Source organism: Leopardus geoffroyi, chromosome B4 (genome assembly GCF_018350155.1).
Source record: "Leopardus geoffroyi isolate Oge1 chromosome B4, O.geoffroyi_Oge1_pat1.0, whole genome shotgun sequence".
In the NCBI taxonomy this organism is placed as follows: Eukaryota; Metazoa; Chordata; class Mammalia; order Carnivora; family Felidae; genus Leopardus; species Leopardus geoffroyi.
The window spans coordinates 124,075,462-124,147,550 of NC_059341.1; the positions used below are offsets into that span (position 1 = coordinate 124,075,462).

The 72,089-nt window shown below is 40.6% G+C and overlaps 1 long non-coding RNA gene across 1 annotated transcript; it reads left to right on the top strand.

Moving 5' to 3' along the window:
• Positions 1-19,754: 19,754 nt before the first annotated feature.
• On the top strand, positions 19,755-46,635 carry LOC123590689. The gene is made up of 3 exons (XR_006708928.1): positions 19,755-20,863; positions 42,944-42,975; positions 43,560-46,635. It is a non-coding gene; the product is annotated as an uncharacterized LOC123590689 (long non-coding RNA).
• The last annotated feature ends 25,454 nt before the right edge of the window (positions 46,636-72,089 follow it).

Sequence of the window (72,089 nt, forward strand, 5' to 3'; positions counted from 1 at the left end):
TTAAAGAAGAATTAATACCAGTATTCAAAATTTTCAAAACAACTTAAGAGGAGGGAACACTTCAAAACTCATTTTACAAGTCCAGCATACCCTTATACAAAACCAGACAAGGACACTACAAGAAAATGAAATCACAGGCCAATATCCCTGATGAACATAGATGCAAAACCCTCAACGAAGTACTAGCAAACTGAAAGGATCATGAAGCATAGGAAACAAAAGCAAAAATAAACAAAGGAGACTACATTAAACTAAAAGCATCTGCACAGCAAAAGAAACAGTCAACGAAAGGCAATCTATGGAATAATAGAAAATATTTGCAAACCATGTATCCGATAAGGAGTTAACATTTAAAGTATAAAAGGGAATCCATACAACCCAACAGCACAAAAACAAACTGAAACAAACTGATTAAAAACTGAGCACAGGACCTGAATAATCATTTTTCCAAAGAAGACCTACAAATAGCCAACAGGTGCTCATGAAAAGGTGCTCAGTATTACTAATCGCCAGGGAGATGCAAATCAAAACCACAATGAGATACCATCCCACACCTGTTACAATGCCTATTATCAAAAAGCCGTACGATCACAAACGTTGGCAAGGATGTAGAGACGAGGGAACCCCTCTACGCTGTTGGTGGGAATATAAATTGGTACACTCATGGAAAACAATATACATGTTCTTCAAAAAATTTAAAATAAGATACCATATGGTCCAGCAATCCCACTTCTGAGTATATTTCCAAAAGATGAAGATGGAGTGAAGATGTCTGAGAAGATACCTGCACTCCGATGCACACTGCAACCGTATTCAGAACAGCTAAGGTACGGATGCAACGTGTGCATCGGTGGATGAATGGATAATGAAAATGGGGTATGTATGTACAACCACCTTCTGTCTTAAAAAGAAGGAAGTCTGTCATCTGCAACAACATGGATACACCTGGCAGTGTGGAGAACATCATGCCGGGTAACATGAGCCAGACACAGAAAGGCAAATAATGCGCAATCTCACTCATATGTAGAATCTCAAAAGCTGAACTCATAGAAACAGAGTAGAAAAGTGCTTCCCAGGGGCCCGGGGCGGGAGGTAGAAGAAATGGGGAGACCTTGGTCCAAGGGTACTAACTTTCAATTACAAGATTAAAAGTTCTGGGGATTTTGGGGCACCTGGGTGGCTCAGTCGGTTGAGCGTCCGACTTCAGCTCAGGTCATGATCTCACGGTCCGTGAGTTCGAGCCCCGCGTCGGGCTCTGTGCTGACAGCTCAGAGCCTGGAGCCCGTTTCAGATTCTGTGTCTCCCTCTTTCTCTGCCCCTCCCCTGTTCATGATCTGTTTCTCTCTGTCTCAAAAATAAACATTAAAAAAAATTAAAAAAAAAAGTTCTGGAGATTTCAGGTGCAGCATGGCCACTATAGTGGATAATATTGCATTGCATCCTTGAAATTTGCTACAAGAGTATGATTTAAGTGTCCTTACCACACATACACACACAAAACCACAACTAGATAGATAGATAGATAGATAGATAGATAGATAGATAAATAGATGGATCGATGATAGTAGATACATAGATACAGAGATAGAAGCTATGTGAAATGATAGCTGTGTTAAGTAGCTAGATTTCGGTAATCATTTCACAGTGTATACATATATCAAAACAGCATCTTATACTGTAAATATATATACTTATATATATATACCTTAAATATATATAATTTTGTCAACCATACCTCAATAAATCTGGGGGAACAACGGAGGCCTTAACTGACTTCCCCAACTAAAAAAAGTCACTTGAGTTCTTATATTTGTTTGATTTTCTTTATTTCTTTTTTAATGTTTATTTATTTTTGAGAGAGTGCAAGCAGGGGAGAGGCAGAGAGGAGAGACAGAGGATCTGAAGTGGGCTCTGTGCTGATAGCAGCAAGCCTGACGTGGGGCTCGAACTCACGAACCATGAGATTCTGACCTGAGCCAAAGTCAGCCACTCAACCAACTGAGCCACCCAGGTGCCTCCCCTGTTTGGTTTTCTAAATAGCACTCATCCCTATCTGAAAATATTTTATGTGCTTATCTTTCTAGTTCACGGAGGCTCCTTAAAGGCAGGACTCTGTGTGGCTGGTTTGTCACTTATCCTCAGTAATGCCTGTCCCATGGTGGGCACTTGTGGTTTGAATTGTGTCCCCAGAAAGCAGATGTTGAAGTCCTAACCACTGGCACCTGGGAATGTGACCTTATTTGAAAAGAGTCTTTAGGGGTCCCTGGGTGGCTCAGTTAGTTAAGTGTCCGACTTTTGATTTCAGGTCATGTCATGATCTCACGGTTTGTGAGTTTAAGCCCCACATTGGGCACAGAGCCAGACTGGGATTCTCTCTCCCTCTCTCTCTGACCCTCCCCTGCTTATGCGTGCATGCACACTCTGTCTCACTCTCTCTCTAAAAATAAATTAATTAACTTAAAAGAAAGGAGTTGGGGCACCTGGGTGGCTCAGTAGGTTAAACATCCAACTTCAGCTCAGGTCATGATCTCGCGGTCTGTGGGTTCGAGCCCCACATCGGGCTCTGTGCTGACAGCTAAGAGTCTGGAGCCTGCTTCATATTCTGTGTCTCCCTCTCTGCCCCTCCCCCTGTTCACACACACACACACACATACACACACTCTCTCTCTCTCTCTCTCTCTCCCTCTCTCTCGAATATAAATATACATTAAAAAAAAAAAAAAAACAACTAAAACAAATGAGTCAGGGAGCCTGGGTGGCTCAGTTGGTTAAGCGTCCCACTCTTGGTTTCTGCTCAAGTCATGATCTCATGGGCGTGAGATCAAGCATCACATTGGGCTCTTCACTGACAGCACAGAGCCTGCTTGGGATTCTCTCTCTCCCTCTCTCTCTGCCCCTCCTCCTCTGCTCATGAAAGTACATACTCTCTTGCTCTCTCTCTCAAAATGGATAAATAAAACTTAAAAAAAAAAAGTCTCTAGAGATGTAATCCAGATGTAAGTTAAGATGAGCTCACACTGGGGGCGCCTGGGTGGCTCGGTCGGTTAGGCGGCCGACTTCAGCTCGGGTCATGGTCTCTCGGTCCGTGAGTTCGAGCCCTGCGTCGGGCTCTGTGCTGACGGCTCGGAGCCTGGAGCCTGTTTTGGATTCTGTGTCTCCCTCTCTCTGACCCTCCCCTGTTCATGCTCTGTCTCTGTCTCAAAAATAAATAAAACGTTAAAAAAAATTAAAAAAAAAAAAGATGAGCTCACACTGAAATAGGGAGGGCCTTTAATTTACAATGACCAGTGTCCTTCTAAGACAGGGAGAAGAGACCCAGAGACACACAGACAGAAGGTGGTTTGATGACAGAGGAAGATTAGAGCCACTCACCTGCAAATAAAGGAATGAACACCTAGGACTGCTAGAGAGCACCAGACACCAGAGCCTGGTGCGAGCGCAATGCCCTGCGACACCTTGACCTCAAGCTTCCAGCCTCCAGAACTGTGAGGGAATGAACTTGGGTAAGTCACCTGGTTTGGGCTACTTTTTTATGGCAGCCCTAGGAAACGAATACAGCACTTGACAACTGTCTTCGAAATGAATAGGGGCGCCTGGGTGGCTCAGTCAGTTAAGCATCCAGGTTAAGCATCTGACTTCTGCTCAGGTCATGATCTCATGGTTTGTGAGTTCAAGCCCCGCATCAGGCTCTATGCTGACAGCTCAGAGCCTGGAGCCTGCTTTGGAATCTATGACTCCTTCTCTCTCTGTCCCTTTCCCGCTCTCTCTCTGTCCCTCAATAAACAAATAAATGTTAAAAAATTTTTGTTTAATTTAAATGAATGAACTGTGAGGTGATACAAGTTGAAAGAATTGAGAGTTGAATGTGGGAATGGATGGAAAGAATAGGAAGGAGGCACATTGGAAGCATCAACAGGACTCGTTATGAAGGAACCAGTCTGAGTTTCTGTTTCAAAGTTGAAAAGTCATTCTTGAAAGGATTCACTCCAATTTGGGAAGATTCCCATTGTGGATCCTCAACTTCAAGAGTCTTAGATCTGTAGGCAGTATACTAGAATGGTTAAAAGTAAAACATTGAATGAGACAGGCCTAAGAAAAATCTGGGCTTGGTTTCTTATTGGCTGTGTGACTTTGGGTAGTTATTTGACATCTCTGAGCAGGCCCTGTTGTCTACCAGTGCTTCCTCTTACCTTTAAAAAGCAGACTCTGGGGCGCCTGGGTGGCGCAGTCGGTTAAGCGTCAGACTTCAGCCAGGTCACAATCTCGCGGTCCGTGAGTTTGAGCCCCGTGTCAGGCTCTGGGCTGATGGCTCAGAGCCTGGAGCCTGTTTCCGATTCTGTGTCTCCCTCTCTCTCTGACCCTCCCCTGTTCATGCTCTGTCTCTCTCTGTCCCAAAAATAAATAAACGTTGAAAAAAAATAAAATAAATAAAAAGCAGACTCTGTTTCAGGAGATCTGGGTAAGAGGCTGCATTTCCAACAAGCTCCTGAGTGGTGATGCCCAAACTGCTGGTCCTCAGACCATACTTTGAGCAGTGAGGGAGGGGCTAGAAAACATTTGTTTTTAAGGCAATCTCAAGGATGGATTCAGCAAGCAAAAGAAGCCCAAAATGAAAAATGACCTGGCTGAAAATATGTTACTACTTGAGCGAACTAGAACACTTGGCCAGCAACAGTGCATAAATCCACAATCTATGGTCCATGGACCAAATCTGGCCCACCTGCGTCCTGCAGATCTCAAATTGCTTACTATCTTGACCTTCACGGAAAAATTTGCTGACCTTGGATTAAAAGGTCTGCTTCTGTTTTGAGAATCAAATAGTCAGGAAGCCACTCCAAACTGCATAACACGGAGCTTGAAGACAACAAAGAGGGGGATTTCGGATGGCAAGAAACGAAACCATAAAGTGCTTGTCTCATTGGGCCACAAAGGAAAAGTACACAAATTCGAGAACAGAGTAATGGCCTTTTGCCCAAACCTTACCGAAGGTTAAAAATAAATTTCGGAAACAGGGAAGAAACGTAAGGAAGAACAAAACCCATTTTTCGTTGTTCAGCTCTAAGCAGGTACACTGTGCTCTCACTGTAAGAACTCAGAACAACTTCCCGGATGAGTTGAAAAACTCCCAGTGTCCTCTTTCCCTATTACCTTGTTGTCTTAGAGTCAAACGTGCCATGCTAGAAACTCAAAATGTTAAAAAGTCAAAAGAAAAAAACAAAAAAAAAAAGACCTATAATTCTTCCATTTCAAATCACCAAGTGATTTTGCTCACAAATTGTAAACCACTGTAGTTGACAATCAGGATGTGTCTCTGAGGAATTCGCTTGGGAAGTCAATCTCCAGAATTAAGACCAAGAATAATTCCTCATATTTAGGAGGTAGCAGGGCTATAAGTGAAAATAAGAATAGCAGTAAATACTTTCCTGGGGCCATAACTTTGCTGCTCTAACCACAAGTGTCTCTTAATTAAAATTTCAGTTGCTGAGTGAACAATTTTAGGTAAAGCTGTTTTTACGCATGTAAATGCCCAGTTAATCTCTAACTGGCAACATCTTCTCCTTCTCCCGTTTGGTTTGTTTTGGACAATGTAAAATCCAGAAAGCACCCAAGCTGTGCCTGCACGATGTCCACATTACCCCTGGCTTTCCTGCTGCACTCAATCCTCAGGAGAGGAAAAAAAAAAAAAAAATAGCCCACACTAACTCCTTTCAGGAGGTTTGAGTATCCCGAATCTAAACCAGCTCTTATCTTAACTTGCCTATGTGAGATTTACAAACGGCAAGAGAACAAATAAAGAGTAATTTAAATTTTAATTTAAAAAACCCTCTATTTTCTTATCCCTTATCAAACTGCCAGCATTTTTCCTGCTGACAATGAGCAAGTGTCATTGGCATAGGCCAGACCCTACCCACAACCAAGGAATCTCTTTCATCTAAAACCCTGATCCCTTTAATAAACAAAATACGAAAAGGCAGTCAAAATTACGCTGTGGCTTTATAAAAGAAGACAGGGAAATCCTCTGAGTACAATCCCCTGCTTGTTATTTTCACATGCCATGTGACTCCAAGTCATTCTGAAGGATAAAGAGACAGGGGCTGCCACCAGATCCCAGCCATGATTTCCCCTCCGTTCCCAGCCCTGGTCCATCTGTTCTCCAGAGGCCACATGAATGGCATATGTCAAGAGAGTCAGAGCTGTGCAAACTGCCCAAAGAAATCACTCGGCCAACTTCCCTTTGCTTCCACGGCTTCAGCAATTGTTGCTGGCCAACCACCATATGGCGAATAATGAGTTTTTCGACCCCACTCAAGAAAAATGTCCGCTTCATTGCCAAGCATTAGCAATATGTGTGTTAATGAACAGTGGGAGCTGAATGCCTATACATTAACAAAAGTTGGGTTTTTTTTTTTTTCTTTTCCAGCTTCAAGCTCTGTCTCTTTCGCTCTGCTTCCTTTCAAGTAGGTGACAGTCTAGGAGCAAACTGTAATTTTTTTTTTTTTTTTTTTTAATGAGACGCCACAACCCAATGGGAGAAGCCTAGATTTCAAAACCAAAAATCTTTCTTTTAATCAAATGGCTTTCTACTTTTTTAAAAAGTGACAAATGCAGTCCATATAGATATTGGGACGTCAAAGCTGAGTACCTGCATGCTTTTTGCCCTTGATGCATAAGAGGTTGAATGCCATTAGTGCTGTCTCAAGCAGGATGCACTTTTTGGCCTCTTTAAATAAACACCTACCTCCTTACTCCAACAGAAAATGCACTTGATGTTCTTTAGCGGGAAGATTTAAGAACCCAGTTAAGATTTCAAGTTCACTACCCCAAGAGTAAAAGCCTGAGTAGGCAGATAATTTCTCTCAAGAGAAAAAGATCTTTGTATAGTCAGAAAATAAACGTGCATTTAGTATAGATGCTGCAAGACAAAAATACCTAAGTTTGCACCCATGTTTGCATTTTCTAGGGCAACAACACAGATTTACCCCTAACAAGTTGTTTGTGTTTTTTTTTTTCTTTTGAATCTGACTGCTTTCTGACCTTGGCCTTCACATTCTCTGCATGCAAACATTACAAACCCTGAGAAAAAGAAGATAGGCAATTGACATGTTCTCTAATGCAATTCTCAGAGTCCGGCTATAGGTCAGTGGTTCTCAAATATCTTCAGTTTGCAGACCATTGTACCATGGCAGAAGTTCCAAAAGATCCTCCCTCTTATTTGCAGGTAAAAAAAGAAAGGCCTTGCTGGAATAAATCACCAGAAGGGTACTGATTTAATGAGACAGTTGAGAGGAATCTCACAAGCAAACTGTGAATCAGTGCCAGACACAGTGAATGACTACTGTCATTCTCTTTTTATGTTTGTGATCTCTTAGAATAATACCTGCACCCTCTTCTAAACTATAAACTTATTGGAGACATAGATTGCTTCTTTTTGCTCGTTGCTGTATTCTTAGTAGCTAGGGCTCAGTACCAGCTAGATGGTTGGGGTTACGATGGATATGTTTTCAATAAGCAATCGTTGAATAAATACTTTCAATACTTTAAGTCATCTTTTTTTTAATGTTTATTTATTTTTGAGAGAGAGGCAGAGCATGAGCAGGGGAGGGGCAGAGAGAGAAAGAGACACAGAATCTGAAGCAGGCTCCAGGTTCTGAGCTGTCAGCACAGAGCCCGAGGCAGGGTTTGAACCCACGAACCATGAGATCATGACCTGAGCCGAAGTCGGACACTTAACTGACTGAGCCACCCAGGCGCCCCAATACTTTAAATCATCTTGAATATGACACCAGACGAGTCTAGGACCCATGAGCATTTTATAGATCACAGTTGGAACTCTGCCAGTGGGCACGGTAAGTTGATACTGAACATTACATCTATTTAATGGTATCGTCCTTCTGACTGCCACTGGCCTATAATTATAGTCTTCCTGTGTTTCTGCTCTAAAACTCTAATTGTAAAAAAAAAAAAAAAAAAAAAAAAGAAAGAAAATAAAATAAAAAAAATTCTCTATTTTGGTCAGAAAGCAGCTGATATAGTGTTTTCTATACATTTTTTGGCCAGAAAATCTAGGGGCAACAGCATAATTTGAAAGTCATATATCTCATGCTTCACTCCACACTTCACCTTTGACTAACTCCCTCTTGATTCCTCCAAGCCTCAGTTTCCCTATCTGTTGATAAAAGGTGGTAGGAAACAAATAAAATAATACCTCCTTTGTGGCATTTTGTGGATTAAAATGTAAGTTATGCAAACTACTTAGGGTGGTGCTGAACATATAGATTACAAAGCTTGGCTATTTTTGAGTTCACAATCAATGAATTTATTCTCAAAACATCAAATCTGTCTGATCCCAGAGTTTCTTATTTGAAGGAACCGCTAATAAATGCTAACTTGGAACATGAAAGGAGTTTATTATGGGTCTACTCTCTTATTTTGAGCCAAGCCTTCCCCCCCCTCCGTAAGTTATCAACTCATAAAACACTAAAAATGCATCACTGGGGAAAGAAACAGCTTAAAGTAGCCCTCTTCATGGCTCACACAGGGCATTAGAAACAAGCCCCCTTCTGCTTCCATCCTGAAGAGAATTCGCAAAAGCTTGGTCAAAGGATTCTCAAATCTCTGGCATCCTACCTTCATCCTGCTGGTGGGCATCAAACCTGGTTCAAAGTTCAGCCCTTGAGAGAAAGTTGGGGTGCTTCGCCAATGAAACTGCTCTTAATGGAAATACTTCTGCTGCATAACCAAAAACGTGATCCTGCAAAGTTACAGTGAAATGAGCTGGAAACTTATTAAAGCAGAGTTGCTGTTCTGATCGGTCTACAGCTGAGAAAGGTATTCAAGGAGAAACCAAAGCCAAAAGTGTCAAGTCCACTGTAACTGAGAAGATCACTGCTGGCAGACCTCCTCTGTCCTGGTGCTGTCTGCTGCTTTGTGCACAGCTGAAAAGTTTGTTCCAACCCGGCAGCTTAGGAGTCCCTGGTGTAGGGCTGGGGACGAGGGTCTGGGACCATGCAGAGGAGCAGACAGGAACCTGGGAGGGCCAGGGAATTTTAATGTAAGATGTGGTTTCTCCCTTGGACTGTGTCCCCCTAGCTGGGTCTCCTCTAGTAAGCCACACGCACCATGCCCACCCCCCACCAGTCCAAGCCCAGTCTCTTCTTCCCTCTCCATGCTCATGCTACCCAGCCTCCCTAATCCATGGTTAAATGACTGCTGTGTAAAAATGATTCTCTGAATATTCCCCTGAGGAAGACTGCCCTGCTTTGAACGAGCTGATTGGGTACATGGGAGGTGACAATCGGGGTTAATACTACAGAGTTTGGAGTGGGTCCTGACCCACATGCGGTGAGCTGACCTGTGCTCTAAGGTCTCCTTGCCCTTCCCAACGTGTGTCTTTACTTGGGCTCACTAGGTTACCCTGGAATTCTTACTCTTACATACTCATGGTCTTGGGGTTAAGATATTGCCTCTAGAAGTTCTCCATTAGAAAGCCAACATTTTATTTGGAAGGGGATGCTGCATGGGTTCCTTCTCACTCTACTTCATCTCTGTGGACTTGCCATGGTAGCCATGCAAACTTCCTCTGCTTTCCTCAAGCCCAGAACCTCATCCCCAGCCTGAGCCTTACCTCACCCAGTAGACTAAGCCTTCTACCATGAACCCCTTTATGGACTTCCTCTGTCTGCCTCTACCCAGCCACTCTTTGTCCTCTCCTCCTTGTCAGGACACAGGTGAGCCTCTACCTGGCCTCTTCCTTTCATCCCCTGCTACCTCTCCCATCACCTCATCGTGTCAACTGTCCCCATTCCTGTTGGAAATCTCCATCTCTTCTGTACCTATAGACAACTCAGATCTTTTAGCTCTGATACTGCTATCTGACCTTTCTTTTTTCCTGTACAACCATAACTTTTGGGGAAAGGGCGTCCTCTCCATTCCGAATGCCTCCATTTTCTCACCCCCAACTTAGTCCTTAATCCTTCTATTTGAATTCTGCCTCCACTACTGACACTGTTCTCCTGATGTCCGTCACCACACCACAGTCCCCCAGCCCAGCAACCACTTCTCTGTCCTCTTCCTTCTTGTCCACCAGGCAGCATTTCACTGTATTTTTTTTTTTTTTGCAGCATTTTGCCATTTTGTATGTTTCTTGCTTCCACGACTGTCCTTTCTCTTTAGACATTGCCTTCTCTGCTTCACCCTCCATATTTCTGATTTTCTCATTTTCTGTCCACTGGCTCTCCTTCCATCTCTGTCTAACTCTCCACCTGTCTAAAACATAAGCATCTCCTAAAGCAGCACTGTATGAGAACTTTCTGCACAGATGGAAATGTTCTGTCCAATGCAGCAGTCACTAGCCAGATGTGGCTGATAATACAGGACATGTGGTTAATGCAACTGAAGAACTAAATTTTACATCTTATTTTACTTAAGTTGCATTTAAATTGCTAGATGTTACTAGTGGCTAGTATCTTAAGCAGCACAGCCACAAAGTTCTGTCTCTTCTTTGGTATATCCTTCCTTAGAGACTTTACCCTCTCTTATATCTGGCCCTATCTCTTCTCTTCAGAGGACAACCATACTCTCTAACAGGACAGCCCCATGTTTCCTGGTTGCCTTTGAAAATCTATTAACAACTCTCTGACCAACACCTGGAACTCGACATTTCAGATTCTGTGTTTTACGGCTATACTGACGCACTTGAAACTGATGTCATCCTGGCAAAGTTCAGAGTAGCGTCTGGCTTCTGTACAGCAAGCTGTTCTAATGAGGACTGAAACAGTGTTTCCTGGTCACTTGGGATTGCTCTGTTGCATTTAATCTTTAGAATCCTGTCCTTCCAGATTGTAGAGCTTCATAAAGCCCTTCTCAAGGTAAGAGCTTCTTCATATGTTTCTATTTTCTTCCAACACTTTACTCCTTTCAGTTTTCAGACCACAGCTTCACCTCGTTGCCTATAGTTCTTGGGTCCCTGGCACGTGTCCAATAACAGAGGTGCTTGGTGGATCCTCTGGCTGATTCTCAGTTCATGAAGGCTGGTGATATATCCATTTGCAGACTGAGAGGTTGGAATGGGAAGCAGGGTGGCAGGAGTGGGGACCAGAGAGGAGGACAATGACAGGAGACATTGTGACTAATTACTCAACACTTTTACCAAATTATTAGCTGAATCCAATTCTGTTAAGCCACCTAGTCTCAGGGCACGAACTTCTGTCTCTTTTATGGTAGAGATTGATATAAAAGCACGTTTTTAATTTTTTTAATGTTTTATGTATTTTTAAGACAGAGAGAGACAGAGCATGAGCAGGGGAGGGGCAGAGAGAGAGGGAGACACAGAATCTGAAGCAGACTCCAGGCTCCGAGGTGTCAGCACAGAGCCCAACGCGGGGCTCGAACTCACAAACCTCAAGATTATGACCTGAGCCGAAGTCGGACGCTTAACCCACGGAGCCACCCAGGCGCCCCAGAAAAGCACATTTTTAGAAGAGCCATCTGGAATATTTGTTTGAATTAATTAATGTAAATATGCCCAAGTTTCATCATTTTCCTGATTTTTTAAACTTCAAACAGATTACATTTAGAAGACTTCTCTTTTCTTAACTTTCACAATAAGAATAATTTAAGACATAAATATTTTTTTCCATTTTGGGTCTCTAAGGTAGGATGACATACTGAGATCCATATATTATTGGGTAAATTCAAATATACATAGTATTTGACTTTACATTTCATCTTCGTGCTTCTCTAGCAAGGATATTTATTTCAGAACTGCAAGTGATATTCAAAAGATCCACTGCACTCAAATAATTCAATTGGAATTTAAGTAAAATAAACTATCATCACATTATAAAATGCATTGAACAGTGTTTCTTGGGAAGCGGAGAAGACTTCTTAAAAGCTGTTGGGAAAAAAAATTTACAAGTAAATCAGAAAGCACAGTGACACTGGAGGGGTCACAGAGACGGAGGTGATCCTTGAGACTGTCCAGCTTACCACCTTCACAGAGCCCTGAGCCTTGGCACCCTGGTGGCACCCAATAGGGGAACCTTGGCATACAATTTGAACAGTCAATTCACCCAAGAAGATCTGTGGATAACAAATTAGCATGTGAAAAGATTCTCAACATTAGTCATTAACATGCAAATTGAAGCCATTACTCACCTGTGTGAATGGGAATCAAAACCAGTGAACCCTTGGGGGAGATTATGGAGCAACTGGAACTTTCACCACTGCTGCTGGAACTTTACAAAGATCAACGTTAAGAAATAAAGTTAAACTACCAGACAATCGAACCATTCCCCTAATAGGTATTTATCCAGGAGAAATGAAAACATATGTCCATATGAAGGTTTGTACACAAACGTTTGCACTAACTTTATTTGTAATAGTTCTGAACTGGAAACAACCCAATCCCTTTCAACAAGTGAATGAATAAACCGTGATGTACTACAAAACGCTACACTCCTGGGCAAGGATGAGGAACAAACCCCCGGTATGTGCAACACCATGGATGAATCTCAAAATAATGACACTGAAAGACGACAGGTCCTCTCCCCCGCAAAAAAACCAACCAACCAACCAACCAAACAAACAAAAAAACCCACACATACTGCTTGTTACACCATTGTCATAAAATTCTAGAAAATGCAAACTAGCCTTTAGTGACAGAAAGCAGACCAATGAGTGGTTGCCCGGGGAAGGGAAGCATGGAGGGATGGGAAGGAGGGATTACAAAAGAAAAATGAGGAAACTTGGGGGGTGATGGATATGTTCACTGTCATGAAGTGAGCTGGAGGTTTCACAGGTGTATACATAGGTCAAAATTTATTATATTTGTGTACCTTAAATATGTGCAGTTTATTTTATGCCAGTTATGCCTTGATTAAAAGATTGCCTAGCTTAAGTCCATTTTACATTTTAAAAAGAAAGAGAGAAAAGTTCCCTTAACTAGAGGGAATGTACTTTGGTGTTATAGGCCCAACATCTTTCAGTTTCTTCCTAGTCTATGATATTCACTACCTACCATGCTAGTATAATCAATACTTCAAATAAATAAATAGATGATGATGATAAAGAAGAAGAGGAAGAGGAGAAAGAATAAAAACTAGAAGAAAGAAAGAAAGAAAGAAAGAAAGAAAGAAAGAAGAGAGGAAAGAAGGAAGAAAGAAAGAAAGAAAGAAAGAAAGAAAGAAAGAAAGAAGAGAGGAAAGAAGGAAGAAAGAAGAAAGAAAGAAAGAAAGAAAGAAAGAAAGAAAGAAAGAAAGAAAAAAGAGAGGAAAGAAGGAAGAAAGAAGAAAGAAAGAAAGAAAGAAAGAAAGAAAGAAAGAGAAAGAAAGAAAGAAAGAAAGAAAGAAAGAAAGAAAGAAAGAAAGAAAGAAAAAGAGAGAAAGAGACGAAGGAAGGAAGGAAGGAAGGAAGGAAGGAAGGAAGGAAGGATGAAAGGAAGGGAGAAAGAAAAAAAGGAAGAAGATAAAGGAAGAAATGGCTGGCTGGCTGGCTGGACAGATGGATAAAACATCTACACCAAACTGATCAATTTGCAAGCATGTTTGCATTTCTACAGATCTCCCGGCTAGAAGGGTACTGGGTTGGATACCTCTGGCACATGATGAACCTCAAGACTCAGTAGATACTCAAAACACTTATGGGCCTTCTCAACCTTTTAACAGAAGAAACAATCTCCTAAGACTGAAAAGCTTGTAAAGAGATCAAGCAGCGGTGTCACACTTCATCTCTCATCCTGTGTAGTCTGGGATTATGGAGATCTAGACAAGGAAGGATGCCTTACCGGATCCCATTACAAATGATGCTCAAATACAGAGGTGACAGAGAAAAATGAATATATATTGAGAACCTACTGTACTGGGCACCGAACTAGGTATTCTATATAAACAATTTCCAGTCCTCAAATGTACCTGAGTATTATTACCTCATAATACATGCTCCTTAAGAAACTTGAGCGAAGTTAATCTGAAAACTTGTTAACTAGAAAACATCCTTGCTCTTTGAAGATAAAAAAAATGCAAATTCAAAGACCACATATGCATTTTCTTCTATCTTTCTATAAAAACAAGCCCACTCTTGAACAAAACTCCACGATAGAGGCTACAGAATGCAGAGACAGCTGGACGAATTAAATTACAGAGATGACGTCAGTTTCTGAGGGTCAGCATTGATAGGAAAACCTCATTGTCCTGTCACCAGGTCTCTGCCACCCTTCCAGATGCCAGAAAGAAAATAACCAGACAAGCACCGGGGGACAGATTCAAGGGCACTGCTTGAGAACACTTTGCCTGCTTCCCTGTTTACAACTCCTACTCTGCATCCAGAGGGCAGAGAGCTTTAAAAACCTGTCAGAGATGTTGTAATATTGAAAAAAATAAAAGGAAAATACATAACTGTTAGAATTTTAGTACAAATCCAAATACAGTGATCCACTTTCAAAATTTCAATGTTTGTGGCCAACGTTATATAACAAAATGAAGTTCTAATGCTCATGAATGAAAGCAAAGCTCTTCTATATTCCAGCAGACACACAATGATTCCCCCAAATAACTTCCTGTAAAAAAAAAGGAGATATTTAATATCTTCTTTTAATTTGTTTCCATATAGACATTTGAAGCACAAAATCAATTCGAGTTGACTTCTTTTTACCCTGCGAGGGGTTGGGGGAAGATTCAGTGCCGCAAAATTAAAACTTTGCTTTAAAAAGGGAAAAATCAAAGATCTTTCTCAAATCAGACTGTGGACAAAGTTCTCCATTTGAAACAGAATATTTATAAAAGTCATCATGTAGTTGAACATCTTAACAGAAGCAGTAGGGTCAGCTAAGGAATACTTCCTGAGATGCATTTTAATGGCATTTCAGAAACCAGAATTGTAGGGATGCTTGAAAAGAATCACGGGGAGAAAGTCCAACATTTTTCTCCAGGGCTGCTAGTTTTAATGGTACAAACTTATTGAAATGGCACCACAATAAGCACTACCAATTAGTATATCTATGTGCCCTGAATGTACATATCTAGAAGGAAATGTTTTTATCTTTTTCATCTTTAAATCTGGACAAGAAGTAGTGGTCAAGTTCAAGCATGTTACCAGCTGATGTGACCACAATAGAGAAAGGCCATACATCTGAAGCCTCTCCTTCAGTCAGTTAAGCGTTGGACTCTTGATTTCAGCTCGGATCGTGATCCCAGGGTCATGAGATCAAACCCCACACTGGGCTCTGTGCTGAGTGTAGAGGCTGCTTAATATTCTGTTTCTCACCCTTCCTCTGCTCCTCCCCCGCTTGTGCTGTCTCTCTCTTTCTCTCTCTAAAAAAACTAAATTGTTTTTAGGTGGTTTTCATCTTTGTTATACAAATAAATAGGGAAGGTGGGGCAGCTGGGTCTTGGATCAAAATAAAGAAATCTGCCGGACCTCATCCACAAAGACGAAAATTAATCTAATCAAATGTCCCCAAGTTGTGTTCTCATGGCACAAAGGGGGCCACTGCTAAAATGGTCGTGATGATGCCAGAGTGTGGCCAATGGACACTGAAGTCTTCCAGGAGTCTTCACTGTGTGTGAGAACTCTGTGGGCTGATCAACAAAAGTACCAGTAGGTGGCAAGGCAGTCCTTGTCCTCTCCTTGGGAAGCTCTGAGGTTTGCCTACCTGATTCCAATCAGTAACAAATACGTCACCCTCTGCTTTGCTGCCCATACCCCTCCTGAGAGAAACAGGCCCACCACAGCCTTGTACCATGTGACCCACACTCACCCAGCGTGGGTGGTTGGATAATCCTGGGCCAGATTGGACCAAACAGACCCTTCAGTCTCAGAAATCTGAAATCCAGACCCAGGGACTAAATCAACTGGCCGAAAAGTCTGGTAGACCCGGGGATAAGGGCACACTTGGGGCTGCCTGTGATATTTCAAGCATAAGTGCAGCAGAGGAAGGTGGTCTACAGAAGCAGAGTGAAGCAGGTGTGCGTGGAGTAAGAAGGAGAGAGAGAGAGAGAACGCGAGTGCACGTGAGCAACCCCGGAAAAGGGGATGAGAAAAGACAATAGAAATCACAACAGGGTGCGGGAAAGGGCATTTGCCTAGGAGAAAGCAGATGCCTTCCAATCCAGGATCTTCTGCTGTTCATGAGGTAGCTCCGTATAAATCACTTGACTTTGCTCAATTCTGGTTCCATGCTGACAGTATAGCTCACAGCTAAGCTCTCTTCAGCAACTTTGGGGTCTGGCAAAGTTGGGTTTAAATCTGTGCTTTGATCTTCACAAGCACTGTGACCTCAGTCACCTGACTTGTCCTCTTTGACTTCAAATACTTCACATGAAAAATTGAAATTCTACCCCTAATAAGGATTTGGGGAGGAATAAATAAAAGGATACATGTAAAGCAGTTAGTAAAGTCAATGACATAAGGTATCCAAGAACTACCAGCTCTACAATAATAAGGAATTATTAACCTCTCTGTGTATGTTTCCACTTCTACAAAATAAAAATAATAACAATATCTAACTCACAGCGTTGCTGTAAGAACACAGAAAGCACAGAGAAGAGCGCCTGGCATAAAGTGAAGGCTCATAAATTTTATTTGTCATTATTAGCATTGTTGACATTGTTGTTAATTACTACTGCTATTATTACTGTCATCCCAGTGCTTTGCAGAACCCGGCAGTGCTTTCAACATCACCATTTTTGCAGATTAAGCTAGTTCATCAGCAAATGATAGAATTATTCTTGCCTCCGTTCAGGACTTTGTAAATCTTGGATGCTTCATTAGGGCTATTCTTGCTGACACTCCTATTAAATATGCTGACACAGAGCAATAGTTTATGTTAATGTGGTTCTTGAATTCTATCCAGGCAAGCATTTCAAAGTTATTCATGAAAAGAAAAAAATGAATAAAAGCAACCTGTTTGTCCCATAAGGGAGAGATGCTTAATTCAATGATGGAAAGCCAACTGGGTATAGCATTGTTGAATCATTAAAAGAATGTGTAAAAATGGGGGCGCATGGGTGGCTCAGTTGGCTGAGCATCCGACTCTTGATTTCGGCTCAGATCATGATCTCAAGGTTCATGGGATTGAGTCCTGCATCAGGCTCTGTGCTGATAGCATGGAGCCAGCTTGGGATTCTCTCTGCCCCTCTCTCTCTCCTTCCTCTGCTTGTTCTCTCTCTCTCTCTCTCTCAAAATAAATATTTAAAAAAAAATATGAAAAAATGTTTGTTGGACAACACAATGAGGCATTATAGAAAAATGATGTGATGGTAAATTCAAGCAGAATATATACAGTTTTACATTTTCTATGATTGAGGTTCTGGTAATACCTACACATATGGGGAAAGTCTAAATAAGTCTTTGAAACAATGATAAGTTTTGTCAAGTCAGGAGGATCTGAAAACTCACTGCTTTGGCCATACTTTCTGCAATGACTTTTTCATAATAATATAAATAATTATATTGTGATCTATTAATTAGATTCTTCCAACATTTAATGATGAAAAAGTCATAGAAAACAAGTCCTGTTGTTTTCAAATATAGAGGAAGCTTATGATAATCCTCCATAGTTTTTTTTTAATGTGTTTCTTTTTTTGAATTTTTTTAACTTTACTATTTTGAGAGAGAGAGAGAGAGCACAAGCAGGAGAAGGGCAGAGAGAAGGAGAGACAGAATCCCAAGCAGACTCCATGCCATCACCACAGAGCCTGATGTGGGGCTTGAATCCACAAACTGTGAGATCATGACCTGAGTTTAGATCAAGAGTTGGATGTTTAATTTAAATGTGCCACCCAGGTACCCATTCCTCCATAGTTTTGACAGTGATCACTTTCCTTAATTACACTCCATTAAATGTTAAATTAAAATTTGTCAAAGTTTAAATCTTTAAATAAATAATATGTTATTACTGATATAACTGTGGGCTAACTCACCTTAATTCATTGCAGCATATAACTGTGGTGCATGAGTGGATAAACATTATAAACACTAGCACTTAACTATATACAGTTAACCCTCGAACAACTTGGGGTTAAGAGCACCAGCCCTTGAGCAGTAACTTTTGACTCCCCAAAAACTTAACTGTTGATAGCCTACTGTTGGCCAGAAGTCTTACCAATAACATAAGCAGTCGATTAGCACATATTTTGTATGTTATATGTATTATATACTACATTCTTACAATAAAATAAACTAGTGCAAAGAAAATGTTATTAAGGAAATCATAAGGCAGAGAAAATATTTTTACAGTACTGTATATTATGTTTTTAAAAATCACATATAAGTGGACCTATGTGGTTTAAACTTATGTTGCTCAAGACTCAAATGTGCAAAAGAGCTTTCTTTTTATAAATCATCTCAATGCCATGCTAGAAAATGTTGAAATCAAGTAAGCCTCTAACAGATGTAGTTAGCAAAGAAGAATTTTCATTCCTCTCTAGAAGCCTCCGTGTGACTTCAGGAGGCACTCCTACACAAATGCATCGGTTGCCAGTGGCTTGGCCATCCTGGGCAGAACCCCTCAGCAATTGACGTGATTTCACTAAGTAGGCCTCCTGTGTCCAGATGCTCTGTGACATTGCTCCTGTGAATTCTGTTGTCATGTCAGGTAGAATCTTGGTAGAGTCACAGGTTGAAGCGAAGACTAGCTCACAAGGTATTTATGAATGAAGACAAGTTTCACTACATAACATCAAAAATGCATTCTTGCTTATCTGTGTAGTCTCATTCCAAGCCTTAATGGTGAGAGAAAGGGGCGAGAAGCTCAGTGTGAAAAATGAAGTGATTTACCAAGCCATGAGAAGTATGGAGGAGCTGTTGTCAGCCCATCTCAGAGCTGACATCACAGAGTCACAGACAGCCTGTGCCATGTAATTACCACTTTTGTGGATGCTATAAAATATAAATGAGGTTACACAGCAAAAGTTCTATCATCTCAACATTTCCAAGTAAAAATCCATTATTGGAAGAACAGTGTGAACTTCTAGCCATCATTCCCGGTACAGCCTCTCCTCACATTTTATGAAAAGCTAAGCCTTTGAGACACTCTATGATGAATTCTAAGAGCATTTTTATGAAGAATGAGATGGAAAGAGAGCAACTGCCAATGCCATAGCCTTACTTTGGAAGATTAACAAAGGAGCCCCAGCTAATGGGAAAATAGGAGGGAGATATTTCCCCCACCCAGTTGTCCACCCAGCCCAGCCCAGATAACAAGGGTCTGTGGGCCAGAAAAAAAAATAAAAACAAATAGTCACTTCTGTGTACTGCACACCGAGATTTTGAGGCAGGCCATGTATTTCTCTGATCCATGCCCTAACACCGTGCTTGAATCTATGAGGGACAGAGGACAGTAGCAGATGCACAGTCTATCCCAAAAGATATAGATCCTATATGCCAAGTGTTAGGACAGAGGCTAGCTTCGTGGTAACGATGCTTGCTGGAGTTGTAATCCCTCTTACAATCTAGGAGTACCAGAGAATCAGGCAGTGGGTGGGAGGTCCCACCTCACCTTGGGAAAGCAACACCAGGTGGAGGTGTGGTTAGGGGTACAATGGAGGCTAAACCCTGGGAACAGGTCCGGCCCTGTACCATCAACCTACTTGTCAGCAGTAGGCCTGAAAAAGATTCTAACAGCTTCCGGGTGGAAAATGAACAGAGGCAAATGGCACTTGTACATCATGTCTTCTAGAAAGCACCAAGGACCACAGACGGCTGCTCACTCAAAGATGAAAAAATATGACTTTATATAATGCTGTATAAAATGGAAATGTAGTTACATACGGCAAAAAGAAGGCGAGAATGAATCATCCTGAAGGCTCACCAAAAACCTCCTGCAACCAATCATTTGGGGAATTTGAAAAAAACAGAGCTTGGAGATGTAGACACAGACTGGTTTTTCTGGCCGGCGAGAGGCAGAGTCCTGCAAGCAGGACATCCTTTTACAAACTGGAACGTGAGACTGGAAGTCACCGAAAGACCTTGAGGAAGAGAGAGATGACGTGAAGGGTTTCGAAGGCTCTATGAAGGCGGGCTTTCAGGGCTGGCTGGAAGACGTCTGCATTTGCCCAGTTCAATGATGGAAGATGAGATAGATGGTAGATCCAGCTGTCAAACTGCTTGGACGGTCTTAGGCTCAGCGCAGGAAATGAACGTGAAGGGAGGCACCATTGCGCTGGAGAGCGGAAGAGATTTCCAGAGAGGGGAGCTTCGAATTTGGAAGGAAAATAAGTGTGTCTGATGGAGAAAGACTAAGTAGGGTTTGAGTAAGGAAAAAACAAATGAACAAACCAACAAAACAGAGCTCAGCGTCCTTAATGGGAAGAACATAGCCTTACTGAATAAGATCAGAAACCTGCAAAAGAACAGGATGAGACAAAAGCACAGAAGCATTTGGTGACTAAAAAACAGCAGGATGCCAGGCAAAGCTAATAAGCAGAGACAAGACAGAGCAGGCTGAGATGAGGACCACTTCCAAGTAAATTAAATGTCCAATAACAACATCAAGATCTTCCTGGGACGACTAAACGGAATCACCAACATTACAAAGACAAAACAAAACAAAACAAAACCCCCAAATTAATAGTAAGGAAAATGCAGCAGACGCTGTTGTGAAAGCAGCTACAGCATGACACCAGGTTGTCTGCAAACAGAAGCCACCTTTCTTTCGGGTAGCCACACCTCTGAGAAGTAGCCTGACCCCCGTCTGAGGAAAAATCTCTGTTAATGATAATCTCATTCTGTTCACCGTGATTGGCTTAGAGGAGGACACGTGACTTAGTTAAATGTGATGCGACCTGCAGGCAAGTCGGCTGGGGGCTCCGTAGAGGAGTTTGCTCGGGAAGAAGACCGCACCCGAAGACAGCTCTTCTTCTAGAAGGTAAGTCTGTCTTACTAGTGGGAGGGGAACTAATTTGAAAGCAGGCCCCCGCACTGCGCTTGGCAGGCTTCTGCTGGTTGGATTTAAAAGAATTCTGGTATGGAGGACAAACAGGAAGCTCACGCCTTGTGAAATAAAGAAAGAACAAACCAGGGACACCTGGGTAGCTCAGTTGGTTAAACATCCAACTTTGGCTCAGGTCATGATCTCATGGCTCGTGAGTTCAAGCCCCGTGTCGGGCTTTGTGCTGACAGCTCAGAGCCTGGAACCTGCTTCGGATTCTGTGTCTCCCTCTCTCTCTGCCCCTCCCCTGCTTGCACTCTGTCTCTCTTTCAAAAACAAATAAACATTTAAAAAAATTTTAAAAAGAACAAACCAAATAAGTATACTCCTTTAAAATTTTACTTGATAGTGTCCCTAATAACCTGAAAAGTTAATCAAGAGTAAGAATTAAAAATGAAAGGTGGGGCGCTGGGGTGGCTCAGTATGTTAAGCTTCCAACTTTGGCTCAGGTCATGGTCTCACAGTTCGTGGGTTCAAGCCTGGTGTAGGGCTCTGTGTTGACAGCTCAGAGCCTGGAGCCTGCTTTGGATTTTCTGTGTCTCTTCTCTCTCTCTCTCTCTGCCCCTCCCCTGCCCATGCTCTGTCTCTCTCTCTCTCTCAAAAATGAATAAACTTAAAAAAAAATTAAAAATCAGAGTTAGCAGAAGGCTGAGGGTGAACACAGAAAACAAAATGTAAGCATAAAAATTGGTTTTAAATGATTGTGGTAAATAATATGGTTCAAACACATCAGGGGAGCTATATAGTTGAATTAAAATCAATGTACTTATGGGGCGCCTGGGTGGCACAGTCGGTTAAGCGTCCGACTTCAGTCAGGTCACGATCTCGCGGTCCGTGAGTTCGAGCCCCGCGTCGGGCTCTGGGCTGATGGCTCAGAGCCTGGAGCCTGTTTCCGATTCTGTGTCTCCCTCTCTCTCTGCCCCTCCCCCGTTCATGCTCTGTCTCTCTCTGTCCCCAAAATAAATAATAAACGTTGAAAAAAAAAAATTTAAAAAAATCAATGTACTTATAATTAATTAAATGAAAGATTTACTTTAATAAATAGTAGTCCAAGTTCTAAATGACATAACTACAGACTGGGAAGTTAAGGGGCACTGGGAATAAGCATGGCTTGCTAAATTCCTTGCTTATGAAGGAAAAGTCAAAATATACTTTTTGCATACATTTTCCATCCTAGAAATACATATCGAAGAATATTTCATAAAATATTAAAGATTGCCGCTAACATAAGACCCTATTATAATCTGAGTGTTACAGTAGGAGGAAAAGGTACAGACAGATTAAAATCTTGCCTCAGGGGCATCTAGGGGGCTCAGTGGGTTAAGCATCCGACTTTGGCTCAGGTCATGATCTCACAGTTTGTGAGTTTGAGTCCTGCATCAGGCTCTGTGCTGACAGTTCGGAGCCTGGAGCCTGCTTCAGATTCTGTGTCTCCCTCTTTCTCTCTGCCCCTCCCCTGCTCATGCTCTGTCTCTCTCTCTAAGATAAACATTAAAAAATTGTTTTAAATTAAAAATAAATGAATAAAATCTTCCCTCAGAAGAAAGGATAAATGAATGTGCCATTCCTCTCAAGATGGGTAAGACTCCTCTCTGCCTATTGTCCCTTTCACTGAATTATTATCTGTGAAACCCTTGAATGTGTGCCAAATATTTCTTGCTGTGCCCTACTAATACAACCAGTTGTCACTTTTTCTGTGCCCTTAAAACACTAACTTTTCACTTCTTAAAAAATTATTTATTTATTTATTTTGAGAGAGAGAGAGAGAGAGAGAGTGAGTGAGGCAGAGAGAATCCTAAGCAGGCTCCTCACTGTCAGCCTGGTGCAGGGCTCAAACTCACAAACCATGAGACCATGACCTGAGCAGAAATGAAGAGCCAGATGCTCAACTGACTGAGCCACCCAGGTGCCCCCAAATCTGCACTTTTAAAAATTTACACCAGGCATTTAAGGGTAACAGATCATGGTGATTTTATCTTTAGTTTTCAGAAGTTGAATTTGGATGTGTCTTTATGTGGATTTCTTTGAGTTTATCTATTTGCAATTCTCATAGCTTCTTGAATGTGGGTGTTTACATTTTTCACCAAATTTAGCACATTTCCAGACATTATTACTTCAAATTATTCTTCAGCCTCACTTCCTCCCCGCTTTCTGGGCTTCCAACAATAAACACTTTGGTACCTGTTCCACATAACCACTAGAACATTCTTTTCTTTGCAATCTGTTTTCTCTCTTCTATTCAGCTTGGATACATTCTATTGATCTTTCTGAAGACTTTATTTTTTTTTAAAGAGAGATGCGAGGAAATCTTATTAAAAATATACTTCCTAGGTCTTGCCCTAAAAATTAGTAACACACTTTTCTTCCCCGAGCTCTTCATGTAACTAGGTCCTCCTTATTTTTCTGATCCAGACTTAACCGTCACTTTTGCAGGGAGTTGTGCCAAGTTTACTTCTATTGTGTTTTTTTGCACAATCCATAATTATGTTGCTTATACATTTTAGTGGCTTCATTTGCTGCATCCTCTCCTACAAAGCCAGTTCTGAAATGTCAAAGACCGTGTCTTGCTTGCTACTGGTTGGCACAGAGTGGGCACTCGGCAAATACGATTTTGAATCAAAAGTAAAGAGACCAGCTACCCCATATATGCACAAAGAGAGACAACGGGCATGCCCCCCGTGTTTTAGTGAGGGCGCTGAAGCTGGACCAAGAAAAAGATGGCACATGTACCCAACACCCGGAGATTCTAAGATGGGTAGCAGGTAGCTCCTAAAGGGGGAGCCCACCTGTGGCCCCCTCTTGCCTCGGTGTGCCTAGATGACTCAATAAAATAAATTTATAAAACATTTAAAAAAATTTTTTTAAAAAAAAATTTTTTTTCAACGTTTTATTATTTATTTTTGGGACAGAGAGAGACAGAGCATGAACGGGGGAGGGGCAGAGAGAGAGGGAGACACAGAATCGGAAACAGGCTCCAGGCTCTGAGCCATCAGCCCAGAGCCCGACGCGGGGCTCGAACTCACGGACCGCGAGATCGTGACCTGGCTGAAGTCGGACGCTTAACCGACTGCGCCACCCAGGCGCCCCTAAAAAATTTTTTTAAAGGGAGCACCTGGGTGGCTCAGTTGGTTAAGCTTTGGACTTTGGCTCAGGTCATGATCTCACCATTTGCGGGTTTGGGCCCTGCATCGGGCTCTGTGCTGACAGCTCAGAGCCTGGAACCTGCTTCAGATTCTGTGTCTCCCTCTCTCTCTCTGCCCTCCCCCACTCATGCATGTGTGTGTGTGTGTGTGTGTGTGTGTGTGTGTGCGCACACACGCACGCACATGCGTGCTCTCTCTCTTTCTCTGTCTCTCTCAAAAATAAAAATAAACACTAAAAAAAAATTTTTAAAGAAATGTGCAGACGAAGCCTAGAAATCTATCTACTGGATGAAGGCACCATTAAACAAGGCTTAAACGAACTAGCTCTAGGCAAGGAAGTACCACTGGTTAGGATCACAGCTCGGGAGAATGCTGGATCTCAGCCTTGTCTCAGTTCCACCCCGCAGCAGTGGCATGAACTCCAGTCAGATACTGGACATCGCTGGTCCCAATTACTGTTTCAGAATATAGAAATAATACCATGGCACCTCATGAGGTCTCTGAGGATTAAATGAATACTTCAGGTGTAGGCGTAAAACCACGTCCGGTACCACAGTCCCACTCATCGAAAATTAGTTGTTGTTCATTTAGACCTGGGCTGAATGATCTTATCCCAGAAGACAAGGCGGCTTGGGTTTATGAAAGTTAAATAGGTTAAAATAGAGTTGAGACCAGCATACACATTCCTAACCGAGCCCTTATCTAGTATCCTTCACCATGCACTACATGCCTTTCATTTAGTCTTTGTTCTGTAATGTGCTACTCTTCACTCACAGCAAACTATGCAAAGTGTAGGGTCCAAAAGACACCCTGGGGTTTCCCCAAGGCACAGAGGTTGGCATACAAGCTCAAACAAGCGTTCTGCACACTGAGAAACTCAGAGAGCCTACCTTCTAGGCGGGTTGAACCAAGGGACCAATGGCCAGCATAGAAAATGCCTCATAGAAAATGAGAAATTTACTCATAGAAAATGCCTTTTGTTCCTTCAAAGTTCCACAGAATTTTTTTTTTTCCATAGAATTTAAAAAAGCGAGGCAGTGGGGGAAAGGCAAGTACAAAGGCCAGGAGGCACCAGTGAGTGGAGGCGACTGTGTTTTATTAATCCATGCGATTAATCCAGCATGCTAAGGAAGACTCTTTACAGAATCAAAATTTGTGTGATTTTGATCCACACAGATTAGAAAACACTGTTGCATCACTTTCCAGTGCCTCCTTTGCTTTGTGCTTGAGTTGTATTCTTCAGAGTCCGGTAGGAACAAAGGAGAGAGAGCATTCATATGAGGACTAGCAGCACAGGCACTTTGACAAATGTCCTTCTCCCCCTCCCTTTCTGCAAAACACTTCCTGAATTTCCCAAGAACTAATCCCTGGATTTGTATTTGCACCGTTTCCTCTCAAAAGCCAAATGACTGGAAATTGCCCCCAAATGCAGATTTCTGTCAACCCATGAAAAGTGGTTTTCACCAAGGGATGGGTGGATGGCAAGTCTCACCCCAAGCTCTTTGCAAGAAAGTGGTGAGAACCGTACGTTTAAGGTTCCAGTGGGAGCCACTGTTTCCTCACGAGGGCAAGTGACCTGAAAGAGGCTTGTCAGAATCGGAGAGTTTTCTCACAAGTTTTAGTAGGAGAGGAATGAGAGCCTCTGGATATGACAAAGAAAGAGCAAGAGAGCTTCAGGGACACAGACCCTGCAAGACCCAATCAGGTTCATCTGCCCTTAGTTGGCTATAATGTGATTCTGAGAACTGGCAGGAGATATGTCTCCTTATTTTGAAGCCATTTCCTCTCTTATGGGAAGAGCAGAAATGAGTCTTCCCCAGGAAGCCTCTGTGGTCTCCAACACAGGGGTCTCCAAACTTGGTGAGACTTTTCCAGACAATGAATTGTGCTGAGGCTGATATCAGTGCCAACAGAATAGTGGAGCAGGGTAGTGATCACAGAAACCTTCCCAAAGCACACTTACGGATGTGGGAAGTGCTACCCTCTCAGTTCTGAAAAGAGAATGGTGGCTTGCCAGTGAAACTGGGTGAGTGTAGGAAAGCAAGATCCCAGCTTGTTCCCCCCATCCCAACCCCCATCTTCCCATGGTTCCCTTTCTCTACTGCAAAGACTGAGGCCAGCAGCAAACCTCCCAGGTGACATGTTGAGATCACCTGGTGACTATCAATCAACGTACCTCATAGAAAAAAAAAAAAAAAAAACAGAAAGTTTATGAGACTTCTGATTAGAAATAATTTTACACTCTCCTTATTTTTCTCAGGCCTCTCTCCCCAGTACCCAGCACAGTTGTTGACAGAGCATTCAATAAATGTTTGTTGAATTGTATCATAGATCTTATTACCAGTCAGCTACCTTGTCTTTGGTAAATTCCTAATCATCCCATTAAATTATAAGCTCTTCAATGACAACCATCCTAATGGATTTATCCATGTGTCCCCCAATATCTAGCAGAAAACCCAGAACATGGTAGGTTTTTAGTAGGTGGAGGGTTGAATCTGTGGTCTGTGACATAATCTGCTTATGTATAGTCTTGTTGTATGGGTCTCAGGGCCACAATTTGTGTTTGTTGGTGCACACATACATGAATGCACTCTCGTCTGCATTTATTACTATATTGGCATGCATGTCTGGCTCTGAAAGGAGCAGCACCAAGGAAAATGAGAAGTGGGAAGCCATAAACTTTGGCTGGTCATCGACCCTTCCATCTGAAAAATTTTTTAAAAATCACTTCTAGAACATTTTGCTGACTGACCATCTGAATTCCCATTGGTTGACTGACAACATTTCAAAATGGAGAACAGATCACCAAGTCTCCTCCTCCTCCTGCTTTATAGCAGAGAAGACTGATCCAGAGAGTTTAGGAAGCTTGTGCAAGGTCACACAGCCAACGATGGAGCCAAGCCTGGATCACCAGAAGTCTCATTTCCTCCTTGAGCCTCAAGTCTCAGCAGCCTACTTTGAGCTCTATGACTCTGGGAAAACTATTCTTGCCAGTGTTCCCAACACATCTAGTTATTAGATCAAATAAACATTCTTAGTGTGTTTCTTACTCATCTTTCCTTAGTATTTGATGACAGACAGTTTCTCACTCCTTGTTGAAACCCATTGCCTCCTTTAAGTGTTATAACAATAATGCTAATGATTACTGGGTATGTACTATGGGCCAGGCACTGTTCCAAAAACTCTAACTATATTGTGATATTTATCCCACACAATAAACCTTAGGAATAAACCTTAGGAGTTAAATATATTAGTATCCCCCCATTTTAACTTAGGAAAGTTAAAGAAAAGAGAGGTTAAGAAACTTGCCCAACATTACACAGCTAGTCATTGGTTACTCTGGAATTCAAACTCAAAAATCTAAATATCGATTGGGTACTTCAAATTGCCATGCCTCTTGTTGGCTTCTGCTTCTTCCTCGCCATTCTAGATCTTGCCTTCTCAATTCCCCTCCCGTGCATACTCCTTAAATACTATTTCTTTGAGTTCTGATCTCTGCCCCCAGATTTTCTTCCCTTTCTTAATCAGGTCATCTGCTCCCAAGACTTCCTTACAACCTTCTCAGGACTTCACAATATTTTCCTCGAGTTCAGAGTTTTATTCTAAGTCACAAACAAATAAAACATCTATAAATATGCCCATTTGAATGTGTCTGTTCAGTTCCATTAGATAGAACGGTCTCCTTCACTAACTTCTGCTCAGCTGATAAGAAAATAGGTTTAGCTTCCTTTTTCTCTTCATGCCACTTGGGTTTGGTTCATTTAGAGCAAAAATAGCACTCTAATTCCTTCTTGTTATTTAAGTAAATGTGCATTTGTTGCTTTTAACCAAAAGGTTAGGTGTGTTACAAGAGGAACATTCCATCTGTCTGCTGAAGGGAAGATCCTGGTTGCTTAGTAGGCCAATTGGGACTCCAAAAACTCCTTCTTTGACCATTGCCACCATCCTGGGCCTGGCATCTGACATTGCGATCATAGCCCAGAAAGGAAAGTCCAAGGCTAATGTTCTATTGATAACGTTAGCTGGAGTGACAACCTCAAGTTTCGCATCATCCAGGAAGGTAGGCTGAACTCATTCATGGAAAGATGGAAGAGTTTCCTTCAGTAAGAGAGACAAACCTCAATGTACAAGTACTTTTCAACATTCTATTTATGTCATGTTTTCTAAGGTTCCAATGGCCAGAATAAGTCATTTGGCCAAGCACAGATTCAAGGAGTGGAGAAATGAGCTTTACCTCTTGATAGGAGGATTGAAAAAAAAACCATTTTAAAGAGGCATACTTTTGGGGGTGCAATGAATTATTGTAGCCATTTTTGTAATTTTGTGGATTGTCCTTAGTCCACAAGAATAGAAACTTGAAAGATCCAGGGATGTGGATTACTGGGGTTATTCAAGGAACAGTGCATTGAGAGGCAAAATCTGGGAGAAGCCATTTCAAGGGTGAATGTAATTGATCTAGACTAATCAAGATGGCAGTCTCCAAAATCTCCCAAACTTTGTGACTCTCTTTGTGTCTGTGAGGGAAATAAGATCTTATTCTACTCTTTACTCTCCTCCCTAAAATGAATCCTCACTAATTCTCCAACCAGGTAAGTGACAGTACCATCATCCAGTTGGTTCAAACCAAAGAAATAAGAATCACTCTGGATCCCCTTATCCTCATATCCTAACCATCAGCAGGATTATTGGTTTTATCCATCTACAACTTATTTCTAACTCCCGCCCACCTGCTCCCATCTTACTGCCATAGTGGCCATCTGGTTCCCCTTCATCTTTCACTTGGACTTTTACTGTAGTCTCCTAATTGGTCTCCCTGCTTTCGCACTTGTTCCCTTTATAGTTAATTACCCAAATGACAACACTGAGATCATTTAAAAAAAGGAAATCAGAAGATGGTACAGCTCCACCCAAAATCTTCAATGGCCTCCCATTACATTTAGGATAATACCCAAAGCTCCTCACTGCGACCTAAAAAGCTCTTCACAATCTGCACTTTGCTTGCCTCTTAATCTCAGTTTATGCAACTCTCTTCTTTATTAACTATATTCTAGCCACAATGGTCTCTTTTTCTCCCCCCCCCCCCCCGAACACATGAAATATACAAATCGTGGGCAGAATGTAAACTCTTCATAGACAGCTTTCCTGACCTCCATATTTTAAATACCCCCAGCCCTCTGCCATGCCGGTTATTCTTATCCATTAATCCATTTTTTCTTACCTTTTTCTTATTTTTTTACATTTTTGGTATACAAGCTTTTTTCATGTGGGTTTTACTGAGGCATGATTTATATAGAGTAGACCTCATTCTTTTTAGTGTCCAGCTGTATGAGTTTCATCAAACACATGCAAATTTGTAACCATTTTCACAGTTATGCATATGGCATTCTAGAAAAGGCAAAACTATAGGGACGTTAAATAAATCAGTGGTTGTCTCAGACTGGGGTAGAGGAGAAGCTGATTGTGAAGAGGCATGAGGCAACTCACCCATCTTGCTTATTTGTTTACTTGGTAATTTCTGCCTTTCTCAAAAGACACATCCCAACAGGACAGAAACCTTGTATGTCTCCAGAAGCTAGCATGGGGCCAGTCACCAAATAGGTGCTCAATCTTCCTTTGTTGAAAGACTTAATGAATATATAACCCTCCCCAACTTGGCCCTCTCCCTCAGTCTTCATCTGTAATCCATGGTCACGTCCTATGGGTGTTACCTCTTAAATGTCTCTCTTGGTCACTCCCTTTCCTCTAACTCCACTGCTGTGTTTCTGCTCTCCTTGTTCCTCACTTAGATGATTGTAATCGCCTCAAAAATGGTTTTCCTGGCTGCAAGCTCGCCCCCTCAATCACTGCCTATGGCTGCTGCTAGGTACAATTGAATGACATCACTCCTTTGTTTAAGAAAGAAAAAAGAAATGCTTCCCCATTGCCTTACAACCGAACCAAACTAGCTCGACTCTCCTCTGCTCCCAGGTGCCTAACACTAACTGCCCTCCTTGCTACTTATAGGGCTCTGCTCCTATCTAGGTATGGTTCCCAGGACCAAAGACTGCTGCTCATCTGTGCTGTTTATAGCCAAGTAAGCCCCTCATCTCTGCAGAGTCCCTGCTGTCTTCATATACCCCTCAAGGGGGTGCCCCTTCAATCCCGGCATGCCTGAAGACTTCATGTCCCCAAATTTAAGACAAATATCAACATGGCAAGGAAGTTAGAGCTTTCAGAGCAAGCCATGTAATTGTTAACCATGATGTTTCTCAAAGGTATGGTTGCCCATCAAAACCATCAAATTCTAGTATACCGACTCTTGAAGCCACACAATTTTCAGAGACCAGTAGTGGCAATTATTTTCCATCCTTTCATTGTATTTTGAAAATAATTAGGAGGTTGGAATTGAATTACATCAGTTGGCTGGCACTAAGCCCAAATTACTCTCTATAAAACTAGCGAAAGTGGACTGGGTCAAAAATCTAAATAATTTTTATTTTATTTTATATTTTATTTTTTTTATAAATTTTAATACATGCCATCAAGGCTCCAAAATATGAAATCCTAATTATTTCATTGGGATTGGGGAATTGGGGAGGGGAGAGAATGAGGGGGAATCACCAGGGTCCATCAAGGAGACTGGCTAAATTAAGGTATATTCTTCAAATATGTTACTCTGAAATTGTAAGAAAAAGAAAAAGTAAACTCTCAGTGCACTGCTATGTATAAAACCCCCAAGTTATTATGTTAAGTGAAGACAGCAGAGTCCAGACTTCTGCAGCTTACCTGCACGCTTCTATTTGCTCATATACACACGTTTATTTGCGTAGAGAAAATGTGGAAGGATTCCCAAGAAACCAGGAAAAGTGGCTTCCTGTGGGGGAAGGGGAATGAGGCAGACTGCAGCAATGGGGAACAATACCTCTTTATATTTGGGGTTTTGAACCAGGTGAATATATGTCTGCCTTCCACTCAGTTTCCTAACGTGTTGTTAAAAAAAAAAAAAAAAAAAAGAGTTTGAGTGGGCATCACAGTGTGATTCTCAACAGATCTCATTCAAATTGCATTACTCCAGGTCTTTGAAACTATCGTTAAATAAACAAAACCTTTCAAATAATCCTGGTATCCACACATAAGCAACAGACTTGTTGCTATATAAATACAAGTAAATAAATAAATACATTCTAAAATGATACATTGTCCAAATGAGAGTGTAACAATTATCAGCCTTATCAATTGCCCTAAAAACTTATTTTCTCTTAGGTAGGGAACTGGACATGTAAATTCATTTATCTTTTCAGGTCAGCGACATGGTCCAAAGTTGTCATAATACTTCAGGTGGCCACATTGTATAGAATATAATTAATGCATGTATGTATCATTTTGGCTTGACACAAAATGTTGAAGTAAAATGTCCTGTATCAATTTATTTGGGGAAACTATGCCTCCCACTGTCCTCTCCACCCACCCACCCCTCACACACACATGTATTTTGTGTAATTAATGCAGCCGTCAAGGTTAAATGCCAAAGTACCAAAAGTTGACCGGTGTGCTCTATTCTCCCACAAACCTGATTGCTCCAGAAATGAACATGAGACTCAAGTCTTGCCAAGCAGAATCACTGGGTGGGAGGTGAGGATTGTTAAAGATGCAGAGCAAAAGAAGGTTTCTCTGCTTTTCAAATTAGAACCTCTAAGGATTTTATAAGCCTGTAGCTGCCAGGACCCATTATTGCTGTCCATTCTGAAAATAAACCCAAAATGAGAATTATATCAAATGGAGATTTAAAAAAGAAAGAGAGAAAGAAAATTGTGATAATATCAGTGAAGAGTGGATCTAGCCATGCTTTGAGCCAGTCCGTCCCGTGGATTTACCAACTTCATAAGCCAATGAATTCTTCATTGTTGCTATTTGAAACATAGTTCAAATGCTCCTCAACAAAGTCTTTATGCTTTTATTTGTACATATTCTAGAGTTTCTAAAGAAACTCTGGTCTTTCTTGGGATTATTTCTTAATTTACCTGAAAATGCAGAAAACATAAACTTCTAAGTTTAAGAGATTCAGAGAAATTCTTCATGTGATCTGTGAATCTGAAGGAAGGTAAGCAAGTTCTCTCATGAGAAGTGCTGGGCTATAAGGTAGAGGGGAAATATACAAAATAAAATTAGGTCTCTGGTTCCTAAAATAATCCATGCCATCTGCCATTCTTACTTCCATAAGTAAGTGATATTTTAATTTTTTTTTTTGCTTCTTTATCCTTTAAATAAGATGATCCTGAAAGCAATGAACTTCCGTTACCTATACATGCACATCCTTCCCATATATTTTATTCATGCAGCTAATTAACTTACTTATCTGTCCATTCAACGCATTTTTCCTGAGTTATACTACATACTAGACATTATTCTAGAAACTGGTAATAGATGAAGTCTCTGTCCTCATAAAAGTGACATTCTAGTGGAGATGACATAAAAATAAATAAATACATGTATAATATATCTGATGGCAATTGTTTTATTGCTAAGAAGAAAAGCAAGACAAGGTAAGGGGGATGGAAAATGTTAAGGATAGTGTACTAATTTATATATAGAAATAAGAGATGCTTTCTTGGACAAGGGGGCTTTAAAGCAAAGATTCAAAAGCAGAGACGGGGTAGCCATGTGATTTCTTGATGGGGGTAATTCCAACTGCAGTCACAGGGCACAGGGAGACACAGGCCATAGGGAAGGAAAACAGAAGATTGAAGCAAAAGGAGGTTTCAGGTTGGGCTGTGCCATCTTGAAATAATATTATAAAAAATAAAAATGGAATATAAAGAGGAGAAAGGTATCAGATAATTAACATGAATCAGGTCATAAATTAGGACAATCTGATTCAATTTTAAATAAAACAATTCAGCAAACATGTAGTCAGTTCTAACTTCCTATTAATGTTTGTATGTGAGATTGGTTGCTTGGATATGATTGGGTATTATTGTTTGGATGCTGTATGTTTAAGGTGGTGTTAACCCAGTGGATCTATGAGTCCAAACCACTTTTGCACGAGGAATAGGATCTTACCTGAAAGGTGGAGTTTTCACCCCACACCCATACTCCCCCAGCCCATCCATTCCCTGAGGAAAAGGCTTGTATTGCAAGCCAGAACCTTTACACCTGAGAAGGAGGATCTTAGGAACTCTCCCTTGGCCATGATGACAAACCAAGGAGCAGGGCAGACCTGCAGGGATGAAACTTAAGAGGACACATAATCTGTTAAAAGGTGGGAATAGGGCCAGGAACCGAGTACCCCAGGCCAGCTGCCCCAGCAACAGGGTGTGAGAGATTAACTGAGACAAGCTCAGAAACCTGTAGTTTACAAATTTCCACCACTGCCAGCATTTTTTCTAGCAGTATTTGTTCCATCTTAAGTCAAGTCTTTCTGAAAATCAACTTAGATGAGCTAAGGTAAATGAAAGGGAAGGGCTTTCTACAATTGTAGAGAGGCAGGGGTAGCTCAGGGGTGAAGTAAGAAACCTCGAGAGAACGTGAAATGAGAAGGAACTTTTCATAGCTGGGTGAGTACCTCTGACTACCTGAGAGCATCTCTCCATGGACAAACCTTGGAGCTAAACGTTCAGAGCGGGGACTGTCAAACAGTGAAGGTCCGTATGGAAACCTCACCTCCACTCCTCTCCACCCAGGGGAGATGGGACAACTCACCCTCCCCACTCCTCCATTTCTACCTTTGCAAAATGGGCCTAGTATTACCTCACAAACACCATCGTCCATGTTTTGCTGATGAAAAATGAACTTGCCAAGTCTGTGTAAGTAGTCAGCATTAAAGACAGCATCAAATCTACTCTTTCCCACTCCCCAGCCCGTGTTCTTAACCCCGCACTCCATTGCTTCCCCATCTTATTGGCACAACCAGCAATTTAGACATCCAAACCAGAACCTAGAAGGTCACTGTGGCCTCCCCCAACTTTCTTGACCCGTAGATCCACTCATAACTGAATCCTGTCAGCCTCATCGCTTCTCAGCCTTTTGGCTAAGATCAAGCGTGAATCCTGTCAGCCTTACACTCTCAGTATCCTTCAGACCCATCCCCCCCTACAGTCCTGTCTTAGCTTCTCCACCCATTTCCTGCCTGTGGTTCACCTCACTGGGATTCCCTTTACACCTTCTCTTTCTACAATCCAACATAATAAATACAATAATAAACAAAGCACTCACCTTCTTAACTGTTCAATGGTTTCCCATCAACTAATTGATGATCAACTAACTTTAGTATGCATAAATATCACCTGGAGAACATATTAATGCAGATTTTGATTGGGGTGCCTGGGTGGCTCAGTCGGTGAAGCCTCTGACTCTTGATCTTAGCTCAGGTCATGATTGCACAGTTTGTGAGATCAAGCCCCGCATCAGGCTCTGTGCTAACAGCTCAAAGTCTGCTTGGGATTCTCTTTCTCCCTCTCTCTCTGCCTCTCTCTCTCTCTCTCAAAATAAACTTAAAAGTAAATAAGGTGCAGATTTTGATTCAAAAAGTTGAGAAGGGGGCCCAGGAATGTACATGGCTAACAGGTGTCACACAGGTGATTGGTACAATAATATGTGGATTCTTCTTACTCAAAGTGTGTCCATGGACCAGCATTATTAACATCATCTGGGAGCTTGTTAGAAATGGAGACTCTGTGGCCTGGCCTTAGAATCAGAATCTGAATTTTAACAAAGTTCCCAGCTGATTTGTATGCATGGTTTTTTTTTTATGTTTTATTTTGTTTATTTTTGAGAGAGAGAGAGAAGGAGACAGAGGGGGAGGTGCAGAGAGAGAGGGGGAAAGAGGATCCGAAGTGAGCTCCACGCTGACAGCAGGGAGCCCAATGTGGGGCTTGAACCCACGAACCTTGAGATCACGATCTGAGCTGAAGTCACACGCTCAACTGACTAAGCCATCTAGGCAGCCCTGATTTGTATGCATATTAAAGAAGCAGACTACACGTTGATCTAAAGAATCAAATATAAAATCTTTTCCGTGGTATGAGAGGCCAGTCATGACCAGCATTCTTGCTGTGATCTAAGTTTGACACACTGGGGAAACTGAGGCACCAAAAGCAGCTGTCTTCTTCACCTTGGTCACCCCAGCGCATTGCACACTCCCTGCGGCAAAAGACATGCTGCTTTATTGATACACATGGAGTCAAAGTGAACTACATTAATGCATATTTTTAAACAGATTTTGAAGTACAGTATTACAGCCGTATTGTATCTTCGTCAAGGTCTGATTTAACTGGAGTGAAAAAGAATGGAGGGAGCAAAGACGATCAGTGTCACGAGCCAGATACATTTTATTCCTTAAAACGCTGAACGTGTGGTCACTGGGCGGGGGAGGGGAGTACTCAGTTCCACCTCTGAAGTCCTTGCTGTTCGCAGTTGATTTACTGCCTGAAGTCAAATCCATGCTCTATATATTAAGGCACAGCCCCCACTTTTTTTGTGTTTTGTTTTGTTTAAGAAGAGCAAACTTTCCCCACAAAGATACAAGAACAGTCAATATTGATCTTCTTGACGGATGGTGCACCTCACGCCACAGGCCTCTCGAGCATCTGCTCATTACCACCCAGCCCTCCCCTTTGTGGGGGAATAATGCCAAGTGGCCTCCTGTGCTATCGGCCGCAGATTGCAAATATTTAAAAGAAATAAATTTCTCTGAATGAAAAGCACCTTTCATTGTTCTCCAACCCCTTCTCCTCCCAAGTCATGTTGATTTTGGGGCAGTGCCTACTGCCAGCACCTGTACTGTTCAATTGTTTGCTTGCCAACATCACTGTGGTTTTCTTGCTTGGGCTTAGGAACCATTCTAAGTACAGTAGCCAATGACGGTGACTTTTCTTTCTCTCCTGGCAAAATCTATAGGGGAAGCATCAACTTCAGGACACCTAGCAGCAACTGTAATTAGAGGACATGGGAAGAGAGGAATAGAGATTGGGGCTTCTTTGTCTGAGTATGTGTCCCCACATGATAATGAAAATGGACCACCGCTGCAGTCCAGAAAGAAAGGTTTGGATTTCCTCAATTCCGTAGTATTTGGCAGAGAGTGCTTAAACTTGATTTTGGGAAATCCAAAACCTTCCTTTAACTGAACGTGAAGACCCACAGTAAGAAATAAGGATGGGATTTCAGCAAGAGGAAATTTGAATTGTGATTGAAAATAGCCACTTAGAATATTACCCCGGGGGTCTAAATATAAATATAGAATAAAAAGATTATTTCTTCTATGTGAAGCATTACCCACCATTTGGTGAAGTAGGATCATGCCCTGTGTGGTCTTAATCACTGCTCTTAATCTCTTCCCACTCAGCATTAGAGTAAAATGCACTGCAGCCAGTCGCTGTGACTGGCCAACGTCGATGAAAAACTGAGTGTAGGGACAGTCTACGTTTAAAACTTTAGCCCTTTCTCTAGCCCAAAGCTGACTTCTCACTCAATGAGAGGGGTACAGCCTCCATTACCATCACCCCTGGGGAAGGCATTTGTTACTTTTCAGACTCTACATACTTTTATTCTACTTCTAGGGACAAGTATTTAGGCATCCATGTGACTCCAAATATTTTTTTTAAGTTTATTTATTTATTTTGAGAGACAAAGAGAGCAAGCGGAGGCAGAAAGAGAGGGAGAGAGAAACCCAGCCCAATGCAGGGCTTGAACTCACAAACCATGAGATCATGACCTGAGCCAAAACCAAGAATGGGATGCTGAACTGACTGAGCCACCTGACTGAGCCACCCAGGCACCCCTACGTGACTTCAAATCTTGATCCCTGTGGTTTACATTGAGTGCTTCCCCCCAGACTTCAGGGATAAAGCAAATGTCCACATCTGATTACAATAGCCCATTACATTTTGTTGGCTGCAGGGATTGAAATTCAGAACCAATGGGATATCATGAGGTTTTGTTGAGACTTCCAGCATCAAGGTTTGACAGTGGGACAATACAGACTCCGGGGCCACCACCGCCACCTTACCAACGAGGCAAGCACATGTTGGCTTTGAATTGCTTTTTGCATAGGACGGCTTGAGTTGGGTGAAGTGTACTCTCTTGACTGTTCTGCCTGGTGCCCAGGGACCTGTTTGTGATATGAGGATTCTATGGTCATGGAATGGTTTATTTCACTCTTGGTAAAACTGATCAATTCTGATAAAGATAGTACTGATACTGATAAGGATGAGGCCCACTTTGCCTTAGTTGACATCATTCTCCAATTAGCTGGGCCCAAAAATCCTAGGTCATTTCCTTAGCCTCCAAATGAAAAAGATGATATTTGCTACAAACCCTTACAACTAAAATAAAGGGGTATTTTTCTGTTGTCAATATATGGACTGAACCACAGTGTAAGGAGCTAAAACCAGCCTCCCTATGTGCAGTGAGGTAGGAAGATCTACATGGAATTGCATAACAAGTGTTTTGAATTATATGAAAAACATCAAGCCACTTTTAGTTTCTTGTAAGACCTTCACAAATTACAGAAATGTCCAGAGGAAACCTGAAAATACCATTGTATAAATTTAAATTTAAAATTAAATTCAGATTTACACAAAACAGATTTGTATGAAGAGTTAAATATTTTTAGAAAAATTGTCTGCAAAAATCATCAACTCTAGACATACTAAAATTTATATTTCAAAACAATTTATCATAAATGTGTCCCAATGTTGTCACCATCTCTAAAAATACTCTTAACAGCTTGAGTAACAGTTGCATCAGCATAAAAATTCTTCTGAAAATTAAAAATTATAAAAACTTATTTGCAATTTTGGCTATCCATTGATATTTAATAGTAAGGCACTACAAGCTATCTGCAAACTCTAGATTCACTTGTTGATTACCCGGCTTCACTGTTGCATCACAAGCAGTGAGCTTGACTTTCCCATGATAGATCCCTCAAGGTCAGAATGTGAAGGGCATTTCTCTGGTTTCTCCACAGAAGAATGCTCCAGGAAATATCTGTCTGGTTGATCGAATTCTGGGAATAGACCAGGAAAAAGGGTCTGAAGGTCCCACAGACTACCACCTAAAATTTCAAGAAACCCCTATTTGGAGAGTCCACCTCATCTCTGAGCCCACTGTCCCTGGGTTGAGAGCCACTCTACCTTAATTTAGCCAGAGAATAAATCCTTGTCTGACTCTGCAAGGGTGAGCAAAGGAAAAATGGAGTTCTGGATCCAGACTGCCACCAGCCCCTTGTTTTAAGCCCCTTGCTCCTTTCCTGCTTCAGACACTATGTGAAACCTTCAAGTCCCAGGTTTCTTGGTGGTAGAATGAATTGATTCACTTCTCCTTGTAGGACCCCCATGTAGACTTGTGTTGGGAATCACTCCATTCTCTTAGGTCAGCGACCACGTTTTAGCCAACTTCACAGCTTTCAAAAGAATTGTTCAAATTGTTCACTTGATGTTATCTCCTCTCTTTGTTTTTCTTTCTGGTGAGTGAATGCATTTTGTTTAAAAGCAGTGGTTCCCAATTATTTTCAAAATCACATGAGACAAAAAGTAGATGGCATTTGTAGGGAACACTGGGGTAAATGGATAAGACTATTCAAGGCCAAGGCCAACTGGTCTGACTTTACTTGCTATCCCAGCCCTCATAACACTATCAAGAGGGCTAAATAGATTAATATCTCTGCCCACCTGTGACCCATTTGCAGCATACCATCTGAGAGGCTTTGTTCTGTTGCTAATTCTGAGGCGTTTGGAGAGAGGGAGAGGAGATAAGTAGATGTGGTCAGTCTACCATGTTTAACCAGCCACCCCTCACTGCTCAGTCTCCTATATTTTCCAGGTTAGATGGTATTTTTCCCCCTGTGATCATCCATTTCATAGTCCTGGACGATCCATCTAGCTTTTCCAAATGGCATCTTCTTGATACTTCCTGCCAGGAACGCCATAGGCACTTATGATTGCTATCCCAGGAAGTAGTAAAAGCGATGCTTCTTACCCCAATACCTCCATCTAAAGCAAATACCTAGCTCCATGATAACTCTTAAATCACAGGAGCCTGAACTCCAGACAAATCCAATCCAGTCTAGTCCCTGGTAACTGGAGAAAGAGGGTATCTAGCCCAGCCAATGAAATAGAACTGCAATGAAGACAAAGGAAATAAACCAAAAGAAACTAACATACATACCATTTGGTGGGACAGTACAACAGAGTACTCAAGATCATGGGATTTGGAATTAATGGTATCTGTGTTGGAATCCTGCCTCCACCATTTACTGGATATGTGATCCTAGGAAAATTATTCTATCTTTCTCAATATCTTCAATATTGAGATATCTTCAATATCTTCCTCTGGAAAACAGATGGAAAAGTAATTCCTGCTGCCATGAATGTTTAGGTGATGAAGCAACTACAAAGCACCTATAGCACAGAGGTCATGAAGGAATGAGTGGGGGGAAAATATTAATGAGGGGTTGAAAGGAAAAGCATAATATTCACAAAGAAGAAAAGATAGGGTCTTGGAAAAAAATACCATTAAACGGAGAATGAAAGGGATCAAGGCCACAGTCTACAAACACGCTGATACTTAGGACCCCACCAGCCACAGAGAAGCAGGATATAGAGAGATATGCTATGTATAAAATAGGACGTATGTATATATATATATATATATATATATGTGTGTGTGGGATGTGTATGTGTGTACACATTTGTCAACAGCACTGAGGTTCTTCTATGCAATAGAAGTTCTAGGAATTAGCTTCGATGTTGTTTTCCAGGAAACTAACAAAGTCACCATCTTCACTTAGTTACTGATTAGCCCTTCAAATAGGGTCAGGTATCTTTGCCTTCTTTTTACATGACCATAAGTAAAAATACAACCGATCTCTCATTTTATCCTCAGATGCCAGCCCACACACTATTCTACGTAGCACAAAGGGCCCAACGCGAATATTTAAAACTAATACATTGAGGGATGTATGTGTATGTGTACAAGGCCAGACCATCACACACTTACAACTATGTGCCCTAACTTGTCAAAAAAAAAACCTACTAAAGTGGAAGAAAATAAATAAAAGGTCAACACCTCCTTGACAGCTATGGGTACATACATTATTAAACCTAAAGGTGTCACGTCTCAAGGAAACGTAAACTGAAGTTCCTTTCAGGTTCTCCTTAGGGCTGGGGTTTTAGATTGTACTCGGACAAAGGAATCATAATTCAATTATCCAAAGATTTATTACAAAACACTTTGCCCACACTGGATATTTTGATGTGTAAACATCAGAGTATTACACTCCCTGTATCCCAGGCTTCACATTTCAGATTTCATTAGCCAATAAAGCCAGGTTTATTTATAATAAAGTTAAGCCCTTCAAACCACTGACCATGGAAACCAGATTTTGAAATAATTCAGATTTGTGTTTCTGTTCTTTCTAATTAAGGGTAATATCGGGAAGCACAGACAGTGGGTAGCATTGTTCGAGCACCATGGATTTAAGCAAGAAAATCTGATTATCAGCTCATGTCAGAAGCCAAGCGATAATGCAGCTTAGCATTCGTTTGGGCTTTTTCTTTGGCCAAAAGATAATTACCGTTCGTGAGGCCTTACGTAAGTGTATCTAATATCTAAGGCCCTAAAATTTATGAATAGCAAAGACACACAATAGGCAAAGAAGAATTACTGTATTTATTATTTCTATGGCTTGTTCCACCATGATAATTTCATTATCTAGCAAAGTCAAACCTCGAAAATCAAAGTATAATTTCTTAAAGGACAAGAGTTAAATACGCTGGCAAGGTTTTTGGCCCAATTTCCTCTGGTGAAAGTTATTTCTAACAAATAAGAAGTAGACCAGCCAGAATTCTAATAGGAAGTTTACCAAAGGGGATTCAGAGTTACCTATTGAGGCCATCGCACAAACAGATGTTAAGCTTCTGCCGTGAGATTTTTTTTTCTTTCGTAAGGTGTTATTTCTTAATCCTGTGCTGTTGAAAATAAATACAATGCTTCCTACCAAACAATACCAAAAACCTGAAGACTGAAAAGCACTTCTTGGCATAGCTGATCGTGTCAGAGTGAGCATTGCTGTAATACAAGCAAGCAACCTGAGCATATATCATGCAGAATAAATTTGGGGAACTCAGGGGGAAAAAGTTATTTGAAATAGGCGTTAGAGGTTTGATATATAAGCCCATATCTAATGAAGAGGATGAAAAGAAAATCAAGTTGTGAAATTTCGGAAATTTCAAAAATTTCTAAATTTCTAAAATTTCAGACAAGAATGTTTAGATCCTCCAAAACATGAAGAGTCACCTGCTTTTTAGAAGAAAAAGCATGCTTGTCCTTCTCTATAGATTTTTATTTTTTTAGGAGTAGCTTTTATTAATGATCTACTACTCATTATAAACCAGTAGCAACAAACATTTTATTGAGTACCTGGTATAGACCAGGCATTGCTTTAAATACTTTAGACATAGGAATTCATCAAATCCTTATGGCAACCCGATGAAGCCAATACTTTCCTCTCCCCATTTCACAGAGGAGGAAAATGAATCACACAGAGGTGCAATAACTGCCCAAATGGCTCCCACTGTTCCAAACACACACATGCAAATATATCTAACAAAATCTCAATTTTAGTCATCTTCATAACTGGATTTGGTTTTAGATATTAAACTTCTAAACTTTAGCTCAAATAATTTTTCCCCTAGGGCTTCCAGAATTTATTCTGTGTGATTTATACCCAGGCTACTTGTATTACAGCAATGCTCCCTCTGACACCATCCTGAAGCTAAAGGTTCCTTAGGACTGGTCAGGGTAGTTCTGTGGGCTCAGGCCTTAACAATGAGCGCTCCAACCTGGGGCGGATCACTAAGCTCTCTGTTAAACAGAAGTCAAATGGGAACAATGGAAGTAGGAGAGGGGATGATAATAGAACTTGATGGAAGGAGACAAGTGTCGGTACCTGAGCCTGGCGGCCCTACAGCCTCCTGCTGCCAGACTCACAGATCCACCAGTAAGGAATCATTGGTGCTTCAGGCTGGGTCCACCCTGTGGACTTCCTATTTTCTATGTTTGCTTTGATCACTTTTTGACTGATTCCCCATGCCTTAACTTTTCCTCTTGAATTTTTCTTGCTTTTTTCTTTTTGCCTTACACTCTGGGAGATATTTTGCAACTTCTTCTTGCAGTCTTCTGTTAAACTACTTACTTTTAGCCAGCATATATTTGATTCCATGAGCTCTTTCTACTTGCTCCGTGCTTCTTTTTCAAGGACAGAGCTGTTCTTATTTTATAGATTTCCTCAGTATTCCCCAGAAGGCGCTAATTAGATATCTCCTAAAGTGAAAAGTTTCTTCTGGCTTCTGAATTATATCAGTTTCTTCGAATGTCAATTTCTCTATTGGGTCTTCTTGGTCCTTTTTGTGCAATTGGCTTTCCTTAAATTCTGGTAGTTCTTGGTAAAGGCATACCTCACTTTATAGCATTTTGCTTTATTGTGCTTCACAGATATTATATTTTTTACAAATTGAAGTTTTGTGGAAACTGCATACAACAAGTCTATGGGCACCATTTTTCCAACAGCATTTGCTCACTTCCTGTGTTCGTGTCACATTTTGGCAATTCTCATAATATTTCAAACTTTTTAATTATTCTTGTTTGTTATACTGATCTGTGATTGACGATTACAACTCACTGAAAGCTCAGATGATGGTTAGCATTTTGTAGCAATAAAGTATTAATTAAGGTATAAACATGGGGTTTTTTTTAGATATAATGCTATTGCACACTTAATTCTGTATAATAACAGAATTATTATGCTATATAATAGTATAGTGTAAACATAACTTTTATATGCACTGTAAACAAAAAAATTCATTTGACTTACTTTATTGTGATATTCGCTTTATTGCAGTGGTCTCGGACTGAACCCTCAATATCTGCAAGGTATGCCTGTATTGTGAATAAAAGCCTAGTTGATGAATTTCCTTTCTGTTTGTGCAAATGTGCTTCTCTTATTAGAGAATTCGGGGTTTCTTCCCATGACCATGAGCTTGGTAGAGGCAGCCAAGACATGTGAACCGACTGGCTTCACTTCTGGGTGGGTGGGTGGGCTGGCTGGGGCTCCTCCAAACAGAATGAGAGGGTTTCATTCTTTTTTTTTAAGTTTATTTATTTTTGAGAGAGAGAGAGAGCAAGAGAGAGAGCAAGTGTAGGAGGGGCAGAGAGAGAGGGAGACAGAGGATCAGAAGTAAGCACTGTGCTGACAGCAGAGAGCCTAATGTGGGGTTCAAACCCATGAACCATGAGACCATGACCTGAGCCAAAGTCAGTCGCTTAACCAACAGAGTCACCCAGGTGCCCCAAGAGGGCTTCATGCTAAGACACCAGTTCTTATATGAAGAGTCCAGGTCCTCCCCCATTAAACCTCTCAGGGTTTTTTTTTTTTAGAAAAAAATATGCTTCAGTTTTATACTGGAGAGAAGACTCTGCCTGAAAAATCAGTCCTGCCTTCTCATCACTCTCTACAGGTGCAGTGACCTACTTGATGGAGGAGTTTGGAGGAAAGAAATGAGCATGGTTGACTCCGTTCACTCTCCTTCGTCTCTGGGGTCTACAGAAATCGGTTGACTCCAGTCTGCCTTTAGTCATGAGTGAAGCTTGTCAGGAAATGTCTGTTGTCTCCCACCCTTCAGGGGAGGGCTGCCATTTCCGAGAACTATCATCTTGGTTCAGGCAAGGCTGCCATTCTGGGGGTCAGAATAGAAAGCCCATTTTGGCCACACACCTAAATCACATTCCTAACCTATTTGATATTTCGATGTCTATCAGCCAGCTACTCTGTCTCTCCCTGGTTCAAAATTATGCAAAGAAAAAATGAGAGCTGTGTATTGATCCCTTAGAACCCAATATAAACATGTGTCTGGTTTTTTGTTGTTGTTTTTGTTGTTGTTGTTGTTGTTGTTGTTTTTGGTTGTTTTGTTTTCTGGTCTATTCAGCATCAAACCAATTCTTCGCTATGTCAGGAGGCAGCACCCAGCAGAAATTGAAGAGACAGACCTTCCATCATCTCCTCAACCCTTGGCAAATATCTTTGTTTCTCAACCTATAGAAATGTCTTCATGCTGTTTTCCAAACTCAGCTGTCTAGATCCACTTAGATGCTATGAACCCCTCAGGTCCTTTCTGCAGTTTGAAAATATAAAGATTCTCCCTGATACACTCCCTAGAGCCATTGTGAGGAATTAAACCCTTAGTGGTTTAGCTACATCTTCCTTTTGGTCTGTGCACTGCTCCCCTTCCAATAAGTCTTGGTGCAATTGTTTAAACTTAAGATAGGCATCAGAAGCAGTTTTCTCCACAATCTTACATATTTAAAGCCTTTAGAGGCAAGAAATATAATTGTTGCTTGGAGCAGTGCCTCCTCTTAATATTGCTATTCCATTTATCAGAAATAAAGTGGTATCACTAAAATACACCTATTTTTTAAAATTATAAAAGTAATGAGTGCTCCCTCTAAAAATCTTAAACAGTATAGATGAGTATGACGATACCACTACTCTCAAGAAGTCATTAAAATTACAAAAATGTTCTTGGGTTGCTTTCAGAAAGTTTTGATGCATATAGAGTGCCATTATACACATACATTTTTTTACACAAATGAGAGCACGATGGAACCCAGATAAAACTGTTTTGTCATGGTCCATCCACTTCAGCATGGGTGCCACACTCAAAAGAAAGCAAGGCCAGGCCCTACATCCAAAAACTAGTAGGAAAGCAAGTAAAATCTTCCCATCAGTATTATAAACAATCAGCAAATAAAAGAAGTATTGCCTTGCATGGCAAATAGCAATGTGTTCTGAAATTGTGTCTCACATCTTCCCCTTTCTCCCTAAGGTCCTGCTCTTCACACCATGATATCTTTCTCTTTCTCTCTCTCTCTCTCTCTCTCTCTCTCTCTCTCTCTGTCTCTCTATTTCTCTCTCCCTCCTTCCCACCCACCCCCTCTGCCTTTTCCCCTCTCTCACACCCTTTGTCCTCCCTACTCAAAACAAAATCAAAAAACAAAAAACAAAAACAGAAACTCTTCAAATTTTAATCCATGCTAGCTTTAGTTTTCCCCCCTTTCCTCCTTCCTCTCCTGAATATACTTTTATCCCTTCATAGCTTTAGCTCATTCCAAAATCAATAGTCCTCCTAGGATTCTTTTAGTTCTTCTCTAGAGCCAATACTGGATGAACCCAATGAAAAGTTGGACATGGCTAGTGGGCCCAAGCAGCAAAGGCACTTTTCTCTTCCAAAAGCCAGTGGAGAGGTCAAGGTTGTGAATACACACACACACATCTTGCCCTTGTCCCCCTTGTCACGATATGATACTGTCTACAGTTTGCTTCTTCGACTTATGAATTCATCACAGGCATGTTTTCTCTTCAGCCCATGGTGTTCTGCCTCATTCTTTTTCAAAGGACATGGTATCATATAGTGTTGAGAATGCATTTAACCAGTCCCTGCTGGTAAATAGATAGGCTGTTTCTGATTTGAGACTACCTTAAGGAATACTGCAATGAATAATTGTTCACATATTTCTTGTTCACATATTTCTTGATACATGAGGGAGTGTAGATGTGCTCTTGACAACAATTTGACTTGTGTTTCTCTGGCTCCACTTCCTATGATGTAATAACAACTAATACTCATTCTTTAAATGAATGAGTGAATGAATGAATGAATGAATGAATGAATGATTCAGCAAATAGCTAGGAATGTGATAATAAACCACAACCAAGGTAAATGACATAACAGTGGGCTTGTACAATAGGATTTAATCTCTACTTAGCCATTCTTGAATGCAACTTTCTTCACCTGTAAAATGGGGACATGCTTTTAAATACTGTTGAATGATTAGATTAAATGACATCAAAAAGGTGCTGAACCCAGGCCAATGTAAGCTATTATTGAACTAAAATCATATGTCCACATAAAATGTTTAAGTGGAGTCTGGGTGCCGTGACCCTTTCATGGATACGGAAAATCACCAGAAGTTTTGGTGCAGAAAGAGCTGCCTCAATCCCTGGAGAGCATGTTCATGCCTCCAGGATTTTGAGTAGTATTCACAGCCCTGTTATGGCCATTGTTATGTCCTTTGATCTTCCAATGACAATTTCAAAAATTAATTTTTTTAGGTGCATAGTTTCTATTCTTAGAAGAAATCTATAATGACAGCTATAGAGTATTCTAAGCCTTAGGGAATTGATATGCCATCATAAGCAAAAACATTTATTAAACCATTGCTTATATGCTAGCTGATATTTAAGCCATTGTGTTCTTGACCTTAGGGGATACAAAGAAGGCAACTAAATATTGTGGAAAGATCTTTGGAGCCACATAGACCTGAGTTCAAAGCCCAGCATTCAATCGTTCATTCAATCATTCATTCATTCAACAAAATTTAAGTTGTTTGAATGGCAGACACTTATCCTAACTTTTAAATAAACAAATCTCTTTCATTGTCACTTAAAAGATATTTAAACCTTATCAAATGACTTAGCTTCCCAGGGTGCCTGGGTGGCTCAGTCAGTTAAGCATCCAACTCCCGCTCAGGTCATGATCTCACGGTTCATGGGTTCGAGCCCTGCCTTGGGCTCTGTGCTGACAACTCAGAGCCTGGAGCCTGCTTTGGATCCTGTGTCTCCCTTTCTCACTGCTCCTCCCCCACTCACGCTCTGTCTCTGTCTCTGTCTCTCTCTCAAAAATAAACATTAAGAAAAAAGATTTTTAAAAAATGACAGCGTCTCTTTTTCTAGGGTGCAATGTCAACTTTGTAAGTTTTTCATAAAAGTAACACATATCAAGTGTAAAGCACTGTGTAGTTAAGTGTTGGTTTCTTCTATTCCTTCCCAATTAAGGGCTAAAGATTCAAGACAAGCCAAAAACATATTAACACCCTCACAGAACTTAATGAAGACAACATTAGCACATAAGAAAATAAAGAGCAAAATAGTTACATCAAAACCAAGTCTGAGAATTTCAGAGATCCTAGAGCCTCAATTAGGCACATAGTAAATACTTAAAAATGTCTATCGATCGGGTGTACTAATCAAGAATTCAAATAATTAGAGTCTCACGTTTGACAAGAGGCAACATAGCACACTAGGAAAAGTTCTGGCACAACAATTCAAGGCTCGGGTTTGAGTCTACAAAGTGTGGTCCGCCAGCCGTGTTTCCTTGGACAAATCATGACCTTTTCCAGACTCGGTCTTCTCACTTGGGGAGCTAGAAGGTGAAGCTGCATCCTTTCTAAGGTACCAATAATTCCAGGTAAATGGTACTTGTCAAAACTTCAGAACACCACTTTGGAGTTTATTTGCTCAGTCTGAGGGTGAACTGCACATGAGTCCTCCAACCTCCCAACACCTTCCAGATATGATTGGAAGGGCCCAGAGAAGTGGCCTTTATCAATATAGCTCTGTTTTGTTTTTTACTCTGAATTTTAAAGTATAGACCAGTGAGTTAAGAAACAAGTATCACTGAAAAAAAAAATCCATTTTAAAATCTAAAGACTAAAACTTAACCAGTCACGTCATGTTTTTAGCAAACACACTTACCATTGTGTGGAGTTTTATTGTCCCCCCTGGTGAATAGGAGCCTTTAAAAATGTATATGCCTAGAACTGAATACCGTGTCAAATCTATTGGCACTGCATGTTTAAACACCTGCATCTCATCATTAGCCCTTCATAATATTGTTAAACAATAATTATACTTATGATGAGTAATGGATCCAAATATATCTTTCCTCAAGATGTACTCTTTCTTGTGTGATAAGTAACCCATTAACAGAACATGCAAACTACTCAGGCGAAACAGGATTCATAAATACATCCAGATCATACTCAATAAAGTTTTTAAATGATTATAATGAACTGTAATGATGTCACCTTCTATATTAGAGAATCTTTGCCTTAGTTTTCTTAGGATAATTGATGTCATCATTTCTGTTTACCAAGGTTCTAAATTTTACCTGTCTCGTCAGATTTAAAAAAAAAAAAAAAAGTTTCACCTTGAAATTTGACAAGTTTCGTTTTATTTTCCTCAAATTTGAAATGAAAATGAAAATTTGAGACAAAGGCTAAGCTTGGCTTTATTTAAAACCAACAGTGTTGGCTGATAGACGTGCAGAGCCCTCCACAGGAAACAACCCACCTACTTCCCCAAACAGAAAGACGACAGCAACCCCAATCACAGTGATCAAAATGAGCCAGTCTCAAAAAACCAGCCTTCAATACATTAGTCTATAAGACTCAATATCAGTTAGCGTGAGTCAAAAAACAAAAGGACAACAGGTTTATTTTTTTTTTTAACATTTATTTAATTTTGAGAGATACGTTGAACTCAATTCCCACAACAACATTTGAAGTTGGTGGTAATATCATCCCATCTTGCAGATGAGGAAGCTAAGACACAGGAAGGCAAGACCTACCTCACAGAGCAGAAAGCAGCAAAGCCAAGACTGACCCCAGGGTTTGCTTGTATAATCACCACCCTTCACCATTTTTTCCATTTGCCACCCAGTCTAGCAATAGCCATCTGAAAGCAGGTGCCAGCATCCTCAGCATCACATTGCTAAGGAACCTGGATTACAGGCAAGAGCTCGATGGTAATTCCAAACTCTACTCTGGAAGTGAATTGGCCTTTTGGAAACCCATCTTGTCCTGCCCCCTGGCTATCTCTGGCTTATTTCATCCTTTCTCAATACTCTAAAACCCCAAAATCATCTGAACAAAGTGACATCCACCATTAGTGAAGGAGGCTGCCACTCACAGTCTTCCTGAAATTGTTGTTAATGTGAGCCCTTGATCCTCAGGCATAAAGTGTATCACAGAAGAAAGTTGACATGATCCAAATTATAGCAACACATCCTGTACTATGGGATTGCTTAAAAGACAGAGCCGACTGAAGTCGCCCTCCCTCCCTCAAAAGCAAAGCATCTTTGAAGTGGGTTGAACACCCTCAACTGGAGTGTTGACTGAGGCTCCAGGTATTAGATCTGGGAGGATGTCTTGAGAGTCTGGACAGCTCCCAGGGAATGCTTCCTGCAGAAGCCCCCTCTCTTGGGGCGAAATCCACACCTGCTAGTTTGTCTGTCACCTCCAGAAGTCAGATGAACGGCCCTGTTAAAGGGAAATCATATCCTGCCACTCACAGCCCCCCAGCGGCTCCTCACCTCATTCAGAGTACAATCCCCAATGGCTTCTTACTGAACTTACTAGGACTGGTACCTGCACACACACACACAGACAATCTGAACAGGATCTGGCTCTCACATAATGGCTTTGACCAATTCAGTGTATTTTTTAGCATAAAAAGGGAGCCTACTAATAATTATCCTGAAACAACAGGCATGAACCTGGACTCTGCCGGGCAAAGAGGGAAGTCCCTGTTACCTCTCTACTCTCCCCTCGGGACTCTACTCCAGATGCTTTGCTATTCCCTCAATATCCTAGACTTGTTATTGTCTCAGGACTTTACACTTGTCATTCTTTCTGCCTGGAACATGCTCACTCTTTATGTAGTGACCTTCTTGAGTGTCCAAGGACCTGTTTACCAGCTCCTTTCAATGAGTGAAAACCACAGAACTGCCCTTGAGTTTCCCTCTTCTTTCTACCCAATGTTTATGCATTCATTCAACAAGCCACCCAATTAGTTCCTGACCTTGGGGCAACATGCTGCATGTAAGTGTAATCATACAATAATTTTCACTTAGGGGATGCATGGGTGGCTCAGTCAGTTGAACACCCAACTCTTGATTTTGGCTCAGGTCATGATCTTACGGTTCGTGGGATCAAGCCCCACATTAAGCTCTGCACTGGCAGTATGGAGCCTACTTGGGATTCTCTTTCTCCCTCTCTCTCTGCCCCTCCCCTTACTCACCCTCTCTCTCTCTCTCTGTCTCAAAATAAATAAATTAAAACAAAAACTTTTCACTTAGCATAATGCTTCCAAGTTTCATCCGTGTGTTAGCATGTATCAAAACTTCATTCCTTTTAATGGTTGAATAATATTCCATTGTTTGTATACATCACAGTATGTTTATTCCTTTACCTGTTGATGATCCTGAGTTGCTTCTATGTTTTGGCTATTGTGAATGGGCTGCTCTGATTGTCACACACATATCTGTTTGAATCTCTGTTTTCAGTTCATTTGGACATACTCCCACAGCAGCTATACCATTTTACATTCCTGCCAGCAATGCACAGGGGGTTCCAATTTTTTTGTATTCTTGCCAACATTTGATATTTTCTGTTTTTCTAGTAATGGTCATCTAATGGGTATAAAGTAATATCTTACTGTGGTTTTGTTTTTGCATTTCCCTAATGGCTAATGGTGTTGAATATCTTTTTTATATGTTTATTAGCCATTTGTATAAGTTCTTCAGAGAAGTGTTTATTCAACTCCTTTGCCGACTTTTTAATCAGATTATTTGTTTTTTGTAGTTGAGTTGTAGGAATTCTTTACATATTCTGGATATTAATCCCTTACCAGATAAAAATTTGCAAATATGTTCTCCTATTTTGTGGGTTGTCTTTTCATTCTCTTGATAGTGTCCTTTGATGCATAAAAGTATTTAATCTGATGAAGTCCAACTCATTTTTTCTTTTGTCGCCTGTCATAATATCATATTTAAGAAGTCATGGCCATAAATATGGCAATGAGGGTGAATAATGAGGATTTTTCCCTGTTTTATTCTAAGAGCTTTACCTTTTTAGCTCTTACGTTTAGGTCTTTGATCCACTCTGAGCTAATTTTTATATATTGTGTAAGGTCCAATTGCATTCTTTTGCATGTGAATATCCAGTTATTCTAGCACAATTTTTTGAAAAGACTGACCTTTCCACATTGAATGGTCTTAGCATACTTGTCAAATTATCAATTGACCATATCTGGGAGGGTTTATTTCTGGGCTGTCAGTTCTATTCATTTGGTCTTTATGTCTGTCTTTATGACAGTACCACACTGTTTAGATTATTGTAGCTTTGTAGTAAGTTTTGAAATCAAGAAGTGTGAGCTCTCCTAATTTGTACTTTTTCAACATTGCTTTGGCTATTTGGGGTCCCTTGAGATTCCATGGATTTTAGGATGATTTTTTTCTATTTCTTAAAAGAAAAAGTTGGGATTTTGATAGGGTCACATTACATTTCTCGATCACTTTGGATAGTGGTATCATATTAGTAATGCTAAGCCTTTTGATCTATGAATGCAGATGCCTCTCCGTTTATTTGGGTCTTCTTTAATTTCTTTCAGCATTTTTTAATAATTTTCAACATATAAAACCTAAGCTTCCTTGGTTAAACTTATTCCTAAGTATGTAAATGGATACATATGTAAATAGAATTGTTTTAATTTCCTTTTCAGATTATTTTATTGCTAGCGTGCAGAAACACAGCCGGTTTTTTGGTTGAATTTGTGTCCTGCAGCCTGGCTGAAGTTGTTTATTAACCCTAACTTATTTGATCCTTTTTTTTTTAACGTACAACATAAACACTTTATTAACAATCACAGATCATCCCTGTGAGCCAAGTGGTCAACCCAGACATCCAGGACCCAGCCACAGGTTCGTGCAAACTCTGAGCTGCTCACTCTGGCTCCAAAAGGGTGAGCACGTATCCCTCACACATGGGGCCTTTCGTGTTGCAGATGATGGAGTGTCTCCTGTCGTCCATGAACTCCATGTGCACCTGCGTGCACTGTCCCTGGAAGCTGGTCCTGCCCCACACCTTGGTGACCCAGGCCAACTTGATAGGCTGCACACGGCTCATGTCCCTGATGGCGGTGCAGCGGTGGTTGGGCAGAGAAAGCCCTAACTCTTTTGATCTTGAAATAAATCTGACTAACCAACACTGTCAAGGCACAGACACTGACAGCAGCAGCCAGACTGATGAGCTAGTAACATGCAAGGAAAGGGCAGGAAGCTCTTTCTCCTTCTGCTGCAAGTTAGAGTGTTGCATGGAAGTGACGGCAGTGCAGTCTGGGCATCTGGTTCTCAGCTGTGGAGGTGTGGAGGTGACAGCAGATTATCAGCTCAGTTCTGCAGTGGACTTGGAGTCACTGTTCCTGGAAGCTCACCCTTGGATCTGGTTCCGTAGCCCTCCTGAAGATCCTGTAAACCACCCAGTTTCATTTTGCTCACTCCCTTTTCTGATTAATTGGCCAGAGTTAGCTTTTCTTGAGTGCAAATAAGAATCCTATCTGATACACTATCAACAATGGCCCATGCACCCATTCTCCGGTCCTACTTTTTCTCTATAGTACTTACCACTGTCTGACCTGTTGATGTACTGTCTGACTTTCACACTGAAATGGAATCTCCATGAGGTCAAAGTCTTTTATTTTGTTCACTGCTAGCTGCCTAAAACCATGCCTGGTACATATTTCACTTAATGCAATTTGTTGGATGAATGAAACATCTAACTCTTGTCAACTCATTTAACACTGACAACAACTCAGGTCTGTTGAAAGGCAAAACTGAGGGTGTTCATTCAGTTTCTATGCCAATGATTCCACCCTGCAATGCAACTCGTACCCTATGAATCCAGGCAGAGACAATTCCTGGACACCAGCAGAGTCTCTAGTGGGACCTCCTCCAGGGATGCAGATAAGCTCCTTGTGTCATTTCTATAGGGCACTGACTTGCCAGTTATCATCTGGGCCAATTACTATTGGTTTTGGGTCTAAGTGAATGGACATTCCTCTTTCTTTCAGACTTTCATAGTGGATATTAGAAAAGCCAAACATTTCTAAAATCATCCAGGGGCCACACTTAAACGTCTGGAGAAGCACTTAGTTGAATAAAAAAGGTGTCCCCAGACCATCTCAGACACAGCAGGATTAATTTCCTGCCGAAATCACACAGGAGATAGAGAACAAGCTTGCTACCTTGGCATGCTGAGATGAAGACACTCCACTTCTCAAATTACTCATTCCCAGAAGATCTGAAAATGTCTTCCTGTGCAAATCTGACTCACACCTGCTGAGAAACTGATGCTCTTTTCTAGGTCACAAGTGTCATGACCTGCCCTACATTTACCTTACTTCTCACAGCCCTCAGCTCATTCACGGCATACCTACTTCCTGGCTCATTCTTAATACTTGCAATGGAAACGATGCATTCCAAGTTACTAACCTGTTTATGACCAACTCTCCTCCATGTTTTCCCATTCGAAACCACCACAGCTTGTATTCAAGCCTTGAATTGCACATAACTTTAAAATATGTGCTTAGTGTGCAATCACTGATTTGGCTAAATGTTTAAAATGTGGAATCACTTGAAACCATACTTTCCAGAAGGCAATGCAATTTTTTCCACAAGTACCAACAGTTGTATCCCAACAATGCTATGAGGAAAAGCAAGCATTGGAAGGATGGAGTTGGTGGCAAGCTCTTTGGATGGAATCCCCTTTCCATTCCCATGCCTTGAGGAGGGACGCAACAACTGAGGCTGACTCCAAACCGTGTAGAACAAATCCCATCCAGTGTGGGGTTACATGCTGGGAAACAAGACCAGTGGAAGTGGTGGTACAGATGGGGGAGCTTGCAAAGCAAAGCAAGGTCATGCTAGAAACAACAGCTAAACACAGCAGTAGAAAATCAGGGACAAAGGCTCACCAGACTATCTCTAGCACCAGCAGAGTGCCCAGCTCATTCACTCATTTATTCGGCAAATACCAACTGAGCATCTAATATGTATCAGGCGTCCAACCAAAAGTAAGGAGATACAACCAAAAGTAAAACAAATAGCCTACACCCTGCCCTTACAAAATTTACATTCTAGCACATAGCAGGCCTTGAATCAATATTTGTTGAATTAATCAGTTGAAGAAAATGGCTGTGTTAGCACTTCTCTTTTTTCTAGTATAATGTCTTCATCCACCACATTACAGGGTAAAAAAAAAATGATGATCTCAAATGGGTTGTCAAGAAGCTGGCCAAAATATTTGAAATTTAGTAAGAAGACTTACTGAAGACTTTATATAAAGATTTTATATCCTGTTTTAACAATGACCCTTGTGTATAATATTTCTTGGCATATTAATTAAAGGTAGTATGAAATGATCATGATCAGACGTGAAAAAATAATATTCACTTTGACTTTGGTCCCATTTATTTTTAAATTTGATGGGATACGTATTTTATAATATATTTATAATATAGTTATAACATTCCAATGGAGTAGAATATGTTACATAAATAAATATAAATACATTGGAAATGGGAACTTTTCTTTCATTGTTAAGAGTTTGCAATTAAAATTTGGACACAGTTATTTTAGATCCTTGGGCACAGACTAGCAGGTGGGTAATTTCAAATCTATTCACCGAGGAGAGCACCAGCCCTGCATGTCCCTCCAGACCAGGCTCTGCTGGTTCTGAGGCAAGTGGGGCCAAGCCCTGAAAGAAGGGAGGGAGCAAAGTGCATTCCAGGTAGACAGAACAGTAAATGCAAAGGGACTAGGAGAGAAGTATCCATGAAGGGCTGAAGTCGTGAATGGCTGGAGAGAAAAGGGTAAGTGACAAGGTCAGAAGGGTAGTGGGGCCCAGACTGCATAGCATCTTGGAGTCATAATAAAGACTTTGGATTTTATTGGAAGTGAAATCGAAGACCATTGGCCGTTTGTGAACAGAAGATGATATGATCTGTTTATATTTTGGGAAACATTAATAAGTCCTTAAGTCCATCTTTGACCTGGAATATATTTTTACCACCATCTGTCTGATTTGTGAGTCTACATCTCAAATAACTCTGAACTGGGAAGGGACAGCAAAGACGTATAAATTTATCCCCTAAATGACAGTATCTATCACACTAAACATGGAGTTAATTCTATAACTTGATTTTTCCACTCAGCATTAGGTTATTGAGATTTATCCTTGATGATATATGTAGTTTTCATTCATTCCTCTAAGCTACTTGCAATAGTCTACTGTATAAATAGACCACAATGTATTTATCCATTCTCCCGTTAATGGACATGTATGTCCTTTCAATCTTCTATTATCAAAAATCAGTGCAACAGAACTATTCTATGTGTCTGCTTGACTACACTTAGCCTCAAATTTCACACTTGAGGGGACATGGTTGAGTCAAAGGTGTTTGTGGAATATACAACTGTGTTGGATCCTGAAAACACTCTCCAAAGTGATTCTGCAACAGTGGGTATGAGCATTTCTCTACACCTCTGCCAACACTTGTTATCAACAAACTTTTTAGCTCGTGTCAACTGATGAATATGAAACGATCCTTAATTATGGTTTTTATCTGCATTTCCCTCAACACTAGCAAGCATGAGCATTTGTTTGCACACTTATTGGATATTAGGTTTCCTCTTTGTGAATTGTCATTTCATATCCTTTGCTCATTTTCCAACCTCATTACCTACCTTCCTCTTACCAACTGCTAGGAATTCTCCATAAATGCTAGATACCAATCTCCTGTTCGTATTTGCTTTTCCAGTATTTATCATTAACTTATAACTTGTCTTTTGGCTTTTATTATAAATATTGGTGAATAAAACATTTTAATTTTAATGTAGTAAACATATCGATGTACTTTTAAAGTTTGTGCTTTGTATGTATGCCTTGTTTAATAAATCCTTCCTAAGGGTTTAAGGTCACAAAAATGTTTTTTCTTCTAAAAGTTATTCCTTTCATGTTTAAGTCTTAAACTCATGCCAAATTTACTTTTCTTTCTTTCTTTCTTTCTTTCTTTCTTTCTTTCTTTGAGAGAATGCAAGCAGGGGAGGAGTAGGGGAGTGAGAGAAACAGAACGAGAGAGAGAGAGAGAGAGAGAGAGAATCCCAAACAAGCTTCATGTTCAGTACGGAGCCCTACACAGGGCTCGATCTCATGACCCTGGGATAATGACCTGAGCCGAAATCAAGAGTCAGATGCTCAACTGACTGAGTCACCCAGGAACCCTCCAAATTTACTTTGCTATATAGTGTGAAGTAGGCATTTAATTTCACTTTTTTTGTGTAGGAATGGTCAGTTGTCCAGATCCATTAATTAGGTAGTACTTCCATTCTCCATTAGTCTCTAATGTCCCTTCTTTCACACATCAGATTTATGTATTCTATTATATTCCACCAACTTATTCTTGAGCCAATAGCTCACTGTCTTATTGTAGCTTTATAAAAAATTTTGATATCTGGTCAGATAAGCTCCCATATCTTATTCTTCACAATTCTTTCTTCTCTTAGTCTTTTATCTTTCATGTAACTTGTAGGATCAGTTCTTTAACTTCATCAAAGTACCATGATAATCTTTTCATTCATTAGCATAGCATCCCTTCCTGTATTCAGACCCTCATTGTATATCCTTAAGTAATGCTTTGTACTTTCATCCTTGTATGTCTTACAAACATTTTGTTAGTTTTTTTCCAAAGTAATTTATACTTTTGGTTTTAATAATTTATAAGTTTTAGTAATATGAGTATAATTTTAGATTTTGAGGGTGCATAATAGATATTATCTTTTTTTCCAAAAAAGTCTTACACCTCTTTTTTTTTTTTTCTTGTATTTCATTGCCTTGGGCCCCCAGGACATTTTTGAATAGAAGCAAAGATAGTAAACATTCTTGTTTTCCCTTACTTTTTTTTAATTAAATTTTTTTAACGTTTATTTATTTTTGAGAGAAAGAGACAGAGCCCGAGAGGGAGAGGGAGACACAGAATCAGAAGCAGGCTTCAGGCTCTGAGCTGTCAACACAGAGTCTGACAAGGGGCTCAAATTCACGATCAGTGAAATCATGACCTGAGCTGAAGTTGGATGCTTAACCAACTGAGCCACCCAGGAGCCCCTTGTTTTCCCTTACTTTAATGTAGATGTTTCCAAAAACACACCGTTAAATCTAATTATTTTTTCTGTAGATTTTTATAGATTTTTTTCAAGTTAGGGAGGTTCCCTTCTATTTCCAGTATTCTAAAAAGATTTTTTTCCTCTCATAAATTAATGCTGAAGTATCTACTGGGATGGTTCTATGACTTTACTCTGTAAATCTATTAATATATATTTCACGAATTGATGCTTTGACATGAAACTATTCTTGCATCCCTAGAATAAATTCTACTTGGTATTTTATTGTATACATTGCTGAATATAATTTGGCTAGTTCTTACTTTAATATTCTTCATAAATGAGATTGAGCCATAGTTTATCCCATTTTATTTTAAATGTTTTGCTAACTTCAAAAATTAACTTAGGGGGCTTTTTCTCTTTCTCCAATTAAGGGTGATCTCACATTTGAAATTTTAATAAAACTCAGCTACAAAACTCTTAGCATGCTATTTTTGAGGGTATGGAAATTTCTGAATATTGACTCAGTAGTGTGTTTTTAATTGTTGACACAAGTTATTTATATAGTATTGACTCTGGATTTTATAAGTCTCCATTGTATTTGTACTTATATCTGCCTTTTCATTCATAATATTGTTTCTCTTTTTTTTCTAGATCAGTCTTGCTTGGATTATCTCATTTATACACCCCTTCCAGTAAATAACAGTCTTTTGGCTTTTTAAATTATCTTTAGTTGCATTTGTTTTCTATTCTGGTGATTTTTTCTTCTTACTTTGATTAGTTCCTTCTTTCTGCTCCCTTTGAATTCATTTTGTCGTCTGAGTAACTCTTAAGTTGAATGCCTCACTCTTTAATTTTCAACCTCCATTCTTCTCTAATATGACATTTAAGGCATAAATCTATCCCCTAAGATCCACTTCAGCTACATCTCACGTTTTTAAAATTATTATCATTCAATCCTGAGTATTTTCCTTCTTTTCCGTCATTATTTCTTCTTTGACCTATGAATCATCCCAACATAATTATTTTTGGAAGCCATATTGTGGGTCATATTTTTATTATTTATTTCTGGGGCAGATACTGTTCGGCACCTACCCTCACATTCTTTCTCTGCTCTTCCTCTGTAATAGAGCACTAGTTTGAAGCCACAATGTGTCCAGTTAGTGGGCATTCCCTCACCTCTCTGGCAGTGAGGTCTGACCATGAGACTAAGTTCTAACTAACATGACATTAACTACTAAGCATCTCAAGCTTAGCATTCTCCACATGCAACCACTGATGATTGCCACCAAAAATCTATTCTCAAGATTCCTACCACCTCCACTGTCATGCACCCTTTTTTTGAGGCAAAATTCCAAAAGCCTTCCCTGATTAGTCTTTTCTTCACACCCCACATTCGATCATGATGTCTTATTAGCTCCACTATCAAAATATTTCTCAAGTCTAACCACCTCCTCCAACTCATTCAACTGCTACAAACCTAGTCTTAGTCACCATCTCCCCTCTCTGGAATATTCCAGTAACTTCTTTATTGGATTCAAGGTCTCCTATTTCCCTAAAATTCATCCTGTATTCAGTGCCCAGTGAACTTTAAGAAGTTCAGATTATTTCTTCTCCTGCTATAAAATAAAGTCTCATTATGGCTTCTGCCTTGCATGTAGAAGACAAACTCCTTTCATCGGCCATGAGGCCCCGTGTGATCTAGTGGCTCCTGCTACCATCTCATCCACTCCTTTGCTCTCCACTACAGTGCGTTCACATCCTGTCCACTCTTCAATGTGCTAAGCCCAGTCTGTCTCAGGTTGCTCTTTCTGCTTTAAATAGTGTGCCTCCAAGAACTTTCTGCCAACCAGGATGTCACCTGGGTGTCTCTCTCTCATAGTTCTGGACGAGGCTCAAATATCCCCTCTTTGCAAAGTCTACCCAGACCACCTTACCCTTGCTAAGGCCACATCCTCCCTGACACCCATTTAATCTTTGACGTGATTACCCCAGTTTACCTTCTTCACAGCATTGCAGTTTTCACTCCCTGCAATTACTTGATTTATTTTTTTTGTTTGTTTGCTAATTTTCCATTGTTTATATTCCTCCTTATCTGACAGGCTCTTAGAAGGTAAAGAGTTTTTCTTTACTGTTGCTTTCAGAACAGACTCCTGACCAAAGGCAGCCAGTATATGTAATATATAATGTGTAAAATTAGAATACACACATATACAATATGGACCATTTGATCTATAATATATGGCTATATATTAGACAGGATGCCCAACCTATTATGTAAGGTATGTTATATATAATATATAATGTGCAACGCACAATATAGAACACGTAATATATAATAGGTAATAAAGCATATAATAGTCAATATAAAACAATGACAAATAATAGGAAAATCTTTTAAAGACACAAATCTTTTTTTTTTTAATGTTTATTTATTTTTGAGAGAGAGACAAAGCATGAGCAGGGGAGGAACAGAGAGAGAAGGAGACATAGAATCTGAAACAGGCTCCAGGCTCTGAGCTGTCAGCACAGAGCCCGATGCGGGGCTTGAACTCACAAACCATGAGATCATGACCTGAGCCGAAGCCGGACGCTCAACCGACTGAGCCACCCAGGCACCCCTTAAAGACACAAATCTTAAAATGTTCTAGTCCTATTCTAGAATTCCTCTGAAGTCACACAAACGTGGAAAGAAAAAAGGGGAAGAGAAAAAGAGGGGATAAAACAATCTGAAAGAGGATCCAGCTGGTGCCAAGCCCCTGACCTCACGGTGGCCCGGTGCTCACTTCAGCTGCAGGAAGAAGAGGGCGGTATGTGCCCAGGTGGCACCTGTCTGTAAGCTTGAGAGGCATTACGTGTCTGTACTATAAGCTAATTAACAACCTCCGATCCTCACTGTGACTTGCGTCACTGCTTGTCAAGTGAATCGGCCCGTGGTCCCCTCCCACAAAGCTTTGCCTTCTTGGAGCCTTAAGGTACTAGTGGTGGAATGACAGCAGTGCAGGGACTCTCTCGGGGTCTCTTCCTTCCTCAACACAGTCCATACTGGGACTCATGGAATCCTTTAGTTGCAAAGGTTCTTAAGAGGTCAACTGCCTGAAATTCAAATGGAAAAATAAGGGATGAAACGGCATACTTCAGGTGCCTTATTTGTCTAGATTCCTGTGCTTGCTGTTTAGTGGTGTATAAGAACAGTTAGAAAACCAGGGCATGTTTTTCAACTAGGTTATGTTTCTCCTCTTCCCTTTGGTCTTTTTTCTTACTCTTAAAATATGATGTCCCGCATCCCTGGATTTCTGCCCTTGAATCCTATTTGCAGTCCCCATATGCTACTTTTCAGCAAGCAGGAATTCGGAGCTTGGGATGTCATCAGTGTCAGTGAGCTCTGTGGTCTTCTCCAAAAGACATGGCCATTCCCTCCGTGGTAAATAGGAAGGAAAGGAAGGCAACTGGAGCCCCTAGGATGTAAATTTAAGTGTTGGCTGAAAGGTTCTTTCTCTCCCAATCCTGCTTTTGTAAACACAGCTCTGGTAGGATGAAACCTGGGAAGCTACCACAGCTCCATGACAACTGGACAGGCCAGCCATGGTGACCATCTCCATGTGCACACTGCAGTCATTTATAGACATGCATCGGCACGCTGTAGCAACACTCACTGTGGCTCTCACCGTGAGGAGAGCGCTAGGAACCGGTGGGTACAAGGTGGGATGGGGGAGAACAGCACTAACCAGTCAGCCTTTTTCATGATGAATGAACTCAATTGTTTATTTTTATTGCTTATTTTAGATAGAACTCTTGTCCTAGTTTCTGCACATTGTGCCACGGACCAGCACTGCACATACACCTGAGGCGCTGTGATTCCTAGGTGTTTGATACAAGCCAGTTGTTTATCAAATGAATGTTATTTTCTCAGGATACATATTTGTGTATACAGGATAAAAAGGTAGTGTAAATCCCAGACAGAGATCCAAAGTCCCATAGGATGTGTTTCAATATTCTCCTTATTCTGAAAAAAAAAAAAAAAAAATCCTTCCCAGCTAAAAAGTAAAAAAAAAAAGAAAAAAACAGATATAAAGGAACATAGTTTCCCATGTATCAAGCAACTGAACCCCAATTAAACTCCATAGTCCCCCTCTGCTAACTCACATCTGCATGGGAGAGGGTTGCACGTCTCACCATGAGAATATAGCAAAAGAGGATTTCTGAAAGATTTGCTACAAGGCACTTAGTATCACTTCAGTAATTTTCACAAAGATATATTTCCATTCCTGAGATGATTTTTAGGTAGATTATAAGCTAATTCATTTGAACAATGGCTCTTCATTTGTTGAGTACTTGATATTGTCCAGAACACTGTGCTAGGGGCTAGGGGATCAACCATGAAGGCAGACAGACACAAATCCCTACCTTCAAAAGTCCAGAAGTAAACACAGGTAGTGGCTGAAGAATAATACAAATAAATGCAAATTTTCAACTGTGACAAATGCATGAATGAGAAAGACAAAGTATTTTAAGAACATTACACTGTATTAGGATGAAATAGATTTAAACATTTACATCCTTTGCCAGGAGGCTTTGAAGTACTTCCCGCTTGAGTAAATGAAGAATGTTTCTTTGTCTCATTGATGTGGAGCTAAGCCCTGTGACTTGCTCTAGCCAGTGAGATGAGCAGAGGCTTTAAATGCACATGCAGAGTTTGCCTTGGCCTCTTGTGTTTCCGTCTTAGCAAGAAAAAAAACATGCCCGAAGTAGTTACTCTTCCTAGACCCAGGAGACAAATGTAACAGACTAGACCCCAACCTACAGCCTTGAGGTGATCCCAGCTGAGCCCAGCAGAGCCAAGCCCAACATGCAGACCAGTGAACATAAATAAGAAACAAATGCCTCATGCTGAAAAATCGCTGATTTTGGAGTTGTTTGTTATGCAGAATGATCAGAGCAGAAACCTGACTGATACAAATATACTCGCAATAGGTCCACTCAGGAGTCAGAAGAGGTACCCCTGAGGATGTGACAAAGGTAGGGAATCTTGTAATTTTAATATTAAAATACCAAACCTTAATAAGATAACATCAGGATTTATTTTCATACTTTTGCTCTTCAATTTGATACTATTTTTGTTGAATTAGTCACAATCTTCAGGGTTCTTGACTTTTTTTTGGTGGTTAATATTAGCTAAAATTGTGCCTCAGCCTTTTATTGGCCTGAGGAGCCTGTTGTCCTGACAACAATACCTTAACAGACCTATTACCAGGACACTGGCAAATGTCTAGACACCATAAAAGCAATAGTCTACCACTTCCTTTCCTTGAGGAGATTAGAGTCCAAGGCAGAAGCTAGAACCCAAAGAACCACACGAAATTTCAATACTACTGGATGTGATGAAGGAGAGCCACGTGGAGTACAGACATGCGTGCAGCCAAGGAGTGTGGATTATGCAGATCTGGCTGGTGGAGAGCAGAACCTCAAAAAGAGACAAAACCGAAAGAGACAGGGATGTCTCTGAGATCAAAGTACCACGACTAAAGGAAGGTGACAAGAGAAGTAGAAGAAGGTTCCAGATGGAAGAAGAAAGAAAGAAGATTGAAAGAGACTGGGGAGCATCACAAGATTCCAGAGCACTGACAATGACTGGTACTGTGTGTCACACTTGTACTTCCTGGCAGGTGTAATGGGGGGCATCGGGCCACACTTTTTGTCTTCCCACAAAGCCAGGATCCCTGGCATCAGCTCTGTGTCAGGCACACGGTAAGCATCCAATCAATCGTTTTAAAGAATGCAGATGGACTTTATTACGATCCCAAAAGGAGTCACAGAGCACAAGAGCTAGAAGGAATACTACATCCCCAACATCCTTATTTGACAGATGAGGACACCACACGAGTCCACCTAAGCAGGTAGAGACAAAAGTCTGGGCTCTGTGTTTAGGTCCACACGTAATCCCCCATTCAGTAATCAGCACACAAATGGCCGTCAAAACCCAGAAGTCAAGTTTTCTTAGGAAAGTAACCCCACATCTGTGGGGAAAGGAAGGGGTCTCACAAAACAAGAATCGCCAGGTGGAGAGTAAGGCCCATCTCCATGATGTGTACCTCCATTCTCCTCCTCAGTGGACTTCTTACCACTCATTCCAACCCTATCTGGTAGTCTTCTGAGTAGGGATAACCCTTGTCCACGGTGGTCAGCACCAAGCACTAAATGCTGCCCCAAACCACACTACTATGCACACTTCTTATTTCAGTGGAGATTTCTTGTGTCACTGCTCTGAGTTATATGGTAGCACAAGTAGGTGGCATCATTCAGAGTGTAAAGCAAACGATACCTCTTAAGGTTGTTCAGTGCACCACCTAAACACCTGTACACAGTAATCCTGAGATTTTTGCTCTCCAAACAATAAGGCTTCATGATAACCAACAGGCTATCTATGACAGTCCAAGGAAATCATGTGCATTCTGACTGTTCCATTTTATAGGAGACTCCTTCTAAAGGGTAAAGGCACCCATACGCAGAAAGAAGAATCAGGGATTGGGGTTATCTGATTTCTTAGAAAAGCTTTATCTTAAACTTTTAAGCAAGCCTATAATGCAGGTAGGATTTCTTTGTAAACAAAAACACTATTGTAATCAACAAGCAAAAAAAAAATGTCTTGAAAGAATAAAGGAGCTGGGATATTCATTGCCAGTCATTAACCTGATTTTCTAATGAATATGGCATTAGGCATTCATTAACAATCATTTGTGTTTATGTTGAACAGTGGATGTATAATGAAGGTTGGAAAATGAAAGCAAAATTAAACCAGGGAATTTTGGACAGTTATAAAGCAATTAACTTGTTTGGCAGTAATTACACATTGAAAGCTAAATCAAGTGCATTTAGAAAGCCACAAGAGTCGCCACATAAACCAGAGGTGCTTTGCTCTAAAATAATAGAAAAACCTCTCTTTCTTTCAAAATGAAAGAGAAAGGCAAAAGTATGGTATAAATGACAAACAAGGCCCAGGTCTAATGAAAAGAAATACGGTTACAGCCCATATGTTAGGGAAGAGGCAAGTTACTGAAAAATAGGACAGCTCAGCTAATTAAAAGAAAGAAAGAAAACCCTTTTGTAACAACAATGATGTGAAAACAGGTGGTACGTGCTGGAGAGTTCAAGTTTTTGTTCTGTTTGCGCACAGAGGCATGCACATAGATGCACACGTACACCCACACACTGTCTACATAATTGAAATAGCTATTAGATGTGTGAACAGTAAAACCTGAATCCACAGTCAGGTTCTTGGACAGCCACTACATCTCAGGAGTTACCAGGTCTCTGTCACTGACAATCTTGCAACTTGATTCCCCCAGCGTTTGACTATAGTCCTTTATTCAATTTAAAGGTCCATCGTTGAATGCACTCAGGAAAGAGAAGAAAAATGAGGTTCAATGGTAGGTATAATGAGTGAACCGCCCCAGGGAAAAATCAAGACTGAACTAGGGAAGAGACAAAGCAAGTAAACCCAAGATTCCATGTGGCCCCAACACTCATAATGAGAAACTTTGCTCCAAAACTATACTTGGAATCCAATAAAGCTTTCAAGATGAATTTTCTCAGAACTTTCAATCCTATAAGAGTTAGCCAAGACATACTACAGAGGTGTTATTTGGTTTAGTTTTTTCTTTCCAAGGACTAGAATCGATGACTAGGCTGGAGGACCTAGTCTTCAGATGAGCCCAAAGATCTGAGCCAAAGCAAAAAGTTTTCCAGACTGGAGTCTTGAACATGTTCACGCAAAAGATCTGAAGATTCATGAGCCCTTCCCATATGACAAATACCTTCGCAAACAGGGGTTGTGGGCGCTTGAGGGTTAGTAACCAAAAGAAAGGTTCCCAGGGGGATCTATAAAGGGCAGCTGGCTTTGTGGAAACATTTGCAAAGTGCTTGGGTATCAACTATGCTAAAAGCAAATACTTGCTTTGCCTAGGGATTGGAACAGAAAACGGAAACTAGGAGAGAGCTCTGAAATCTTCACTTAGATCATTTAACTGCTACCAAAAAAAAAAAAAAAAAATGTGTTTGCCACAATGGGGTGTGTATGTTTCTTCCTAGAAATGTGGCCTTTCTTTAAAAATATAAACATGTTTATTTCCAAGCATAAGATCAAGACATTAAGCTGAAAAATTCATTTCTCACTTATTTGAAACCATTTAGAATATTTAGATTGTCTGCCTTGTTCTGATCTAATATGGAGTGTTTTATTTGAGGTTTTCTTGGTCACAGAATTACTTCCTGGTTTTGACCAAGACCTCGTTGATCTATCAGTGTCCCATCTCATACTCTTTGCAACAATCCTAATACCTTTTCCTGATTCTTCATAGACAAATACGTTTATATAAAGGATATTCAAGGAATACACTGTTCTTAAAGGCACTTGCTACCAATCGAGCGCTTCTTACATTTTATAGCATATTGAAATCACTTGGGAAACTAGTTAAAATGCAGATCCTGACTCAGGAGGTCTAGGGTGGAGCCTCAGCCTCTGCCTTTATAGTAAGCTCCCAGGCGATGTTGAGTTCCATTCAGCAAGGTGCTGATCTACTCAGCTTTGTAGTAGGTAACTGGTTTGAAAAGTTTGTAGGATCAGGACCAGAGGTAACTGAAGTCTTGGAAATAGGTCAGTTCCTCTCCAAGAAGAAACCTGGAAAGTTTAATTGTCCAGAAATTAAGAATGAGGAATGAATACTCGTTAGAAATGAAATATGCAAGGAAAATGGTTCAGTCCCCACTACTCCATAATATGCGCTTCCCAGCTGCCATAGCTGTTTTTTTTTTAACATTTCTCCAGCTGTTGAAATCCAGACAACTGAGTTTACCAAATAATTATCGAAATGCTATGCACTACATTAAGCACCAGGATGTAAACGTAAATGAAGCATAACCTCCATAAGTGTCCCCCAGGGAGTTTACAACACAGCAGGATAAAATCTATGATAAAAAAGATGCTTAAGGTACCAGAGGAGCAACTAACCCAGAGCTAAGAAGAATGTTTAGTCAAGCCAAAAATATCAGGAGACAATTCTTGGAAGAGATGTTGAATCCCGAAGCTTGAGCAAAAAAAAATATCTAGTTGAAGAAGAGGAAGTAAGAGTATCATTAGCAGATAATCAGCATGGGGAAACGTCTCCATTGTGAGAATATCCCAACTCCCCACAAGATGGGAGGTGAGTCCCTCCAATAGCTCCCCTAATCCTCCACCAAAGAACTACGGAGAGGCACCTATTCTTATCACTATTTTGTAGAGGAGAACTCTGAAGCCCAGAGGATTTATGACAGCCCAAGGCCATATCACTAAGTGGTGGCCCTGGGATTCCAACATGGGTCTGCCTGGTCATACAGGCTTTGTTCTTTGCCTGTGCTCTGAGGACTTCAGCAACTGGGCTGTGGAATGGGAGGCAGGATTGATCTGATAAGGAATTGACATGGCATTTTTTTTAAGGATTCCAGCCTCGATTTTTCCTTCCCTCAACTAGAATTTTGCTCAATAAACAGAAAAATGACCCATCCAATCCCATGGTGATTTAAGATTTTAACAACCTTGGACAGGATCCAGTTTACAAAAAAATTTTGTCCCCTTAAAAAACTAATGATTTTACTCTCTCTTTTTTTTTTTCTTTGTATATTCATTCTTCTACTTTATTTCCAAGTTTTGGGTAATTTTCTCTTAACAAAGGTAACACAGACTGTCTTCTTCACAGAAATCACCACTACTAGCTAGATCCATGGTTCTAACTGGTAGGTCACATATAGGACTATGGCATCTCACAAACCCGTCGCTAACATGCAACCAAATATTGCACAAGGTTGAACTTTCTTTTTTTTTTTTTTTTTTGTTTTTTTTTTTTGAGCTTTGTACCTTTACCTTTTTTTTTCAGGAATAGAATTTAGTAATTCATCACTTACATATAACACCCAGTGCTCAACCCAGCAAGTGTCCTCCTTAATGCTCCTTGCCCATTTAGCTCATCCCCCCAACGCAACACCCCTCCAACGATCCTCAGTTTTTTTCTCTGTATTTGAGAGTCTCTTATGGTTTGTCTTCCTCCCCGCTTTTATCTTATTTTTGTTTCCCTTCCCTTATGTTCATCTGTTTTGTATCTTAAATTCCACAAATGAGTGAAATTATATGATACTTGTCTTTCTCTGACTTATTTTGCTTAGCATAATAGACTCTAGTTCCATCCACATTGTTGCAAATGGCAAGATTTCATTCTTTTTGATCACCGAGTAATATTCCATTGTATATATGCCATCTTCTTTATCTGTTCATCTGTCGATAGACATTTGGGCTTTTTCCATACTTTGGCTATTGTTGATAGTGCTGCTCTAAACATTGGGGTGTGGGGCGCCTGGGTGGCGCAGTCGGTTGAGCGTCCGACTTCAGCCAGGTCACGATCTCGCGGTCCGTGAGTTCGAGCCCCACGTCGGGCTCTGGGCTGATGGCTCAGAGCCTGGAGCCTGTTTCCGATTCTGTGTCTCCCTCTCTCTCTGCCCCTCCCCCGTTCATGCTCTGTCTCTCTGTGTCCCAAAAATAAATAAACGTTGAAAAGAAAAAAAAAAATTTTTAAACATTGGGGTGTATGTGCCCCTTCAAAACAGCATTCCTGTATCCTTTGGGTAAATACTTAGTAGTAAAATTTCTGGGCTGTAGGGTGGTTCTATTTATAATTTTTTGAGGAAATCTCCATACTGTTTTCTAGAGTGGCCACACCAGTTTGCTAATGATTTCACTCTTGATCAGATACTTATTTATTATCTTTTTAAAAGTCTAGATTTGGAAGAATAAGATCAGACAGGAAAGGCTGAGACTGGGGTCAAGGGAATTGTTGACAAAGCCACAGCTAGCACTATGGAGCCTTTGGGCAAAGTACAAAAAAAAAAACAGAAAATAAAATGCCGACCCCTCTGGACTGTTACATCCCTATGACAGGGTTTGGTGGGGCCAGGAGATGTCTCTGGATTTCAGCCTCCACTTAGCCCCTTGTCCTGGAAAGCTTGTGTAGGATACTCACTTCCAAACGTACATGGTAGCCCCAGTGTTGGTGACTGCAGCTGGGGTACATAGTACATGGTACCTGGGTGAACACAGAAACTAGATTCTGGAGACACAGTGATCTGGAAAGAAAAGCCATGGGTATAACACATACTACTTTCAGGAGTTCAACCAAGGGTATTAAACAAGAGATGATACAGAAGCCAGACAGGTCAGCAGGGTCAAGTGGTGACTTCCTTCACCCCCTAAATAATTAGAGAGACCTGAGAAAGCTCAGAAACAGAGGAAGGGGGTGTGAGTTGAGGAAGTGGGCTTAATACACACAATAGTCATCTTTAAATTCAAAAGCACCAATTCCTCATTCTAATCCTCTCTTCAAGGAAAACAAAATCATGTGGGATTAAAAGATTCTTTGAATCTAAGACATAAACCTGATTCCTCTCAAAATAAGCACCAAGACGCAAACTTGAATAAAATAATTTACTCTTTCTGTAGCTCATGATTATAAAATTGATTCTCCAATTCCTCTGGTTTCAGAAGCCCAAGAATAACAATGGGAAAATGGATTTTAAGCCACATATTTATGTAGTTATTGCTTTTTATTGATGTGTAACTTGCAGATGAGCTTCTTATCAACAATTACTATACATGAGAAATTGCTTGTAACCAAAAACTGTGCATTCTTTCTCAACACCTCTTGTAACAGTTTCCTAACAGAAAGTACTAGAAATACATCTGCTGGCAGTTCTTCTCTTCCTCTGGTAGCTGGAGAATGCGGGAGATGGACAAGTTATATTTTTTTGTGGCCAAGTATTAGCAACTACATGATAAATCGAAGATCATCATTTTTATTTGAGCATAAACAAACCTAGTAAAGTCTTAAAAGCATTAACTTCACAAAAATTATCAGGAATAAGAAGAGTTAGGGTTTTAGCTCTTCATATGCTTTATCTTTTATTGTGGGTCCCATTTCAGAAGACTCATTGAATTTTTTAGGAACCCGCCAGGCTAGTCAAAAGAAAATCACAAATCCTTAACTAACATATGCTAACTTTTCTTTGAGGAACAAAAGAAGCATCTTTGTTTGTTCCTCACCAGCAAACACCAAGCCATTTAAAAGGAGTCTTTTCAGTGGCAATGTTAGCAGGGAAATTCAATTGTATTTAATTAAGTTCTTCCCCCAAAAACTGCACACAGAAGCACTGAAGAGGTTATCAGAGGTCAGATGCCTGTCATGACTTTCTGACCCTCCCAAAATGCAAAATAAAAGATAGCGGTATCCCTGCTGGTAAGATGGGCTCCCACGTTTGTGCCTCTCTCTTTCTGCTTTAATTTTATAGCAATCAGCACAATATGGCTGCTTTTTTCTGAACAATAGGACAGGCGGAAGTTAGATTTACAGCACAGGAAGGGGAAGGTGGGAGACAAGAGAGGCTCACTATGGCTTTTAAGGTTCAATAAGAACAAGACTGTGTTATCCATTAAAAAAAAAAAACCTTGAAAATCTACTTAACATTCATTGTTGTCAGAAATGGACAGATGTGCACTTCTGAAATTTCGTATTCTAGGATTATCTCAAGTTGCCAACTTTCTTACACAGCCTATTTAAAAATGGTATTTAAGTGAGTGAGATTTCTTCCCTACCAAAAAGAAAGTGATATCTGGTCATGCATTCAGGAGCTCCCTGACTTTAAAACCATGAGGTACTGACATAGCAATCCTTATTTTCTAAATCTCCGTTTTCACAAGTCTGCTAACAACGTTTCCATGAGCAAATGCACTGACATGGTCAGAAGTGCTAACTGTGTTTCATGCAACCAGACAAAAGCTAATTAACCCAAATTTTATTTAGAGTCTTGCATGGCTAATTACAAATGAGCCCCAGACATGGAACTTACTTCCTGAGATGTTTCATGTTTAGGAAATTGCATTCTTCAGGGACCCTGTTAGGAGAATCTTGGAATCTGGGGCCCGGAAGACATATTAAGGATCATTTAATCCAACATCCCAGCTGATGTCTGAGCCCCCCTCTAACACTCCCCTTCTCTGTCATCCAGGCTATAGCTGGACATCCCACAAAGACTTCCGAGTCACTGTTTCCTGCAGCCATTCATTTGCAGTGGGACAACCTTTTAATAAGCAAAAATGTGAAAATTTAGACTGAGAGGAGCCTTAATTTTGAGATCAAGAGCCCCCCAATTTTAATCCTGGTTCTTCAACCAACTTGGGATTTTGAGCAACTCATTTAATCTCTCCATGCTTGTGTAAATAAAAGGTAAAAATATCTGTGTGCCCATCTCTGAGTCAAGATCCTTGTGTTCAAATTTGTATGCTGTAAATTTTTTCCTGCAGGGCTGTTTGGTCAGCACAAAAAATCAGCTTCAACTTGAACATCAGCTCAGATCAACTGGCAGCGGCTCCCTGGAATTTTACCAGGATGTTGAGCTTTCCCAGGGTTCTTGGGAAAGAGCACCATGATTATCATGGGCACAAGCAAGTTCCAGGGTAGATGGGGAAACATATGCCCATGTTTACCATATTTGCTCTAAGTAATGCCTAGAAAAGAGCTATGAGGAGGACATCTGGGGTCGTAACTTTGTCCAGCAAGAACAGCTGGGAGACCAGGGCACATGAGAATTATTCCCAGAGAAGTTCTTGTTCTTAGAGTTCAGAGCAACCTTTGATCAGCAAATCAGGGCTAAAAGTAAAAGAGCCTCTAAGCTCATATCCATTCCCTGTCTTGAAAGTCAAGCACTAGGTTAAGGAGAAAGTAGGATCAGCAGTGACTGAACACATCTCAACAACCCTACAGAGTAGGTATGACAGTCTGTCTCCAGGTGAGAAAACAGAAAGAGTAGCTGGCAGTCCCAGGGATACTCAGCTACTAAATCAGGCGGATTTGAATTAAGATTTTTCCTCAAAATATACCCCCAGTAGCTTTCACTATTGTTTTATTTCCCTTCAAGATAGAAGTACAGAAAAATACTCTGCTGTGTCCCTCCCATACTCTCCCGTCTATTCTAGTGCATCGCACAACTGCAGATTCCTTTACCAGTTTTATCCATTATATCAAGTGAATACGCAACTAATTAACTTGCTACATACCTAAAAATAAAACATCAATCTTGGGGCACCTGACTGGCTCAGATGGTTGACCATTTGACTTTGGCTCTGGTCATGATGTCACAGTTCATGAGTTCAAGCCCTAAGTTGGGCTCTGTGCTGACAGCTGGGAGCCTGGAGCCTACTTTGGATTCTGTGTCTCCCTCTCTCTCTGTCCCTCTTCCACTCACTCTCTCTGTCTCTCTCAAAGATAAACATTAAAAAAAATTTTTTAATCAATCTTTTATAGTAATAACGCTATTCTAACAAGGATATATATTGAGCCCTATTAATCTTTCTTAATAAGCAAACACTTTATTTATTTATTTTAAATTTATTTATTTATTTTGAGAGAGAGCGAGCGAGCAAGAGCACCAGCAGGGGAGAGGCAGAGAGAAGGAGACACAGAATCCCAAGCGGGTTCTGTGCCATCAGCTAGAAGACGAATGCAGGCCATCAGCACACAGACCACAAATCCGTGATATCGTGATCAGAGCCAAGGCGCTTAACCGACGGCCCCAATAAGCAAACTAATGATCAAGGAAGACTTACTTGTCGATTTTATTATGCAAAACTATAGCAGTATATTCTTCACAGAACCCTCTAATTTTCTTCCATTTGATATAGCACCACCAGGTACTATAAAATGGAGTTCTATCCAAAAGTAAAATTACAGAAAGTAAATTTCTGATAAGCACAATTGGAAAGAGAGAGAGAGAGACATAAAACTGATTGTTGGAATTCCATACCCTACTCCTACTCTAAATATAAGTCATAAAGGAGCCCAATAGTGTTTCCCCTGGTAACGGCCTGAATGACCAATGCAATGAGACCTCACAACTAACTAGGGTGCTCTGAGTTTGTAGAGCATAATTAAGTAGATGACACAGAAACACAGGTGCCACAACTGGACTTGTTACCAAGGCAGCAAACGCCATCTGATACCCCAGCTTTATAAAGCGCATGTTCTGGAACTCTTTCTGCTCACTAACATTTTAACTAGGTCCAAATTTTTAACCTTTGAATGAGCACGAGTAAAACGTCATATGTCAGAATCAAAATGAGAATACTTTGAACATCAAGCC